This window comes from Paroedura picta, chromosome 5 (assembly GCF_049243985.1).
Source record: "Paroedura picta isolate Pp20150507F chromosome 5, Ppicta_v3.0, whole genome shotgun sequence".
Lineage (NCBI taxonomy): Eukaryota > Metazoa > Chordata > Lepidosauria > Squamata > Gekkonidae > Paroedura > Paroedura picta.
The window spans coordinates 48971790-49043878 of NC_135373.1; the positions used below are offsets into that span (position 1 = coordinate 48971790).

The window sequence follows — 72089 nt, forward strand, 5'->3', positions numbered from 1 at the left end:
CCCTTCCACACGGGCCTGTGCTGGGATAGGCCCTGTTGGCTCCTGGGGTGAAAAAGGGAATGTGGAAATATCCACGTTTCCTTAATGCAGGACAATGGAGGGCCTGAAGCAGGGATTAGCCCTGCTGCCAGACAAGTGCTGGACCGTTTTTCTTTCCTCGTGCGGAAAAGGTCTGGGAAATACAAATAAGTAAAGACCAGCCTCCCCTCCTCAACAACTGCTGAGTTGCAAAAGGGTTTCATTTTACTGTGTTTCCACCCCCCCCCCGCACATCAGAAAATCTATTCAGCTTAACTGTTTTGTAGTGGAAAATGGTCTGTACACAAGAGTCAAATACTGTTGAGCCACCTGTCTTGATCAATGCACCTATGCCACACAATATACTGCAGTCAGGGAAGCTAACGATTTTCACAAAGAGCATCAGTCCTCAATAGGGAGGAAAGTATTTCAGAAGAAAGAAATCTGGTGTGCTCTCAGTTATTGTGCTTGTTCAGGCAAGGCCTAGGATGCAATGCAATGATCACCAGCTGGATGAATATGTTAAAACAGCAGCCGTTTTCCTAATGATTCCATTATCTGGAAGAAAACAGAACTATAATGTTTTGCAATTCCTAACGTACATTTGTTATTTTGAAAGATGTCCACATGCCTTTTTTGATAAAACAGCTTTTGTGCTCTGTAGACAAAGCATAGTGACACAATAGAGAAGAGCAGATAATTGGGCAACTTGTTTAATCTGAGCAAAAAGACTTGGAGAAGAAATAAGTCTTTTATATAGGGTCCACTTTTTAAAGGATCTCCTTAATAGAAGGGAAAAAGAAATGTAACCCTTTAGACAAAAGGGAACTTGAAATTGATGACTGGTTTTAAAAAGTAATAGAAGATAACTAAATTTTTAAAGCAGAAGATTGTGGCATTGTGGTGACTGTTGCATCGTTCTGAGCAAAGCACAGATGGTTCTAAGTGGGGGCACGGTAGGGGGCAGCAACATTACAGCAGCAGGCAGTTTCTCTCCCTCTTCTTTATGGGTGCATGGCAGAGAACCACTCAAGACTATCTTGAGTTCTTGCTGTGTAAGCGCTGAGCATTCTTGGTATTTCACCACACCAGTCTCTTTGGCCTTGTGGGGATGTGATTGGAGTCAGCTTCTTTTCCTTCAATTTTTCAATAGTGCCTTTGTGATCCAAGAGATACAGTTGGGTGCCCATAAGTTTGATGGGGGTGCTGAAGTTCAGAATGCCACTTTGTGTAGACATTTTCAAAGAATGCAGGGCTCACAAGGGAGAAGCAAAGGAAAAACAGATGCCTGTGGATAGGAGAGTGGGCACAGTCAGTTGTAATCCTCTTGTCCAGATGTATCCCACAAGCTGTCATGGCCCAGCCAGGCTTAGCTGAGGGCTAGTCAGATACGGAGTCAGAGGTAGGAGTTTTTGCAGGACCCAGCCTGGAACCTGTGTGTGCACCTGCAGGACCAGGCTCAGAGGCCCAGGAAATCCAGACAGATTCAGATCCAGAGACACAACCAAGTACAAGTGCTGAGGTCCAGTCACCTGGCATCAGACTTGTCACAGGACGCCTGGCACCAGAAGACTCACCTGCCACACAAACCTCCGAGACTTGGGAGCAGTGAAGGAGAAGGCTGCATGCCAGCTTGCAGGAATGGAGATGCAGCAGTGGGCTGGCAGCTCAAGGTCAGGCCAGCCTCAGCTCTAATGGTGATTACTTGTAGGAGCCAGACTGAGACCCAATCTAATTATACTGATCGGTGGGGCCTCTGCCCTGAAAAGTTGCAAGAGACAGAGTTGCATTCTGGTAGCAAAGTTCTGTTATTACTCCAGTGTTGCTGTCTTGACCTTGGCTCAGTTTTCTGGACTTTTCTGCTGTCTCGCCCTTAGAGTTGGTTGCTGGTGTTTGTTTGGGACTTTTTGACAGAATTGTTATTGAAAACAGTGGGTATGTATTCCCCAAGAAATGCATTGGTTGTGTAACTGATAAGTAGGCATATTTTACCTAGGTTGATCTGCACGGAACTTTTATTCCAATCCCAGGTTGATTCAGTCCCTACCATCTACACTGAATGAGATTTCCATTTTGATTTTGGATGATTTAAATTTTTTCATCTGCAACAAGCATGGCTGATATGAAGTGACCCTACCTTTCCCCCACGATATCCTGGAGTGGATATAACCCTCAATATTTGAAAAATCGGCATGAGTAAAGGTGCATCTCTCTGCTTTTCCTGAATTAACTTGCTGCCTCAAGCCTCCAATGCTGTAGAAAAGCCCTGACTGGCCAGTGCATCAGTTCCCAGGTTGTATGTCTTCCCTAACTTCTCTCAGCAGAAACTCCAGAAGCCCTAAGTTCTCTCAGCAGAGATTTTCATCTTGGATTTATTCTCCCTCTTCTGCTGTCTCCAATGCCCCCCCCCCATTCAAGAAAAGAAAGAAATAGGCTCCTGCTGCGCTTGGCTCCCCCCCCCCCTTCTGAGCTTCCCTAATCACATGCAGAACACTTTTCTGTTTCAATGGGAGGGTGGGATAGAGGAAGACCCGAGTTCAACTCTATCTGAATTCAGCAGGATCCACAACGAAATAAACAAAGTAAGTGCAGAATCAGCCCTATAGCATCATCTGCACACTTAATGGCTTGTATCAGGACAGTGGCTGCTGCTGCTGTAGTTTTGTGCTGGTTCTTGGGGAGGGGGGGCTCTTCCTTTTGCTTTCATGGTGGGTCAAGCCCCTGCAAAATTTCCTGATGAGAAAGGAAAAAAATGGGTAGAGGGTCCCAGCTGCCAAGTCTAATGTAATAGGACACTGTGAGGCTGTGCTCCATCCTTTATTTTACAATATTTTATCTTAGTTTTTCATCTTTTCTTTGCATTTCTTTCTGTTTGATTTAGTCTTGACTTGCCTGCTTTCTGGTCTTTGCCTGTTTCCCTCCTCTTTTGTTTTGTAGGCTCAGTGCCAGATTCTCTCCCTTATTTGGGTGGGGTTGGAGCATCTTGGAAGCTGAGCAGATGAGAAAGCTTGGAGGGAGTTTTGATTATTAGCCTATTGTTGTCAGGTTTGTAAGTGCCGGGCTTTCATTTTGTTTTTGCTTTGAAAGAATTGAGATTTTGTTGTGTTTTAATTTGTTTTAACTGCTGTATTAATTTATTTTGATTGCCTGTTTACCCAAGCTATTTTGATGATTTTTTAATTGTCATCTGGTGGAAGGCATTTGAGGGCTGTGCTTTGTGCTCTCTATGCATGGGTTTTGTTCACTTTATTTATTTATTTTTGGGAACGGCTATGGTTGTCTTTGGTTTGTCTTGTCCTGCCCCTACTGTTCTAAGTTGGAGCTTATTTTTGAGGGGTTTGATTAATTTAGTAACTGAGTGGTAACATGGATAACAGTTCCTCCACTTCTTCCTCCCTCCCTGCCTTGCTAATTAGAGTGGTGAAAGAATAGCTTCTTTAAGAAAGAAGAGGAAATTAGCCCAGCCATTCTCTGTGTAGTTAGCTCTTGTATATATAATGTTATGTATTTGAAATTTCTGTGCTGAGTAATGCAGCTTTTATTACCTTGTTTTGTTTTGAATTTATTTAGATTATTTTTAATTTACCTTTAAAGGTGAGACAGGTGAGGACACATCTTTTTCCCTATAAGAGGTAGAAGTTTTAATATTGTTGATTTTGACTTTAACAATGACCTCCTATAAATGAAGTACTTAAGCATTCTATAAAGCTGTATAGGGGACTAGGAACCACTCCACCTTGCAGATCAACACAATTAAGTCAAGGGCTTTTGCAATCTGCAATTTAAAGATCCCCCTTTCTAAAGAGTCTATTATGATGATGTTATGCTACCCTCTCTTCAGCAAAGTAAGGAAGAAGTTCCTCTCAGACTGTACCATAATCCTGAGAATAATCGTAATTCGTAATCAGTCCCAGGCTATTTCCTTTTATCAAATGATGCAAATGTGGATAGGGCTCACAATCTATTAAACGAATCTTCAAATAAAGAGGCATCCCCAATTTTAGATGACTTGCAAAATATGTCCCAGTGATCTGAGATGCCCCCAAATGCCCCCAAATATTGAATCAGATGGCATCACAAATCATCTCTCCACCCAATTCTAAACAGTAACTCAGAATTGGAGTAAAGCTCACAATTTTACAAAAAAATCTCCTTTGTTCCTGACCCTTGTAGAATTATATTAGATAATTATCATTTTAGAGGAATAAATGGCTTATAAAGGAGTACTTAACAGCTCTTCTAAATTTACATCCTGCCTCAATTGCTGTAAAATATTATGACAATCTGTCTAGTAACCTTCACTCATTCGGATTAATGCTTTTCTTTTATTCTCCAATACTTCCATCTCTAATTTTGTCAAATCAGGTGGTTTCGTAGTCATGGCATCTTTCCTTAATGTCATCTTAAAACCACTGAAGCTACCCCTCTTTCCCCCTTGAAGTTCTCTTTGACACTTCCCTCAAATATCTAAATTATACAAAAATAATAGGAGATCCCTGTAGTCAGGAGGCAGGACCTCAAAACTCTGGAGATTCCATTAATTGATTTAACTAAACCATCAACTCGACAAGAAGCCAGGAAAGTGCTTGAACTGCAAAGGGTGAGGGAAAATCAAAACTGTACAACAGCACGTTTGAAGGATGCTATTGATGGATGCTTCTTAACTTCTTTTGAGGCTCTACCTCTCGATGATCAAACTGAGATTATCAAGCAATTTGAACAATGACAAGATTTCTTGATCAAAGTCCAACCAGCACAACTAAATCCACTAATAATTATATGAACAATAAGAATGCAGAACTTACTACAGTACAATTATATGTGTAAACAAGCCATGAGGAAAGCAGAAGAAAAGGTGGCAGGACCCCTTTACAAAACTGTGGGAGAGACTATTCCCTTCCTTGTAAAGAAACTCTCTTGCAATGCTCCACCATTTTACTCTTCAATTCCAATCTCTCTTGAACCCCAAATTCAGATGCACTCTATAAATCCCAGTGTTGACCTCCTATTTGTCCTTACTTTCAGAAACCTATAATAACTTGATTTATCAGATTTGTAGCTATCCAGTCCTTATTATAGGTGACCGTAATGCTAGAATTAGTCAAGATAACTTGTGTCTAGTTAAAAATTAATTAGGCTGTGAGCCAGACAAACTATTTCCCCCTATCTGTATAATAGATTTTGGAAAGTCAAGAAACTAATGCAGGCCTTAAACTTTCCTTGCAGATTATGAGTCACCTTAAATCGACAAAAAGGAACTGATGAATAAGGTGACTTACCTTTTTTAGCCACATGGTTGTCTGATTATTTCATTTTGCAGGAGACTTGGATTCTTTCAATCTAGTCTTTCTAAAGTCAGCAGGGAAGAATATATAGGCATGACCATCTCCCAATCACTCTTAGCCTTTGAACCCCTGTAGGCAGCCACCTGTGCCATAAGCACTGGGGAAGGGCTCTGTCAAAGCTAAGGCATGGTGGCATGCATTTAAACACCAAGAAAGATGAACTGCTCTATGAGCTTAATCAAGCAATTATATTCCTGCTAGATATAGACAAGAAACTGTTCTGACTTGCCCCAACAATGGATAGGTCTAGTGACTACTAGCCATGGTGACAAGGGAAACTCCATTTTAAAAGGCAATCAGTCTCTGAATCTCAGATCCAGGAAAATAAAAAAAGCATCAGGGGAAAGCCTCAGCCTCTATTCTCTGTTGTTGGCCTTCCAGAGGAACTGGTTGGTCCTTGTGTGAGACAGGATGCTGGGCTAGATGGACCACTGGTCTGATCCAGCAGAGCTCTGCTTATGTCCTTATTGGTTATTGAGTCCTGCAAATACTTCTCCTGGCAGCCATTCCTGATATTCCTGATGTTCTGATCAGTAGATCAAATGCCTAGTTTGCTACTACTGTTTGTGCACTTCTGTTTGTTGTGAAAACATGTCACTCTGCTGGTTCTAAATCTCATGCTTAATTCTGTCCCTTGATGAGCTCATTGTTGATGCACCTAGGGACTGGTGTAGAGTACCAGTTCTTTTTCACAGTCATGCTCTGGGATTCAGTTCTGCAGAGGCTTATCTTGTTAATTACATGGTATTTGGATCTGAGCTCGGTTTTTTGGTTTAGCATCTGTCACAGAGTGGGTTTCACTGCAGTGCCTCAGCTGGCTTGCAGTCCCTATAATGCTCTAAATATGGTATATTGATTACCATGTAATCTGAGTTTAATCTAGTTTCGACAGAGGTATATACAGTTATTTTTTTCTTTTTAATTTATGTGCATGGTCAAAAAGTCAATTTTTGTCCTACCTATGGGTTTCTTTTTCAAATTTCCTGGTGACTCAGTGAGCTTTCATGGAACCCCCAAGCTTGCAGAAAAATCTAAAAACTTACTGGAAAATGATGCTTATTAAAATCTCCCCCCACAAATGAAGCTCTTAGAGCCTGTATGGAAATGCCACCTTTTCCAGCCCTGCTGCTCTTCAGAAGTATCTCTGAGAGCCATTGGCAGAAGTGTTGCTAGCAAGACAGAAGGAACTAGTGATGCCAACAATGCCATAAACCATGAAGGGAAACTAGGGTTGCCAGCTTGGGGTTGGGAAATACCTGGAGATTTTGGGGTTGAGCTGGGATTGGGTGGGATTTGGGGCAGGGAGGGACCTCAGTGGAGTCTAATGCTAAGCAGGCCACTCTCCAAAGAAGTCATTTTCTCCAGCAGAATTGCTCTCTGTCACCTGGAGATGAGCTATAATTCCAGGAGTATCCCTAAGGGGAACCCTAGTTCCTTTTCCTCACCAGCCTCTACGTGAGGGAATGGAGCAAGAGAGGAGTCAGGGACTTCTGTGTTCACAGCCAGCTGAAGGCATAGCACAGGAGTCTAACTGGGCCCAGCCTCACCAGCAATGGACTGCAGGAGCTGCTCCAGGCTTAGCAGCTGCAGACCCCATGAGGCATGTGAGGCCTGGCCATCCTAGCAGATTCAAGGAGCTGCATTGTGCCCAGATGTGACAGCAGAGAACTCTAAGGGACACATTAGACCTGGAGGCAGAGGCAGTGGTGACTCAGCCATATTGGCAGTGGCATCAGACTTGACCAAGGTGGCAGAGGACCCCAGGGAGTGGTACTGGGCTCCACCACAGCCACTGCCGACTCCGCAAGGTTAGTAGGGCCTGGCTAGAGCAGCCGACTCTAGGTGCACTGCAGCAGTGATGGGAGCTGCACAGGACTGAGCAAGCAGGTGGAAGGCGGATGGGACCCCCAAGTCTCACAGGCCCCTTCTTGTGTACTCCAATATCAAAGTCAGACAGATCTCCCGATTCTAAATTTTGTGATTACAGCTTTGAGCGGGCAAGTAAATCTTTCTACAAACCTGAAAAATGGTCCAGCTTTGCACTAAAATCTGAAGTCTCAAAAAACTGCATCTGATGGTTTTAAAAATACCAATAGCTTTAAGAAACAGATTCCATCAGTGGCTGTTGCTAGGCAACAGGTTCAGTTTCTGTCAATAAAAGTTAGAGGGAGGAGGAAGGGCTCTTTCTAGGGCTGCTGCCTGACTTTCGTAGGCCTAGCTGCTTGCTATTGTCCTACAGCACCCACCAGTGTGGTGTAGTGGTTAGAGCTTCAGAGTAGGGCCTGGGAGACCCAGGTTTGAATCCTCATCTTGCTGTGGAAGTTCACTGGGCAATATTTTGCCAGGCCCATACCTAACCTCCCCAGCAGAATTGTGATGAGGATAAAAAGGAGAGGAGGATTCTGTAAGCTGCTTTGGGCCCCACTATGGAGAAAGACAGGGTATAAACCAAGTAGAAGATAGATTGGTGAATGACGGAGAAGGAGAGTCCGAGAAGGAAAAGGGAGGAGATATGGGGGTTGCCAGAAGGAAGGAGAAGGGGAGAGGCATACAGGGGGAAAGTGATATACCCCCCCCAAGTCCTTGAGCTCCCCCATGCAAGTGGTCCTGGACTAGTGGCCAGCATCACACAATTGAACCATGGTCTTTCTAGGTGGAGACTGTTGCAGGAGGAGAGGGAAAGCTGAAGACAGGGTGCAGATAAAGAGAGGATGGCTGTTGGTGGGAAGGAGAGAAGGAAACAGGAGAAGGGGAGCAGCTTTGGGGACTTGCAGGGAAGGGAAAGAGCAAATAGTGGAGAAGTGGAAAAGACCTTGTAGGTCCCCTATTTTTACACAACTGAAACAGCAGAAGGCATCAGTTCTAATGACAATGCTTCTACCAAATGTTTTAAAATATGGCTGAGGAAAAAGTCAGATTCTTGTAAATCAAAAAAAATTTATTTTAAGAAGTTTAACTAAATTGGTCATAACATCCAGTAATATTTCTAGTTATTAGTGTCATTTCATGGTTTGGAAAAAGCCACTGGCTTGGATTTAGACTAGCATTTTTGTGCCTCCAGGATTTCTGTCAACAGGTTGTGACTGTCTCCCCCTCCCCCTGTGGCAGCAGCCCCAAGATTGATCTAGGCTGGGCCATGCTGGTCAAGGGCTACCTAACATTAGCTGAACATTACTACAGTCACAAGTATATGTGAAGGAGGAGAGGATGCAGATCTGCTGTTTTATTTGTTTAATTTATATTTGAGTTTTCTCCTCAATGGGGACCCCCACAGCTTACCACATTCTCCTCTCCACCACCTTTGTAGGGTGGATTAGTCTGAGACTGTGTGACTGGTGACCCAAGGTCACCCAGCAAGATTCCATGGCAGAGTGAGATTTGCACCTGGTTCTCCAAGTTCCTAGTCCGACACTCTAACCACTGCGCCATACTGCCAAACTGGCTATCTGAAGGATCGATGGCTGCTAACACAAACATTTCCTGATTACATTAGGATTTTATCTCATTTCCCCTTACACTCTCCTTCTGGCATTTCATGTTCCTTTGACTCGTTTGTTTCATAAAACAAATGTAAGTACATCACTACCTTGACATACATTCGAAGAACTGGACTTTCCTTTATGAAATATATGCAGGCTTAAAATCTTGCTCATCTTTAAGCTGACAGTAGACTCCCATTTGCTTTTGCTGCAGAAGACTTGAACAACAAGCCCTGTGGGACTCTTACCCAGGAGACCTGTTTTTATGTGTGTTTCGTGTGTTGTGTGTTGGGCTTAAATTAGTGGCCATTAGTTCCTTTCTAGTGTAATCCAGACAACAACATTGTTGTCTACATAACTGAGGACACAATCTTCTGTTGAAAGAAAAAGAAGGTGGGAAGAGACATGACAACACCGAGTATTTGCTGGAGTTGTTTTTTGTTCTGTTTTTTTGTAATTCGGGCCAAACCATTTAACCTCTTTTGGATCCAGAACTACGAAACAGAGATAATAAAGCCTTAGCTGTCTTTTTCTTCAAGTGCTTTAAGACGTGCCAGTAAGACAGCCAAGACTAATTTTCTCCAAGGTTGAAACTATTTACCAAATTAACAAAATGCGTTGATGAATCCTGAGTGCATGATTACATGATTTTCAGGGCTGGATACGGAACGTCATACTTTTAATTTTTCCAGTTCATTAACTCAGAGGCACACTCAGCCCCCCACTGGGGATGAACTCAAACAGTACAAAAATAATCAACAAGCTTTTAAGTTCACCAAAATCCTTCTTCAACGTAGATGTTAAACAAAGCAAAAAAGGAAAAAGAAAACGGAATGTTGGTGAGAAAAAAGATGTTAAATGTGGCGCAAAGACTAAATCTGCAGAAAGTACAGTATTAAAATGGAGCAGAGGAAATCATGCAGACTGACACTGAGATCCCAAACAAAGTGATATCCTTCTAAAACCATTAACTCCAAGTGATCTGGAAAGGTGTAACTATGCTTAGGACAGCACTGGGATTCCTGGCTGCCCTATAAAGGCTGCTCGAAGAAAAATGCAATGTTGGCGTGCCTAAATCAATAAGTCTGAATTCCCTTTGGAAATATTAAAATTATTTGGGGACTACCTCCAGCCAGTACTAATTGAAACACAGGGGTCCTTTGTAAGGTAGAATGCAGAAGCAGAGGGAAAGCATTCTAAGCCATGTACTGGTAAAATAAGAGTTAAAGTGAAAAGTCAACTGAAGCCAAATTGAGTAAAGTGACTTAGTGGTTGGAGGGCATTATCCCTCTTCAGTAAAGTCCCAGTGTTACAGATCATATTCCTGCAGATTTAGGATTCTCCCTTCTGGGTGAATAGTTGAAATGTTCTCTAAAATAGACCAAAAATGTAAATTGCCGTGTTATAGCACTGCTTCTAAATTCAAGTTTTTCCCTGTGAGTTCAGCATTTCAGCTTAGCTGGATGCATTACGAATCCCCCATTATTTGATTGGTTAAACAGAGCATATTCCATGGACAATTTGCTGCTGCTTTTATGACGTTCTTTTCCTCTTTTTTGGGTATTTCAATGTACACATGGACATTCAGATTAATGCTTTTATTCGGCAAAAGGCAATTGTAGGGTGATCACAGGGCATGCATGGCTTCAACATGATGTTTTATCAATATGCATTCACACTGATACAACACCACAAACAAAATCCAGTTGCTGTTTTATAAATGTACACCTGAGTATGACATGTTAAGTAGAGGAAGGGAAGGAACTTGATCCTGGGGCCAACAGCACATATGCCAGTTCTGAAGGAGATGGACTTTTTGCAGAGTGAAATCCCACAACAATTAAAAAATGTAAACCTTAGTCTCTATATTGTCATTGTCTTGCTTCGTTCATATATTTGCAGGCAGATGACCGAGGTTGCAGAAGAAACTCTCCCATTGGGTGGCAAAATCCAAAGCTTCGGGGTTGAATTACATTTGGAGATTTCTTCCAGGGAAGATCAGAGTCCTCCTACCTTAAAACAGTGTGAAAATTGGTCATTCTGTTAGACCACAGGAAAATGCACAATGCTCCCCAAGGGTTCCTATAATGGTGTTATGGATGCTGGGAGACAATTGCATGTTAAATTTCTAGCTTATTCCTAAGAAGGCTATTTTATTATTTAAATAGTTACCTCCTGAACTGATTTGCAACCTTGTTTTCCCTTCTATCATTTTATCCTTACAACCAACCCCTCAACTTAGACTGAGTATGTGACTGGCCTGAGGTTGCCCAGTGAGTTTTCATGGCAGTGTGGGGATTTGAACCTGAGTTACCCAGATCCTGGTCTTCAATAATTCTTTTATTCTTATTATTTCACATGTCCCGATGCGTTTGAAGCGCCACAAGCTACATTTAGCTATTGTGAGCATGACCTTATACTCTATCAAGAGATTCCTTAATAAGTTGAAGTTGGTCCTTAAATATAAAAACTGTCCCTTGAAAAAAACTGTAAGGCGAAACGCGTCGGGACTTATGTGAAATAATAAGAATAAAAGAATTACTGAAGAGAGAAGACTCTATATGCATGGAGGGGAAGGTCCACATTCGAGGTGGAATGGTGGCGGCTAAAATCACCAATAATGCACGCCGCAGGCGGCAGCCGGGCACAGAGTCGACGTATGCTGGCCAAAAAGCTGCGTTAGCGAAACATGGAAGAAAGTGGAGCTTCCTGGGTCACCAGGGCGCAACCAGAAGTGGCTCTAGAGTGGCCGCATGCATAATCGGGGAGGTCCATGGTGTACAGGGCTTCTGGGTGTGCTGCTTGCTCTCTCCCCTTCTGTGCCCTTTGGTTCCGCTGGCAGGGCCTGCACCTGCGCGTGCTGTGGCTGCCCTGCTTGGCGGCCTAGCCTCGGTCAGCACCGTGCTCACCTCCCTTCCTGTTTGCTCCACATCGCCGCCTCGTCAGCTGCAGCCAGCGGCTGCTCTGGGTTTTGCTGCCATTGTGTTCCATCCCGTGCATTTGTGATTTGCTTCGCTTCTTCCTCCTCTGCGTTTTCCATGTGAACGCCAACCGCCATTTCAGCGGCCGTGCATAATAGGCCTATAAGTCCAGTCTGGATATTTTATTGCATTTCCCAGTGCATCTAGATTTTTCTATATTTGTTTCTTCACTGGGACCCACCCCTCCCAGTTCATTATTTTTGCAGATGCTAGTCTGGCACTCTAACCCCTATGCCATGCTAGCTACCTTCATATGCAAACTGTCTATGAAGAGCAAATGGTACAGGAGGCCAGAGCTCTGCAGAATTGTAGGAAGGAGAAGTTGCTGCAGAAGCCAAGGCTGTCAGAAGCAGAAGAAGCTGATTCTGTGAGTTGGCAGAAGTTAAAGCATCCTTAGGATAAATCTGCTCTCTTCAGGGAGCTGATTCAGGATTAACCACTGTGCCGTCTGCCTACAGGAATGTAGCTTTGCTTCACTTACGCAATTGCAAATACAAATGAATACAGAAAAGATACCATCCATCTCATAATGCTGCACTGGGATCTTCTTGCTGTTTGGACATGGGTAGAGTACATCACAGTTCTAGCTGAGTACATATTAGGTGCTGGATCCAGGTTAACTTTCTGCTCACGTAAGGAATTTCTGTCACTGGAACAGAACACTGGTTTGTCTCCTTTCCAAGACCAGCCAAATTATCCACACACACACCCCAACTCATGCTCCAGGGGCAGTGTGGGGGAGGGGGGAATGGGGACCCTCAAGAATAGCACAAGAAGCAAGGGTTGAGGGAGTTGGTGGAAATTATTCAATCCAAGCATAGCAAGTTTGCAAACGGCATGGAACAAGGAATACTAGCTTTACCATTGTGCTCTCTCTCTCACTCTATTTCTCTGAAAATAAATGATCAGGAATAACATTATAATATGTTTTCCTTTCAACTCAGGTATGGAAAGAGCCTGCAAGGGGGTGGGGTGTACAGTTTGAAGACTGGCAGGAAAAATATTCACATTCCAGCAGAGATGGTTAATATTCTAGGGGAGGAGTAGCAGGGTAGAGGTGTTCAGAGAGCAAGGAGAATCAAGAAGCCCATGGGGTGTAGTGATTAGTGTGTCAGATGAGGATCTTGTGAGGGCTAGTCGCACACCCTAAGTCTAACTTATCTCACAGAGTTCTTGGGAGGATGAAAGGATGTCGAGAATTGTGTAAGCTGTTTTCGGTCTACATCAGGGAGAAAGGCAGGGATAAATGAAAAAAGCAAGACTTTCAGACATTAGGGAGCACAAATCTCTGCATCAAAAAGAAAGCTTTTGTTCATTTTGCTTTTCATTTTCGTGGATACGAATGTTCCGAGGAGAAAGCATCATTGGTTGGCCTGTCCTTTCATTGCCACATCTTCTGTATAACTCATCTTTTTCAGAGCATCCCCTGAGAAGCAGGCAAGGGGTCTATGCATGGATATATCTATTGGTGTGAGTGTGTGTGTGAGAGAGAAAATTTCTGATGCAACTCTTTGGAGCCCCTTGTGGCAAAGCACAGCACTTTGTGCTACAATGCTTCAAGGGAGAAATCTGTAGCTAGGAAAGGCAGAGGGGGTAGATATGCCTTTTATGTGTGTATATAAAATAGTGTATGCTATCATGATATGCAGGCACAAATATGCTAATTGTTTTCAGTATGTAGTTGGTCGCCCTGAGGAACCCATTGTTTTTCTGTGTTGAGCACAAAATAAATTAAAAGCAAACAGCTGAATATCATTGTGCTGCACTCCAAAAAGCTGTTTTCTATGCAGCATAAATCTCCTCCTGTGATCATTTCCCCCCTGTATTTGTCCCTTCATTCTCTAGCATATTTGGCAGTGTTGTTCTTGTGTTGAAAACCTTAATGGCATGGAAGAAAAGGAATCAAACACTTCATTTGCTCTTGGCACCTATTCTTTTTTTTCATGTTTAATATTAAAGCCAATCCAATAAGCACTGATGTATCAGACTCACCTCATACACAGAAGTGCCTCTAGTTATACCACTTGTTTGGAATGGGAAAACAGAATTCATTTAAAATAAGACCTAAAGGGGAGAATAAAAGAGAGGGGGGCAGGACGAAGAAAATGACAACATATACAAAGTTAATTGGAAGGTGAGACTTTATGGATAAAATGATACTTGAAAAATAATCAAACATACAGGTTTAATTGTATTTCAAAAATGATGGCAAGAATGTAGTTATGATTTAAAATGCCTTTCATTACCTGAATGCAGTTGTGTCTAATTGTATTCAATTAAATATTTCTCACCAGCAACTATTTTCTGGAACAATATTTTAAAAGATTTTGGAAATGTTTTATTGGATTCATTTACTAGATTTTAAAGTTTTTCCATTTCCAAGAATGTGGGTTATAATGCTAATTGTTCTACTAATTTCTTATATTTCTCTCACCAGCAAAAAGCTTCTGTGGTGCCTCTACCTGTAATAACCATACCTTCCATATACGAGTAACTATCAAAAAGGAGCCCGCTGTGGATGTTTAATAATTATCCACTTGGGACCCCTTTCTGCATGCAGTTAACTAATTCCAAATACAATAACTATTGCTAATGGATATCTGCATTACTGGGGACCAGCCATGATGATTTCCCTTAGAATTCATTAGCCAGGGAGAAAATGTTCTGAAAAGAGCAGAGAGAGTAATATGTAGAATTATATTTCCCTTCCCACCAATCCTTCAGGGTTTTGAATGACAGCCCGCCTTTGAATCTGCAATCCTGATGTCCTTTCCAGCAACCTAGGGAAATGACAGTTTCCCCTCCCTTTCTTTAAATAAGAAATTGCAAGCATAAAGAGTGCTTCCTCTTCAGTCCTCCACACGCAAATGCTCATCAGCAGAGGAAGGAAACAGTGCAGCGTTGGCTCTGTGTAAGACTACTGAAGGCATTCTACAATAGATGCCCGATCTTACTGGCCAACAGCTGCCGCTCAGAGCTCCCCTCTTCAAACTGGTAGCCAGTTCCCCCTCCCTTCCCCGTGTTTCGGTTTGCATGCACTTTGTGAGGGAGAGCGAAGGGAACGCTTTCCTCATTCAGCACCATCTACGGGGGACAGCACCTTGTAAGCATCCATCTGAATTGCAAACCATTTCCTCAGTCGGTCCGATCCCTCGGTGGCATCTGGGAGCTCCGGAGTCCGGACCGCAATGGAGCTGTCCATCCTCCCCAGTGCTGAAACCTACCCTGCCTACTTCTTCAACAGCACCTTTCAAGATTTCAACTCGAATTCGCTCGTGATGTCCAATGGCACAAGACCATATGCTATGAAGAACACCAGTTCGATCGTCATAGCTATTGCTATCACAGCCCTGTATTCGGTGGTCTGCGTGGTGGGGCTGCTGGGGAATATCCTGGTAATGTATGGCATTGTGAGGTAAGGGCAAGGCTGTGGGTGAGAAGCCCCAGCCTTTTCTTGGGCTGGAAAGTCTGCATATCTCCCTTGCAATCTCCATTGAAATCAAGTAGCACTAACTTGGAGAGGAAAGTGCATTGTTTTAGCATGATCTTACAGACTCTCTGTGTGTGCATGTATGTGAGTGAGTGAGGGGGAAGAGAGAGAGATCACAGGCTTGTCAACAGAATGTTTTGTAAAACAAACAAACAGAAGTAGGAAAGAAAGTGTGTGGGGGGAGATGGATGAAGGTTGTGCATGTGAGTACGTACAGTATATTGCATCAAATATACCCTGTGGAGAAAGATTAATTTTGCATTAGGAGGGAAATTGTATATAGTATATGTATTTGTGTATATTCTGAGTGCTAGAAGTTTGCATAGCAACAGATTATTGCATGTGGTGAAATTTGTTCATGCCCGTGTTACATGTGCACTGGTTGATTTTTTTAAAAATGATAGAATACTGGGTGTTAATTGTGGAGGCAGGCATCACTAGTAGCAAATCATTGTATGATCTGGTGGTTTTGTGTATGAGATTATGATTCTAATGTGTGCCAAAATTGTGCAAAGGAGAGATGTTCTATGGGTGACTGAGTGGATGCAGTATCTTCATGAAGAACACCTATTTTTCTTAACAAAAATAGAGTCTGATAGCACCTTTAAGACCAACAAAGGTTTCTTCAAGGCATGAGCTTTTGAATGCATGCACTGTTCCTCAGACTAACAAGACCTATTGTCTTGTTAATGACATACCATTGAATGCATCAGGAACAGCAGATATATTGTTCTATGGTATGATGGAAAAACTGGATGTTGTTCATCAGGTGAGACTATTATATATGCCTGCATTTGGTGTGTATAAGTGTCTGCTGGTTTTAACTATATGGGGTCTGTGTGGAAAGAAACAGAGTCTTGAGCGTTCTCCTCTCAGGTTGGAAGCAAACGCCATATGCCTGTGTGCTCAGTGTTGAAAATAGGCAACTCTTTAAAACCATTCCTAAAACTGAGAAGAACATAAAACAGTGAAATGGGAAAATGCCCCTATCTGGAACTCCTGTGTCCTGAACATGGTGTGTTCTTTAAACTCTTGGACTTGATCATTAAGTCATGTTAATTGTATGGAGAAATTTCCAAGAATTGTATCGATGTGGAAAGGTGATAAATACTCATCAGAAATACCCTGAAATAAATGATTAAATTCTGGCCTTGGGAAGTCAGTAACATTATACCCTTATGCAATCCAACTGTTCACCTTCTAATCTTATGCTTAGATTTGTTTTTGAATTTTTGTACTTTTTCTAAATTAACTTTGCATGGAACCAGCTGCAGCCTTTGTGAAAGCCTGTTACTTGGGTATTAATGTTTTTGATAATCAAGAACCTGCAGGGGATCTATGGGATTCAAAGTGCATATTTCAAAACACATACTGGGGGGGATCTGCACAAACCCTTCCCCCTCATGTTAGCAGGAAGGTTGTGAGTCACCATCTACATATTTATTGGGGGAAAGAGGATATGAAAAGCAGTGTGGCTTTTTTTTCTTTTGCTCTTTCTGAGTCATGTTTAGTATAGAATATCCAAGACTCTGGGTATAAGAAATAACCTATGTTCATGCAGTTAATAGGGATTGGCACGAATCTGAACCAAACCAAGCCCAAAATGCCCCCAAGCTAAACCTACCACCTTGGGTTTCCCTTTCAAGCCACAGCCAGGTGGAGAAGAAGAATTCGTTTTTATATGCTGATTTTCTTCTCCAGGAGTCTCAAAGCAGCTTACAATCACCTTCCCTTTCCTCGCCCCACAATAGACATTCTGTGAGGTAGGTGAGGCTGAGAGCCCTGATATTACTGCTTGGACAGGGCAGCTTTATCAGTGCTGTGGCGAGCCCAAGATCACCCAGCTGGATGCATGCTTAGATGTGGGGAATCAAATCTGGCTTGCCAAATCAGAAGCCACTGCTCTTGACCTTAACAAGTGTGGGGATCACCCAGGAAGGGTTAAGTGACTGGCAGCCACTTAAACCTAATAGCTGGTAGGCAGACCTGGCCTGCTGGTAGGTTTAAATGGCTGGCAGCCATCTCTCTGGTTGGTTTTGCTCCCCCTCCCCCACTTCCAGGCTATTTAACTGGACCATTTAGGTTTAAATGGCTTCAAGCCAAATTTACGAGCCAAATCAGCATGAGCAGAGAGCCTTGGGGGAGGCAACATGATGAATTTACTGTAATTAGTTTCAGTTGGGTAGCCATGCTGGTCTGAAGCAGCAGAACAAAGTTTGAGTCCATTAGCACTTTAAGACCAACAAAAGTTTTATCATCATTAATCAGTAAACTTTATAAAACCCAAACTGACAAATCACCCACTACCTGATTGGCCCTCATCCATGAATGGCCCGCCAAAGTAGTTTACATGAACTCCAGAGGCAATCCTCAGCCAGGAAGGGCTTAATAAGGCATCAACTCTCCACCTCCAACTTCCTGTTGGTTTCAGAATTTTGCTGGGTGAAAGAGGAGCCAGCCTCAGAGCATGCCCTGCTGACAGTAAGTTGCCCTGGCCTCTTTCAAGTTGGAGGACATGGGGGAAGCTGAACCAGCCTCTGAGAGCCTTCTGGAGGTGGAGGGCTACAGAAGGCCCAGAAACAGCCCCTGCCAGCCCTCTAAGGTCTAGGGTGCCAAGGAAACGCCCCTGCCCGGGGAATGTTTACTCATTCTTAAGTGACGGCCTTCATCCAGGAATGGCCCACCCTGGTAGTTTAGCCCCAATCAGAAGTCAGCACTCAGCCAGGAAGCTCTTCTGGGTCTTCTTTGCCCTCTCTCTCTCTCTCTCTCTCTAGAGGGTAGAGCCACACAGCCCCCGTCACCGTCCCAAGCAGCCCTTTCCTCCAGGGGAACTGATTTCTGCAATCTGGAAAACAGCTTTCATTCTGGGGGTTCTCCAGGTACCGCCTGTAAGTTGACATGCCAAAACAGTGGCAGGGATGCCAGCCACCAGCTGGTACCTGGAGATCCCACTTTTGGAGTTTCTTGAAGCCTGAAGTATGATTCAGGGAGTTTTCAATGGTAAAACAATTGAGAAAAGCTGACATAGAATCATAGAGTTGGAAGGGACCTCCTGGGTCATCTAGTCCAACCCCCTGCACTATGCAGGACACTCACAACCTATCACTCATCCACTGTAACCTGCTGCCCCCTTGAGCCTTCACAGAATCAGCCCCTCCGTCTGATGACTATCCTGTTTAAAAATTTCCAAAGATGGAGAACCCACCACCTCCTGAGGAAGCCTGTTCCACTGAGAAACCACTCTAATTGTCAGGAAATTCTTCCTGATGTTTAGACGGAATTTCTTTTGAATTAATTTCATCCCATGCTTACACAAATGCTTATATCCAGAATACAATTTGTTGGTCTTAAAGTTACCACTGGACTCAAATTTTTTTCTGATACATTAATTAGGTTTAGGCATATTGGTATTGACATAAAATGTTGGGTGAGTCAGATAGCTCCTACAACAGGATGAGGGGTAAATTAACAACTTGAATGCCCTTAATTGAGTAAAGAAAGGAAAAAGAGGAGCTGGACATTGGTTAATGTAATAGCAACTTCCTTAGGCTGGGCGGATACCTCTGGGGTACTCCATTATTGAAAAGTCTTTTGTTATTGAGAATAAAGTGAAGTCTTATTGTTGCTGAGAACTCTGAGTTGGGGGAGGTTGCACTTAATCAGTCTGGGATGCACACCCTTCCTCTCCTTGCCTGGGGAATTTCTAGTGGCCTGGCAGAACCCAGGTGCCTTTATGAAACTCCTCTATTTCCACTTAGGTCCTAAAAGGGAGTGCCTATTAAAATAGCTAAGCCCAAAATGGGTGGGGGCACTGAATTAAGGATGAGGCGGTAGTGGTGTCCTTACCAGTTTTCTTAGGTAACAACTTGCTTCAGTGACCTCAGCATGGTGTCTGTTAGTGGGTTTTCTGGTGCTCACTTGCTTGCTTCCCAAAGAAAAGAACTAATCTGGGCTTTGTATAATATGGACAGAGCTGTTGAATGCAATGCACCATTAGGATTTGCTGAAATGCCATGGCTTGAACACTAAGACTTTGCAAGAGCACTTTATTAATGAATGAATATATCGTACCATTTCCACAATACTAGAAACTCAGTCAGTCCTAGAAGGGATCAGCCCTGACTGCTCCTTAGAAGGCCAGATCCTGAAGATGAAGCTGAAATACTTTGGCCACCTCATGAGAAGGAAGGACTCCCCAGAGAAGAGCCTAATGCTGGGAGCGATCGAGGGCAAAAGAAGAAGGGGACGACAGAGAATGAGGTGGCTGGATGGAGAAACTGAAGCAGTAGGTGCAAACTTAAATGGACTTCGAGGAATGGTAGAGGACAGGAAGGCCGGGAGGATCATTGTCCATGGGGTTGCGATGGGTTGGACACGACTTCGCACCTAACAACGACAACAAGAAACTCAGCAGTTATTTCAGATAGTATGAGTCAGAATGCAAGTTCATTCACACCAGTGTCCATTCAGTGTTTGGGGGCAAAGGCTATCTATAACATCTTCTTTCAAGTCAAATGTAATGCTAACGCACCAAAACCAAAAGACTTTGATCAAGTAAACAATGGTGTCCTTTACTTTTATGGATAAACGTTGGCTTCCACCAATTAATCAGATAAAGCAGTGAAACCAAATGAAGTTTGCTGCCCCAAGGCACCAACCGACTGCAGATTATCATTTCTGAGTGCTGAATAATTGTCGACCAGCCCTAGAACCAAACGGTGCCCCAGGCAACAATCATCTTCAGCTGTCCCATTCCATTTCTTCATCTTTTGAATGCTTTAATTGTTTTAATTCTACTTGTAGCCCATTTCAGAACTTAGATGCTTGATTTCAGTGTGAATTTAGTATAGTAACCATAAGTCATAACATAACATAGCAAGACATAACATTAACATCCGATATGGAAACACATAAGAACATACTATGAATAAATAACATTTGCATGCATGGTTTATCCTTCTTGTATAAAACAAACATTAGAATGCTTTGCTCTGTAAGTTTATGTTCAATTTGATCCATACGTGAACTTCAGAAGACATTTGATTTGGGTTGAATAGTTATTCTTGATGTTTGTTTATCCATATAAGACCTGTTCAGATGTTACTTCCAGCTTGGAAAGCCAGTTTGGTATAGTGATTAACAGTGACGGCCTCTGATCTGGAGAACTGGGTTTGATTCCTGGCTCCTTGGGCTAGTCACAGTTCTTTTAGCACTCTCTCAACCTCACCTATCTCACAGGGTATTTGTTGTGGGAGGGAGGGGAGGAGGTGATTGTAAGCCACCTTGAGATTCTTTTTGATAGAAAAAGTAGGGTACAAAAGCCCAACTCTTCTTCTTCCATGTTACCAGGATCCCAGCAAATGTCTATGTCTATTTTCTATGTATGCAGCTTTGGCGTACACAAAGCAAAATCTGAAAAATCATGTGGTCAATTTACATATAGAACAACTGTTTGTGCACACAGAATACATCTGCTGAGATTGCACATACTGGAACAATCTGTGCATAACTGCTGCCTTTTGGATACAAGCAGACATAATGCCTAAAGAGAAGACTCATTACCATTGGTATTGCAATCACTCACACCATTCATTGAATGGATTTTAGTCTAATCAGTTTCCCTGGGAGGGCAGAGGCCAGATATTAGTGGCAAGTGGGCAGGCAGGAGATGAGTGAGGACTTTATACTGATGATAAGGAGGGCCATATTTCAGTCCTAGAGAATCTGCTTGACATGCAGAAAGTGCCAGGTGCAATCCATGGCATCTCCAGTTCAAAGGATCCAGTAGTCAGGTACGTGAAAAACCGTGATGAGCAGCTGCCAGTCAGAATAAACCATCCTGAACATGACAGAGCAATGGATTAATTCACTATAAGTCAGCTTCTTGTAATCATATGACATGAAGCCAGCACAGATTTTTCAGCTCAGGAGTGAGAGGATGTTTGGATGGATGGAAGGATCATCACCAGCACCTTCTACTTCAGTCCATTTCTGCAGAGACCGTAAGATAGTCAATGTGGGATAGTGATGAGAGGGTTGTTCTGTCATCTGGGAGACCTGGCTCTGAATCCTCACTCTGCCACGGAAGCTTGCTGGGTGATCTTGGATTAGTAGTCACACACTCTAACCCAGGGATTCCCCACCAGGGGTTCATGGACCATTGGGGGTCCCCAGGAAAACTGGAGGGGGTCCACAGCCTTTCCCCTCCTGTCTCAATGGGCTCAGCCACATGTTTGCTTCAGCCCAGACTGGATACAACTGCAATGGATTTGACACATTCAAAATAGGCTGTAAACATTATTATTCCTGTAAATTAATTAATTGTTATATTTTTGTGTTCTGCCCTTCCCTGGTGCCTCAGAGTTGGTTTTTATACCCCGCTTTTCACTGCCCGAAGGAACCTCAAAGTGGCTTACAATCATTTCCCCTTCCTCCATCCACAGCAGGTAGTTGGAGCTAAGAGAGCTCTGAGAGAAACTGCTCTTTGAGAACAGCTCTCACTGGACTTTGACTGGCCCAAGGTCACACAGGTGGTGTTATATGGCAGTGATCCACAACCTTTTCCAGGTTGCGCCACATTGCCAAGGGTTGGGGGGACAGGGTGACCCGGGGCCCGCGCATGCATGGCAGCCCCCGCAAATGCGCATGCGCAGACCTGCCGCGCATGCGCATTTGCGCCCAGCAGCCGCGCTTCCCTCTCCCTCCCCCTCCTGCAGCAAGAAGCTTGCCAGGCCGCAAGCTAATCGGCCACTTCGGTGGCCAATTTGCTCACGGCCTGGTGAGCTTCTCGCTGTAGGGGGGGGGCTGGGAGAGAGAGCCGTGGCCTGGTGCCGAAGCTCTTGTGGCCTGGCACCGGGCTGCAGACCAGGGGTTGGGGACCACTGCTATGTGGAATCAACCCGAGCTCTCCAGATTAAAAGCCACTGCTCTTTACTACACCAAGTGGGTTTAAAACTGTAAAAAAACCAGTTGCCTCCTTCTCCCAGAGAACGGGGGGGGGGGGCATACAATAAATCCTTGGAGGATTAATGGGGTAGATTTTAGCCAGGGAGGCCAGCATATTGTTGGTGGTGTTGGCTTCAACCATAGGCCTGGCGGAACAGCACTGTCACGCAGGCCCCACATAACACTTTGACTTTAGCAACCATTGATATATAAAAGACTCCCCCCCGCAATCCACTGAAAATGTCATCATACGAACAACAAAGACCTAGAAAGATATCAGTATTTACTGGATCAGTAGTTGTTCCTTGTATAACTAAAGATTCAGATGCTAGTTCTCATTGGTGTCCTCTTGAGAACAAAGAAGTCGGGAATAGTTTGTGGAAACTACTAAAAGGAGATTTGTAACACCCCAAAAACCGGCAGGTTTATTGCCACAAAGAGTTTCATGTAGGCTGTAGCCCACCAAAGCTAATGCTACCATAAATCTCTTAGCCTTGAAAATGCCACAAGTATCCCTTTTGGGTTTTGCTGCAACACAGCTACCCTTCTTTCCAACTAAATTCTTGCATTAACGTCTTACACCAACACATGAAGCTGCCTTACAGTGATTCAGACAATTGGTCTATCAAAGTCAATGTTGTGTGCTCTGGTTGTAGCAGCTCTCCAGGTTCTTTCAGACCATCCTTTTAAGAGGAGATGCTGGGAGACAGAACCTTGGACTTTCTGTATGCAGGCAGATTCTCTCCCACTGAGCCATGGACTCCTCCTCACTCTTGTTGGCATTGCTCCTCTTTTGACAGGAGGTGCCTTATAGCTCTGGGGATGCATAAGACTTGTATCCATATGGTTTAGATTCCTGGGGTGTTTTTCATGTTTGTAGAAAGACCTGTCTTGTTTGTTCACAGCTCCGATCTCTGGATTTAAGTGTACTCAAATTTGGCCAAATTGAGGAGTCAATATATTGATGAAGGTTTTAGCTAAGGCACACCCATTCTGCCACTTGCACTTTTAGGAGACGGCTTTGACGGGATTTCATACTGTGACAGAAGAAGAGCTGTTTTTTTAGGTACCCTGCTTTTCACTACCTGAAGGAGTCCAAAAGCGGCTTACAAACACCCTTCCCTTCCTCTCCCCACAACGGACACCCTGTGAGGTTGGTGGGGTCTCCCAGATCCCTGTCTGATGGACATTTGAGCCACTACCCTGCAATCACAGTCTCCCCCCACCCTTAGTCATCATGGGCATATATCATTTTTAACACTTTATAGCAGCCTTGGTGGGTTCTGCTTTTCATCACCATGGCATAACTGTGGGAGAGGTGATTACTTCTTTCTTTCTTGCCATTTCCCCAGTCTAATAGCACAGTTAAAAAAATGCTTGAATGGACTTGGAAGGGTGTAACTCAGTTCAAGATTGCCCTGAAAAATAACTTGCCTGAAGTGGCAATTAGGCCTGCCTTGTGGGGAGTGGGGAGGCAAGCACACTTGAACCAACACCATTTTTTAAGCAGTTAGAGTTGACCGGTCAAATGCAATTCCAATGATTCACTCAGATTTCTTTGAAAAAGGCCCTGTAACCAATACCATGGCAACAATGCTTAAACCATAATAACTTTTGGTGTAGATCTCAAGCCATTTCCTGTGCATGCCACGTTTGTGAGGCCGACCGTCTTCAAACTGGGGGAAAGTAACCATTCTTCCCCTTTCAGCCCAAGGCTTAAGATTGGCACAAATAGCGTCTACCCTCTGTGAATATACCAGGTAGATCAGCAAACGACACCTTTGCACAAGAAGCATGCAGCTCCAGTATGGCTAAATGGGTTGCTAGGATTTGTTTGGAGCTATTGTGCCTGAGAGCACCATTAAGTGGCAAGCAAATGAGAGCGAGGGTTGTGCGGCTTACAAATGGCACCTAGGGGTGTTTGTGAAAGCCTCCTGGCTACAGAACAATAACTATAAAAAAAAATCCCAAAGTGTTAATGGGATTTCCATTAGCTCTTAACGATGAGTGAATGGGAGCTGAGCGTGCAACAATTAGAGTGTTGCTCTCAGGGATCATAGACAAGATGACAATTGTGCATCTTGTTCCAGGGCAAATGCAAGCTGCAGGCTGGTGTAGCCTCAATTTGCCTCAGAGACATGCAGGGAAGGCAGAGGGCTTTTGAAAAGGTCTCCCCACTTCATTGTTTGCATGTTAAAGGAGGCGAAATGTGCCTTGAAAGCATCTTTTCATCATTTCAAATGGCATTAGAAGAATGGGGGGGGGGGCTGACTTCAAATAGTGATGCTGAGAGGAGGCTGAAGGGTTAAGCCTCCCATCTGCCGAAGCTGATCCGGAAACTCCAACTGGTCCAGAATGCAGCAGCACAAGTCCTCACTGAACACATATTGCCCCCGTGCTGTCCCCAGTGCTAATCCTTACATTCAAAGCCCTAAGCCTGGAACCCCTGTATTTATGGGACCGCCTCTTCTGCTATACCCCCCCCCCAAGAGCACCAAGATCAAGTGATCAGCACTTGCTCCAGTTCCCCAGCCCGAAAAAAGTAAAACCAGCCTCGACCAGGGCCAGGGCTTTTTTTACTCCAGCCCCAGCCTAGTGGACCACACTCCCTAATGGGATCAGGGTTTTTTAGGTCCAGTTCCAGAGGGCCTGTAGAACAGAGCAGCTCCACCAGTGCTAAGGCTGAGGCCAAGATATTCACATTACAAGCAGCCCTCCATCTTCCGCTGGAGCTCCCCTGTCCCCATGGAGAAGCATTTCAAATGCCATTTTGGGATGCTTTGGGAGTGGGGGGCAGGGAAGTTGATCTTCTGTGCACAGAATTTGCATGAAATCAAACCCATGTTTCCTTTTTCCATTGTGAGGCAGACTGCCATCGGGGAGCGTATTCCTTTGGTGCTATGCACTTCTGTTATATGACACCTGTGTCTTTCAATGGCCTAGCATCAGAGGAACTGAGGGCCATCTCTGCTGTGGGTGCAAGTGGAAGCCAGACTTGCTAAAAGTAGTTGGTAAGTACAAGGTGACGCACACGGGGACAATGAAAAGTCTTGGGGTCGTAAGTAACTCAGTGAAAGTGTCAACCGAGTATACTGTAGCAGTGAAAAAGGCAAACTCTGTTAGGGATTATTAGGAAAGGAACGGGACATAAAACAGCGGATCTTGTAATGCCCCTGTATAAATCTGTGGTGTGGCTGCCCCATTTGGAGTGCTATGCACAATCCTCAATGAGAATTTTTTCTCCTTCTCCCAAAAGACTAGAACACAAGGGCTGAAGGGCAGTAGATTTAGGACAAAAAGACAATGTGGAATTCACTGCCAAAGGATATAGTGATGATCACAGGAATAAACAGTTTTAAAGGGGATTAGATAAATTAATGAAGAATAGGTCCATCAGTGGCTGTTAGCCATGGAGACTGGGGAGATGTCCATGTTCCGGGGCATTAAACCTCTGCAGCCTAGAATCAAGAGGCAATGCCAGAGAAAAGCCTTGGACTCCATGCCCTGTTGTTGGCCATCCAGACGATCTGGTTCACATTTGTGTGAGACAGGTTGCTGGGCTAGATGGACCACTGGCCTGATCCAGCAGGGATCTTCTTATGTTCTTGTGTTTTTATATACAGGACTACCAAAGCTGAGCACTATAGTCGTATGAATGATGCCATCTGTCTCTTTATGTTTCCATACTAAATTATCTTAACACAGAGGTAGTCAAACTGCGGCCCTCCAGATGTCCATGGACTACAATTCCCAGGAGCCCCCTGCCAGCGAACGCTGGCAGGGGGCTCCTGGGAATTGTAGTCCATGGACATCTGGAGGGCCGCAGTTTGACTACCCCTGTCTTAACATGTCCTGTTTTGAAGTCTTCTGAGAGGCTCACATGAGTGTCGTTTTCTCCTCCATTCAATCTCATAGCAGCCCTGTGGGTGAGACTGAGACAGAATGACTGGCTTGGGTTCTTCCGAGGAACCGCAGAGTTGAGCAGGGTTTGGAAGCCGAGCCTAGTCTGAGGCCAGCATTCAGAGCCCTGCATCCCACTGGCCATGCTTCCAGAACCCAAACAGAGACAAACATGGGCACTTTTTTCCTTTTATGAACTTGGTATTTTTATTCTGTAAATGGTTACGTTTACAGAGCTATTTATTCTGAAATGGCATTGCCGCTTGGCACTGTAGCAGTGTAGCAATAGTAAAATTTATTTGTATATGGCCAGAGGCCTTCACAAAATAAAAATATAAACAACAAATTTACAAGATATATTTGATAAGATAAAGGCACTTTAAAATAATTGACATATAAACCCACAAAACATGAAAAGCAGCAGGCAAAAGAATAAAATTAAAATAAAGTATTTGCTGTCATATTTGCTGACAACTTTGTCTCTTATTTTCCTTGCTGCCACAGCATATAAAGACATTTTGTGTGTTGCATCTTCTCAGTAACTGAAACAAAGCCAAATACTATCTCAACAAGAAAAGCTGACCACTGTAGTAGTGTGCATTACAGCATCATCAACAGTATTAACAAAGTATGTTTTCATTTAAGGCAGCATGTATGAGTCCATTGCATCCCATATTTACCTTTCAGTTCTTCCGCTTTTGCTGTATAGGCTTTCCTTGCATCTTCTTGGGACATTCCTTTCAAGGTATTCCAGGCATTCCACCTGGCTTTGACCTTAAGCATCCCAGGATGGTTAATATTTACATCTCCAATAATAGCCAGTTTGAAATGGCTGTAGACAACCAACATTTCTTTGTCAGTTGGCTGAGCCTTCAACTTTTTTTTACCTCTTCACAGCTATTTTATCGAATTCTGCCTGGGTCACGGTGAGGAAAGTGGTGTGTGAGCCTCTTTGTAGCAGAGCAAGAACACCATGACTCCTTTCAACACAGCCCACTTTTGAGCATGTTGTAGTCACATGTTTAACCTCATCTGGGCCCCATATATTTCATTAGGTGTGCTACTGGAATAGCTCAAGGAGACAAGCAGAAAGTTCCAGATTGAATTCCTATTATCTCTAATTGGGCTCAGCTTGCTGGGTTATGGGAAAAACCACTCTTGCCTGGGACCATGGAGAGCAGCTGCCTGAGCTACAGAACACCAGTCTGTATCAGAAAGATCCCTCTCCAGGGGCAGAGCAGATACTTGCAGTATAAAAACCTTCTCTGTGTAACTGGTGCCCACAGTAGGTGTGCTACGAAAGACTATTCTTGGCCTGGGACTCTGGAGAGCTGTGGCCAGCCAGAGAAGATGGGGCTGATGGGCTGACTCAGTAGAAGTCGGCTTCATGTACTGCTCTTTCCCCACTGTGATCCCCGACATAAATCACAGCTAGCACTCCACAGAGGGAAATAGCCAGTCTGGTCACACGCTTGGAACAGAAGTCAGCCCTCTCATTTACAGCATGCAACGCTGGTGCCCAGAGATTAGAGTGGCCAGCGATCCCATCTTCCTCTTATACAATGCAGTAGTCATTTTCATGGGATGGATTCCTGTCCTCCCAAACAAAGGCACATGACTGCATTGCATAACCAGGAATCCAGAACATACAACAAATAATTTCCCCTTAGCCTCTTGCATAATAATTACTGAGCTTCCTGGGGAGAAATATATCCGAGAAAGAGTATTAGGAAGCCAAAATGTCAGGAGAATCTAACCTGATGGCCAGAATGCCTGGCCTGCTTGCAAACATGTAAGCATGTATGCAGATTCCTATTTCGTTTGTTCAGAGACTGTTGCGCTTACAGCCGATCCACCCGCCTAGCCTCTTTGAAACCTGAGTGCCTCTCCCAACATATCTTTTCCTTGTCCTCCTCCACTTGCTGCTTAGACAAACCTTCTAACTTTAAACAGATGAAAATAGCAGACACATTTGTAACATCTTGTTTTCACACCAAGGATAGCTGCCTTGCTGTTATTCAAAGGTTCTGCTCCATCTTCTACATGTTGTATTTCTTAATTCTGCAGTTGCATCGGAGAAGTCATTTGCTCTTTAGGTTAAAGATACACACAGAAAAACACAATGGTCCTACAGTCTGTTGTTATCTATGATTCAAAAATGACCCACCCCCCCACGCATGAGAAATGGCAGGATATCAAAGTCCATGGGTGGTGATTTAACCTGTATATGTGTTATGTGTTGGCAGAGTTTAAATATACAAAGAGTGTTCTGCACAAGGCTCCTTAAAAGAATAAAATGGTTTTATTGTAAAGAGAAACCACTTTGTATAGAAAGAAAGGAGAGAGATTCCTAACTGTCTAACTGCCTCGTTCTGTTCATTCAGTCTGTTCTATTCTAGAGGCAAGCAGGAAGGAAGTGTGCTCAAAGGAACAGGAAGCTTCCAAATGAGCCAATCAGGACACAGAAGGAAAATATTTGGAAAACATCAGGAAGTTCCTATTTTAACTATGCTAAATACACATCTCCTCTGATGCCCCCTGTAGGATATTCTTTGCATGTCTTTGAATTATGCAAGCTATAGATCTTGCATATCCCAATGTGAGGAACAGGATGCCGTCTCTTCCCCATGTAGAGGTTTAATTTCAAGAGACCCTGAGGAAGGCGCTGTGGAACCCTGAAGGATGTCAATACTAGAAACACAAAAATGTAACAAGACATTTCCCAGAGGCAAACATTTGAATGGCGCAGGGGTGCTTGACCAGGAACAAATTCCAGAAAATAGATAGACAGGGATAATCAGGTATGAAATTACTGAGAACTAGCACTTAGAAACTATACAGGGTCTCAATTCAATAGTTTATAGAGCAGTTAGAACTGAATAAACCAGCTTGGAATGAACATGGAGAGATATTTGAATGTTTGAAATGGGAAGTCCCCTCCTAAGAATTTGGTAATGTGTGAAATGACCGCAAACAGGGCCGGATTTTCTATAGGCTAACTAGGCTTCAGCCTAGGGCCTCAAGATCAAGAGGGGCCTATATAAAGGTTAGTACCAATCACAACATGTTTTATTGAACATATTGATATATATCACAGTAATGATGTATTTTATTATCTCTCGTGTAATTTACAAACTTAAAAATGGGAGGTGAAAGGGCCACATAAGTGGAATAGCCTAGGGCCTCTTTTCATGTAAATCTGGCCCTGACCACAAATAGTCATCCTTCTAGATGATGATACGAAGCTGCCTTGTATTTAGATAACTGGACTGTCTAGCTTTATATTTATCTATTTCCTGGGTGGCCAATTGTTTCTTTAATGAGAGCTACTTCTCAATAATACCCCCAAGCTATTTCCTCCCTGCCTACCCAGCATGCCAACAAGTTTTATACTGGCCTCAAATAAAGAAAGAACAGAAATCAAGCTATTGACTAAGCAATGCAAAAAAAACACCAATTCCCATGAAATAAAAGCTTTAAAAATTAAAAGCTTAGAGCAAACTTTCTCAACAGGAGTTGGGGGTTGCGGGGGGGGGGGGGGCTCCAAAGGATTTCATCAATTGGATGAGAGTTAATTATTTTCAATATTTTGAATTAACAATTTTCAGGTGACATGATCATATATGGTTATGTTGACCTGCCCCCCCAGTCCAGTCCTAAAAATCCTTGCTGGCCGAGGCTTATTGCACATGGTAGTGGCTGGAATTCTGAGAGGCAAGTGCTGTCATTTTAATTGCACTGAGGGGGCAGCAGAGGCAATGGAGTAGGCTGCTGGGCTGTTTCTGCCATTGGGGGTGGCAGGGGGCAATGGAGGGTGGTGTCTCTTCTTGTGACATGTGACTTCCAGGGGCATGGCAGGGAGTTGTGGCCTGCTGACATAACTTCTGGGGCTTCCTGAAGCCTGAAGAATGTTTCAGGTGTTTCTCAGTAGTAGAAAGGCTGAGAAAGGCTGGCTTAGAGCAATATTTTCCTGGGTGGTCTAGGGCAGGGGTAGTCAAACTGCTGCCCTCCAGATGTTCATGGACTACAATTCCCATGAGCCTCTGCCAGCAAACGCTGGCAGGGGCTCATGGGAATTGTAGTCCATGGACATCTGGAGGGCAGCAGTTTGACTACCCCTGGTCTAGGGAATGCACGAGCAGTTGGCAAGCAACTGCAGAAGCTGGAGAGCCACCTGTTAGAGATCTCTGGTTTACTCTGAGTAGCTTCAGCTCTTCAAGGACCCCAAGTTCTTGCCCAGCTCTGCTGAGATCCTTTATTTGAAAATATCAAGAACTGAACATGGAAACCTCTGCATATGAAGCTCATAATTGCTTTTAGATGGCAAGCAGTACACACTCATATTTAGCATCCAAGTCCTGATAACTCTTATTCCTGCACCCAAAACTAAACAAGCCTCTTTATTTGTGGGTTTCATGTACCCAGCAGAGAAGTGTTACTGCCAGATCATTCTAGCGAGCTAAGGTACCGAAACAGTATCATTATAATCCTGTAAATGAAGCCAGTGTCAATGGATTAAGTGGGGATTAATGAGGCATGAATGAGTTTAGCTCTCTTTTCTAAAGGAAAAAAATCACAGGAATGGCCAAATACCCATGATAATTACTAATCCTAACCATGAAACAATCGTGAAGAGAAGGACAACACTGACATTATTAGATCGCTTGTTTTGCACTTACAAAGTGTTAGATGAATGTTCATTTACTGTGCTATCCTCCAGATTAGACTTCTACAATTCACTAATGTATTTGTTCAAACTTATAGTTGATGCACTAAGTGAGTGTCAAGAAACTGAAGAGCTGGTTTTTGTACTCTGCTTTATGTTACTCGGAGTATGAAATTGGCTTACAATTTATTTGTCTGTTTGTTTATTAATTTATAATTTGATTTATATCCTGCCACTCCTGCACAGACAGCTCCTGGTGGGTAACAAGCACAAAACCCCACAATAGATATTGTTACACATAAGTAATAAAACAATAAAACCAATTGTCTACCCTTTCTTTCTCCACAATTATGGGGAGGTGAGGCTATGAGGGAGGTGAGGCTGAGAAAACTGTGACAGGTCCATGGTTACCCACAGATGTGTTAGCGTAAGTTAGAACCTCCTCAGAGAATGTCTGCCCCCTCCAAACCTGGAGAACCAAAGGATCCAAGACCCCGAAATAATGCCCAAGCACAACATACAAGAAGAGGCTCTATTTTTAGAGTACAGAGTCTCTTGAACAGTCCTCTGCATCCAGAAGCCCTACATTCACCCTCCAGAAGCCCTACATCTCAAGAATTATGGAAGCGGTTGATCTGATCACAAGCCCAAGCATTGCAGTTCTTAGTTTCCTATTTCCTGGTCTTACTTGTGAGCTGAGTTCTAAGTCTTGACAGAATCAGGGCCTCCATTAAAGGCAGTAGCTCTACAACACTCCTTAGCCAAAGCCTGGCTTGTGCCAGTTCAATATTTTCTCAAACCGGTTTGTGTGCAATTTCTTTGCCTGGACAAAACTGGCGATGCTTTCCCAGTTTCCTGATCCTGTGGACAGCTCCGAGAGCTGATCTTTGTCCAGCCACTAGGCCTGCTTCTTTGCCTATCTGACAGTCCTCAGAAGTAGGGAGTACAATGTCCTTCAAGATCCCTTCCTTCCCACTTTCAGGGTTTAGGTACAATTTGTTCACTCTTAGCCAATATACTACTATAGCCAGGAAGTAATTTAAGATCTCTACTGCATCACCAGGAGATCTGGATAAGAATATATAGAGCTGAGTATCATCCACATATTGATGACAGCCAACTCCAAGCTACAACTGATTTGCCCTACAGGCTTTACATTGAGATTGAGAACCATGATGCACACTAGGTTTATTTATTTGATTTTTAAAATTTATTTGGATTAAGATTCTTTTTAGTTGCCGCTCACCCAAAGGGTCTTACAGTGACTTACAATGTTAAAACCATATTAAGATTCAATCATTAAAACCTTAAACAATTCAGCTTTGCAGGTTAGAACCCACACTGATGGCAACTGGCCTCCGATAGCAACTGTTAAGCGCCCTATCTGTGAGGAATGGTTTGAATCAGTTCAATGTGCATCCCCTACTACCTACTTTTGTCTCTTGGTGGGTCTCCACAAGATGTATGATATGTTGTATCAAAGGCTGCAAATAAGTCCAATATCATTCTTCTTCATGAGGATGAGGAACCACTGACGAACACTCTTTGGTGCAAACAATTACAAACCCAATAGGATCTAAATCACATTTCACCAACAAGAATATCACATGGAAACTTGTCAAAAAGCCTTACTGAAATCATGTTAAATTGTGTCCACAGTGTTCCACTGATCCAACAAGGCAATAACTCTCTCAGAAAAGGAGATAAGGTTAGTCTGACAATACTTGTTCTTGAGGAACTCATGCTGATTCTTAGTAATCACAGCTACCCTTTCTAAATGCTCAAGAACTAACTGTTCAGTGATTTGTTCTGAAACTTTTCCAGGTATAGACATCAAGCTGATGAGTCAGTCGTTACATGAATCCTTTTTTTTTCCCCTTCCTGAAGATGGGGATGTTTGCCCAACTCCAACCTTCTGGCATTTCACCTGTTCTCCAAGAATTCTCAAAAATAGTGTGCAGAGGCTCCAAAATTACATCAGCAAATTCATTTAGTAGCCTCAAAGGCAATTCATCTGGTCATGTGGACTTAATTTTATTTAGAGAAACCAGGTGTTTATGTACCACTACCATGCCTATCCTAGACTGTACTCCCTTCATCACATGATCTCTTTTGGCCAGGTTGAGCATCATTTCCCTTACAAGAGAAGATGGAGGCAAAGTAGGAACTCAGCAGTTCTAACTATTGGTAGGGGAGCTAAGCACAAGGCTGCTAAAAAGAATAAAATAGTTTTATTGATGAGAAACAACTTTGTGGAGAAAGGAGAGAGAAGGAGTCCTGTCAAACTGTTCTGTTGTCTTCATTCAGTCTGTCATATCTGGAGGCAAGCAGAGAGGAAGTATGCTCAAAGGAGCAAGAAGTCTCCCATTGAACCAATCAGGATACTGGAGGTAATCATCTGAAAAATACTAACAAGCTCCTGATCTAACTATGCTAAATACACATCTCTACTGCAGGAGACTCTTCATATTCTGTTCAATCATTCATACGGCAGACTTTGCATATTCCAATACTATCCTCTCTTCATCACCTGTTCTCCCTCAATGAGCCTACCACTTCCTTGTTCTGTTTCTTGCTCTAAACATAACCAAATAACTCTTTTTTGTGTTTAGCATTTCTCGCTTGCTGCAGCTCAAACTGAGCCTAACATTCTCCCTAGAACTCCCCCTCCCTCCCTCCCTCCTCCTACCTAAGTCTTTCTTTATTCTCAGATCTTTAGAAAGCTGTTTATGGTGCCACCTTGCATTCTTAATTCTTCTTAGGGTTTTGTTCTAATTGGAATCATTTGTCATTGTGCCTTCAATATCTTGGTATTAAGAAATTCCTTCCTGTCTTGAATGCCCTTCTCCTAAAGTATTTCTGACCATGGGATTCTACCCAGAATAACTTTAAGTTTGTTTAAGTTCAACTTTTCTGAAGTCCAACCTGTGTTCTGAGTACAGTTTTACCCTTCCCCAAGACCTTAAATTTCAAAACTGCATGGTCCCTCAGGTACCCACCACTTTCAACTTATCAATCAGTTCTTTCTTGATGGTGAAAATCAAGTCCAAAATAGCTGACCCCCTTTTTTCCATCTCCAGCTTCTGGAAAATGAAGTCATCAGCACAACAAGGCAGGAATTTATTAGACCTTTCATTTTTAGCTGAGTTTGACTTCCAACAGATATCCTTCCTGTATTAGGACCTCATGTTCCTCCTGCTTGTTCCTCATAAGCTGAGCATTATTGAAGAGACATCCACCTCTGTTGCACGCTGAGTGTTTCGTTGCTGTTCTTGCCTGCAAATTAATGGGTGCCTGCCTAGGTGCCCCTCCCCACTTTACTTTCGTGTTCTTGGCTCTACTTATTGGCATCATACTACTTTGAATGTTTGTCTTTGTTCCCCACAGGATCTCATTTAAAGGTCTCCTTATCAGGTTTGCAAGGCTCTTGTCAAACACAGTCTTTCCTACCCTCATGAGGTGCAAACCATCATCCAAAAAAAGAGCTTCATCTCAAAAGTCCAAGTTGTGACTCCAAAAACCAACTTTTCCTGATAATACCATCCATGTAGCCCATTGTTTATTTCCAGTATTCCCTCTCTTCTTAAGCTAATGTAGGAGTGGTAGACTAGATGCAACCTTCTTGATAGCTTCATGCTCCCCATTCCCACTTTAGCCTCAGCTGAGTATATGTTTAGGATCTTAAAATCCCCCAGAGTATCCTAGTACCAACTCTTGGGATGCTAAGCAGCTTTGCCAAATGCAAGCTATCTTTGATAAGTCCCAACCTCATATCTACCAGCTCCCATTTGCACTGAAATAATGCATTCACCAATTTTATATTGCTGACGTTGTTGTTTTATGGATTGGATCTGTATTTTAAACACCTGTAAACCGCCGCAAGCCAGTTTGCTGAGAGCAGCGATTATATAAATATAAATAATAAATAAACATCCTGTCTGGTTAAGATTTTTTCCAGCTGCTACCTTCCCCCTCCCCAAAATCCCACAGTAAACATTATGATGTCCACAAGGAAGCCAGACAGCAGTCCAGGGCATGGTCATGATGTGCTGAAGGCACGGAAGTCCCTTGGGTATTGTTCTAGATCAGACACAGTTAAGTAACCAGTGTAGATCTCATGCTCTCTCTCTCTCTCTCTCTTTCTACTGGGGGGACATTGCATATGGTACCTGGGCCCTGGTTCTGTGCCACAAGTGCTAGTTTTAAATGCTGATAGCAGGCCTACCTATAAGAAGAAGTCACTGGTATGGAGTAAACAAGATCTCATGGCCAGATCAAAAAAGAAGAAGAAACCTCCCAGCTGTGGTCCTTCTGCTTGTTAGCTAACCAGGACATTTTTACTGAGATTTTATAGAACCCTGCTGGGAGACATTTTTGAAAGGGGTGAAATGTCTAAATTATCATCCTCCCTGTGTTCCCTCACAGAAACCCAGCTTATAAATCATTAACAATGGGCCTGTGCAAGCAAACTGACTTAAAAAAAAGAATAAAAGATCTGAAATCAATTTGTAGGATCTTCTGTCTAGTCAATTTAAGTTCTTCCGCCTTGCTTTTCAGACAGCAGCCAAATCTTGTTGAGAGAATAATTGGGGATTTCTATATGCCTGGCTCTGAAATTTTACCTGGCTAATTCAAGGGATGTGTTTGCACTTCCCTGGCTTGCTGCATTCTGGGTACAGAGAGATGCTTTCATCTCCAAGTCTTTTATAGGTGACAAAACTCTTCAGCTGTAACTCAGTAATAACTGTGCAATTAGAAGGTTTTCGGTCAGGTGGTTATGAATGTATACCAAGGTCATGCATATGAAAAGGCAGTTCTAAAGAGGGAAGAGACATTTTTAAAATGCTGGCTGTCAGCTTGTCTCACACCAAGTAAACATGCAGAGAAACATTCCATTTTTTAAACAAAATTAAAACAACTACATTTCAAAGGAATAAAACACAACTTTGGAAACTTTCCAAGATCTATGAAGTTCTGCAGCCCTGGATTCTCTCATTAAATAGCAAAACTAAAGACACAAAGCTGCAGTTTTTAAATGCCTTTTAAAAATGTCTGTGGAGCTTTGTCAGTCACTAAGACGGGAGTAGTTTAGGAATTTGCGGGGGCCCGTAGCACCAGAGCCAGTTTAAGGATTTGCAGGGCCTTAGCAAAGTACAACTGCGGCAAGAGCAGCCAGAGTGAGAACAGAGGGGTCCTCCCGCCGTGGAAATAGGTGTCACCCTGAATGTCCTTAAAGAGGAGAGGAAAGAAGCTACAGCCCTGATCCATGGGGGCAGGAAGCACTGTGTGGGGCCCTTGGAAGCACAGGATCCATAGCACATCCCACATGTGCTATAAACCAGTCCTGTATTGAGATGAAAAGTTGCTTTTGCTACCATTTCTGACTTGAAACTTGTAAATGAAATTCCATTCCAAAGTTCCATAAATTCTTCCAGGCTTTCTTCTATAGGTTGAATCTTAGGAACTAAGCTGGGCTCATTGATTTATTTGTTGATTTTTTGTGAGTCAGATGTTGAGTTGGGCTTAGAGAGGGCCAACTCTCAGTATTGATACCAAGAGTCAGCTTCCTTTGATAGCTGATAAAGATCAGAGCCTTGGGACAGCTTTCCACTGTATGATTGGACAGCCTACTGTCCTCTCTGAGGGTAGACATGGGCCCGTAATGCATGCACATCTTATTGTGGATTTTCAGAGCAGTAAGCCTTCAATCTTCTTGTCTTCAGATTCTGAGCCCACCTTACACACCATTCTTTTTCCTCCCATGTATTTATTCTGCAGCTACTATATTTAAAACGTACCTTTCTAAATTGGGGTGGAAGGTCACTTGTGATGTGTGTGTGGGTGTTTGTGGGGGGTGTTGTTCAAAGTTTTTTTTTTTTAGGTTTATCCAATAGCCCTATCATTGCTGCACAGTAGCATCCAGCAAGTGCCTTCCATTTAAATCCTTGTGGTTCAGGCTTTGTGCATGTATTTTAGTTTGGAGAATGAAAGAGAACAGAAAGGAATGCAGGCATGGGGGGGGGAGCCCAATGTTGAAATTGACTTATTTTTGAAACAGACAAGCAGCTGCAAAACCTTCTTTTCCATATTGCAGAGCATCAGGGGGTTCTCTGCTGTGCTATCAATCACTGTGAAAAATGAGTCACATGATCTCAGAATAGGTGGAATATGTTGAGTGTTCAGAATGCATGACAGATTCCCACTGGCACTGGCATAGAAGCTGTGATTGTTGGCAATGCATGTGCGTGTGTGCACGCATGTACACACACCTGTGCAAAGTTGGCTACAACCTCACCACACTTTGCACAGGGCTGAAATTTGTAAAGATGAGTCCTCTGGGCAAAAGCTCTGGACAGCTTTTTTAGTCTTGTGCCATTACATTGAAAAAAAAGTGTGGGAGGGTGTTTTTTTTTTACTGATGCCATAGTGCTACGGCAAAGCAATGCTAATTTCCTGCTCTTCCTTGCAAATTTTCTTGGTTTTCTCCTTGTTCTTCTAAAATTTGATCCTGCACACTGGTAGTGATTTTGGCTGTTTTTAAAAGCCTGTCCTGTGGGGAATTGCATTCTGTCCTACAAATGGATCATTCCCAAGTGATTCTTAAGTTCAGTGGTTTGCAGAAGATCCATGTGGCTCAGCTGCTATTTAAACGTTAGGTTTCCAGAGACTGTCAAAATGGCCCCTTCAAAAAACTTTGTTCACTAAATAAAGAGAAAATATTTTCAACACTTTAGGTCTCCTATCCCAGTCTCCTTTTAGCTTTTTCTTTCTCCTTCTCTCTCTCCATCTCATATCAATTTCTCTGTGTGCTGATGATCCCCTCCCCCTTCATTTTGCTTGCATACAGCACTGAAATCCTTTTTGTTCTAGTAGTTTTGCACTGGGGATGTTGCCATTTGCCTCCTCTCCAATCCCCCTTTCAAATAAATACCAGGGACCCAAACCTTGCACAGCTCCTTTTAAACTGTTGCTAGGAAACTTTTGGTTTAGAATTAAAGATACTGTAAGATCCCATATGTCTGTGGCTAATGCTTTGCTCAGGCTTCCAAACTCTTTCAGCTCAAGTACCCTTCAGCTCAACTTCATTTAAATGGCTGTACTTCCCCCATCACTCTCCTGGCTGTCTGCAGGGACAGTCAGTAATGCTCAGGAGGTGCAGGGGGTTGCCTCATGGTGGTTTGAGCAAAAGGAATGAAAGCTACTGGGCTTCCCCACCATGTGTGGGGCTGGTAGCCCAATCCTAAATCAGCAGGAAACTGTTTTGGCTGCCTGGTTGGGCTGGGATCACACCCACCTCACTTCTCCTCCTTGGTATGTGTGCCTTTGCCACAAGTGGGATGATGATTGCTACTTTTTCTTAGCAAAAAGGGAGTTACCAATGTGGATTCAGTATCAGTATCTTGTTGCAGATGTTCCTGAAAAACTTCCAGCTGATGAAATTTTGATGATAAGATTATTATTTACCTTGTTGATGAAGAGGTTGTTCTCAAACCATACTAGGTAGCTTTTACTGTTTATTCTGGATTTCTTTCCCTCCTTTTTCTTGCTTTCTCACTCCTCTTCCTCTTTTCAATTATTTATTTAGATCTTATCTTTCTTTGCAAATATATTCAATAGCCATACAAATAAAGCATTAATAGAGTCAAATCAATCTGTAAAAGGTAGAAAATGGCAACAGGCTGATAAAACTGAGAAAGACAATGAAACTGGATAAAATTGTAAATTTCCTGAAAGTTGCCCTGGGAGACCTTACAAAATCCAAAGCCTTGGGAAAATAAAAAACGGACTGGGAAGTTAAAAGTGACTGCGAACCTGTACGAAGAAGCCTTGTCCAACACCCAAAAGAATGCAGATTTGGCATCGAACCTGTCTTCTATACTAACAGAAGGCAGCAAGAAGGAATTTCCAAGCAATGGTCACTCACCTGTCCAGTGATGGGTGCTAAGAGTGACAACAGCAGCCACCACTCAAAGGATAGACAAGCAAGTATTGGCACCTCCTCCTTGCAGCAGTAACTGCTCACTCCTCTAAGTGTGAGAGAAGTAATATCATGTTCTTTCTGTCCCTCTTTGGATCACAGCACACTATACCAGGGAGGAGACCCGTCGTATCATGTCACTGTACTCCTTGATAATTGGGGATGGCTCAACCAACCTTCAAAGTTGTTTCAAGATTAAAAATGTGGAAATGAGATCCATGTAAGCTGGCCTGAGCTGCCTGGAGGAATGATGGGATGAATGAGTGCATGGATGCGAAAGGTGATTTGAAAGATCTCTGCCTGAGACTCTGGAGGGAGAACCACTGCCATTCTTAGTAGACAATACTGACTTTGGTGGACCAAGGGTCTGATTCAGTATAAGTTAACTTCATGCGTGGATGGACAGATGGATGGATAGCAACCACCCCATCCAAGATACTGCATTGCCACTAGATCTTTTCCTAAGCAAACAAAAGGAACATTTAACCATTAGACCTCATATGCTGTTTCAGGCTCCCTGTCTCATTGCTTTACTGTTGAAACCCAGTTGTTTGGTTCTGAACAATGATTAATTAGCAACATCAAGCCAAGAGGAAACACTGTCACTATGGAAGAGACTAATTATAACTCGTTCACCTCTGCTGTTCATAATTGAAGCTGGATGCCATCCTTAAAGAAACTCTGACAGGAAGAAAAGTTACAAGGGAATTCTATCTATTGCTGAAGCACGCAGGGAAAGATAGGAAATTAATTAGGAGGACTGGCATTTCAGATAAAGAGAAAGCAATTTCCAGTATATGTGGATGCCATAGTTCAGACATGTGTAGCAGCGACGGAAGAAAATCTCCCCTGCTGAGTTGATATTGCTATCTGGAAAATGTAATGCTTTTTATCCCGATAAAAACCTAACACTAGTATTGTGTCCTAAAAACAGCAAACACAATCAGAAGTGTCTCTATGCTTCACTAGGAACTATTTAGTTACCCTTTGTCTATTCTTTGGAGGATCTTGGGCAAAACCCTATATTAACAAACAATAAAGCATAAGTTAATCCTTCTGGCCTTTGGTGCATAGCTCTTTCTATAGAAGAAACAGCACCAGCTACTGCCTGAAAGTAATGGGTATGTTGCTAAATCAGTGCTACAAAACCACTGAAACTCAGGGCTTGCAAGATGGTGCTGTTCCGCCAGTCCTACGGTTGAAGCCTTAACCAGCATCTGAACTGTACCGACCTCCCTGTCAAAAACCCTCCTTACATGTTATCAAAGGTACATATGACCCTCCCACCTCCTCTTGCCTCCTCTCCAGTCAGTAGAAGAATTAGGCAATTGGTGGTTAAAAAAAGTTTTTCATAATTTTAAAACTTATTTAACGATTAGCTAATGTTGCCAGTTTAGTCTATTTCTGTATGCGTTTTATCTTGATGTAATTCTGCCCTGAATTCCCAAGGATAAAGTGGACAACAAATGTAATAAATAAAATAATAATAATACTGTATGGTGGTATGAAGCATACACATGACATACAGTAAGACAAAAGAGCTAATTTCAACCCTGAAACAAAATTACATATAGGACTGTTTTCTACCTGCTTTACTTTTCTAGTGCTAAGAAGAGTGTCAAGAAACTGATCTCTCTGTGCAGTTTCTGGTTCAGGCTGAGGCCTAGCAATAGATGGAAGATTTTGTCTCCTAAACACAGCAAGCTGCCTTGAGCTTCAAAGAGCCAGATAACAGAGAGGAGGGAGATAACCCAGCAGCCAGGCATTCCATTAGGCCTGGTATGGGAGGGTGCATTCCATCTCATTAACACCTCATTAACAAAGATATTTGCTCTATTGAACCTGTTAATTGACAATTGAAGTCAGGCCATCTGCTTAGCAACAGGTCTGATAGTCAGGTTACATCATTTGCTATACATCTGATTGGCTAATTGGAATCAGGCCAACACAAGTCTTTTGGTCTAAAGTAAAAGTTTTTCATTCTAGTTTTGTTCTTTGTATGGCTTGCATCTGATTTTGGGATGCCTTTTGTTTTGTGACTTGGCCCTGGTGCTTGGATAAGCTTGGGTTTTGCTTCTGCCTTGCCTGTCTTGTTTGGTGACTCTTACTGACCAGAAATGTTGCCTTGGAGGGTAAAACCTTGAAGGATTCAGTCTGCTCACACTTCAGCCTTTTTGGTCTTTAGTCTTGCTTGACCTTCCCCTCCAAAGAGACTATTGCCCTGGGTTGGTGACATGAATGGTGGGGTCTTTTGAGAGGGAGACCACCAGAATTAATCTCCCACGGGTATGATCTTGGGTGAAGAAAACTACAAGGGGCCATGGCTACAGCACAGAGAGAAATCAGAATAGATCAAGAAGGAAAGCCAGTAGGATCTACCCATTGTCTCTCACCTGTATGTTTATGATGGCCTCCAAATCTGAAGCATATGGGACAATGCAATCCAGTGGATTTAGTAGATCACTGTGGATTTAGTAGATCACTTATAGTAAATCACACTGGTATAATTTTCATTCCCTAATTTAGAACTGAGAACATGAATGAAATGTGAATTTAAAATACCATGTAAATTCAGATATCTGGACTAATTTTTCCCTTGAATGCTATGTCTGGAGGAATTACAAAGATATAATAACATGGATAAGGTGTTGTATTGAGTTTCTGATTGGTATTTTTAATAACCATAATTGAATTTATTAATACAGGGTATGTTTTGTTCTGTCATGATATGAGTAGCATTGTGCCAATTTGGTGCAGTAGTCAGGAAGGTGGACTTCTAATCTGGTGAGCCAGCTTTGATTCCCTGCTCCTCCTCCACATGCAGCCAGCTGGGTGACCTTGGGCTCGCCACAGCACTGATAAAGCTGTTCTGATTGAGCAGTAATATCAGGCTTTCTTAGCCTCACCTACCTCACAGGGTGTCTGTTGTGGGGAGAGGAAAGGGAAGATGATTGTAAGCCACTTTGAGACTCCTTCGGGTAGAGAAAAGCGGCATAAAAGAACCAACTCTTCTTCGTAGGGGAAAGGCCAGGTAAAACTGCTTTGATCAAATATAAATAAAATCAATTAGATGTTTGTCTGAAGCATATATGCAGGGTAATGCTGAAGGTCCATAGAACAGATCAAGACCTCCCTGCCACCGCAGTATCAAATGTCGCATTGCCCATGATGGGTAAAGGCCAATGGATACTATGGAATCCACAGTTTCTTTTAGTAAAGTTCACAGGAAAGAAATCTATGCTAGGTTTTCATTCTGCTACGGAGCTAGTACAGATTCTCTCAGTAGTTATTTGCTCAGCTAATATTCATTCAGTAAGGAACTAAAGAGACTGGGAAGGTAGATGGGGTAGAACCAAGAATCACTATTTTATCTTATTCTTATTCATTGATTGTTCCTGTCCCAAGTACAGTGCGCTTCTGTTACAAGTGAATGATATCCTACACAGCATTTGCATCTCTTTGGCCATCGGCTGGGATCTAGACAGCAAAACATTGCTATCTTGTTGGCCACCTGCAGAGCAAACTCTAGATGGCAATCAATGTGACACATCATCCCTAAAGGAAAAGCTTGTGCTGCAGTCACTAGAGCCGCCGCCCCGATTTCTTGGCAGTTGAAGTTTTCCTAAATTGGAAACGGGAAATATTTCCAAAACTGCCTATCTGCTTTTGCTGCCCCAGGCATCATTTTATAAGCAGTTCTTTTTCTAGATTGCCTCTGTAACCTTCCTCCTAAATCATCTTGGCTGCCTCCTTTGTACTTTCCCTAGCTCTTAAATACTTTTTGTGAAATACGGCATCCCAAATGAGGACGTGCCATGGCTTTATATAAGGGCAATGCAATATTGGCTGTATTGTTTTTCATTTCCTATCCTAAGCATTCCTAGTATGGTTTGTGTTTTTTGCTGTTTCTGCATGCTGGGTTGACTTTTTCATTGAACTTTCCACTACAACCCAATACCTCTTTCAATCTCAGCTACAGACCCCATCAGCATATATATTTAAAATAAGGGTGGTGATGTTGTTCCAATTTGCATCACCTTACACTTACCCACATTGGACTTCATTTGCCACATTATTTCCCACATCTCATTTGCTGAGATCCTCCAGGAGCCTTTGTGGAGAACCTCCTATAGGTCAATCTACCTTGGTTCCCACCAGGCCGAAAAATTTTGTATCTTCTGCAAACTGAACTGCTCAGCCTCAATTCCAAATAGTTTGTGAACAAAATGGGTAATACTGATCCACGTGTGACTCCACTGTTCACTTCCCTTGATTGTAAGAACAGTCCACTTGTTCCTACTCCCAACCAGGAGCTGGCAGCCCTCCCTGAGACAAAGTCCAAGCAACTGTTGTGCAACTGTGGAGAAGACACAGTTAATTCAGTGTTGGCATTGTTATGTAAGCTGCTAACATCTTTTGGGAGACTGTAAAACTTCAGATTATTATTGCTAATCAAGAAATTTCCAGGAGACCAGTTTTCCATGGTAACCAAAGAGATTTCGGAAAGCACACCTGACAGAAAAGAAAACAATGGATAATAATAATTTAGTCTGAGGAGAATTAGATTTACAAAGAGCGAGACAAAAAAATCAGCCTGCCTTATGACAGAGGCTGCATGACTGACTCTGGAGTTACAGAGAAAAAAAAAAACTGATCCCATTTGGAAGTGAAGCTTCATGAAAAAAAACACATAGAAGAACCATTTCTAAAGAAATAGCCCTTTTAAAATGTTCTAAGGAACCACTTCCCATGCATACCCCCCCCCAAAAATAAACAGGATTAACCTTTCTTGGGGCTGGGGGAGGGACTGTGGCTCAATAATAGATTATTGGTTTTGTAATTAGAAGGTCTCAGGTTCAATCCTCCACTTCTCCAGTTGAAAGGACCAGGTGGCGTGTGAGAGCTTGTGCCAGTCAGAGTAGACAAAATTGTCCTTGTCAGACATTTAGCAGAGATTGTCATGGTGATCAAACCTACCTTAATAGCATGTTCAATTGTCATATGATGAGGAAACATCAATGTGGTGGAGTGTCAGAGTGGGACCATGGGAGACAGGTGTTCAAATCCCCATTTGGCTATGAAATCTCACAGGGTGGCCTTGGGCCAGCCATTCTTTTTTGTGAGACGACACATGTGAAGGCATGAGAGCCGGGCATGAAAGCCGGGCAAATGCAGAGGGTGGTGGCCTTTGTAATTCTGTTTAAAACTGTGGGCTCCAAACCAGACATTTCTTATATTACATAGAAGATTAGTTGGAGCAGCACTATACTTACTTTCTTTACCAGCCAGCCAGCCCCAAAATGTTATGTATTAGTGCATTTTAAAATGGCCACTCAGAAAGATGCATTGGGTCAAAACATGCTTGGTGTAGTTGTGAAATGATACACAGTAAACAATTGTGAATTATTGATGTTTTAATTTTTTTACTTGTGCACTTTATTGTAATAAATATCTGCATGTTAAAATTTATCCTTGCAGTTCAACCTTTGGGTTCCTAATAAATCCCCATTAGCCCGTGCAATCTCTCGCTGGGTGACCTTAGGCCAGCCATTTTTTCCCCAATGTAATGGACTTTACACATGGAGAAAATGATGGAGAATCTTGTATGCTGCCCCCAAGATCTTTAGAGGAATGGTGGGATAAAAATAACTTACTATCGACCAATCAAATTTTATTACAGCAATTGCCAGCCATAACAAAAACTATAAAACAGTAAACTTAGAATAAAAATAAATGGCTAATAAAACAGATCATCCAAGAGGTAAAAACTATACGGAAGCTATACTTAGTTGTCTGATCTTAATTAAAATTGCATAGTACTTTGCAAACTGGAAGGTGGTTGGGAGTGTTAACTCCCATAAAATAACTTACTACGGAGAGCTGTTCTAGCCTAAGAGAGACCATGCAATATGGATTGTGTACATGATTCACTGGCAAAACCACCCCGTATTGAGTCTGCCATGAAAACGCTAGAGGGCGTCACCCCAAGGGTCAGACATGACCCGGTGCTTGCATAGGGGATACCTTTACCTTTACATGATTCGTAAAGTGAGCTACCAATTTCAATAAAAAATGAAGGTATTCAAAATGGAAGGTGGGTCCCAAAGTGGCTTCTTCCATTTTGGTTGGGCCTAAGTATGCAAAAGTTTAGCGATTACACTTGGTCTTGAGAGCATCAGAATAGCCCTACTTGGATCAGACCAAAGATCAAAGCTAACAGTGGCCAGGAGGATGTCTCTGGGAAGTTTACAATAAGATCTTAAACATGATGGTCATTGCCCTTTGAACATGAACGTCCCCCTTAGCTATCTAAGACTAATAGATATCAATAAATTTGCCTTCTGTCATTTGTACAATCCTTTTTTAAAAGCCATGGGAATTAATGATTCTGACCTATCCTTGTCAGAGTGATGTAAGAGATTCAGGAGTGCAGAAATATTGGTGCATCTCTTCCTCCCATTGAATTGCTGATTGGCAGGAAGGGGCAGTTGTGTTCATGGACAGAAGAGATTTCCCTAAGCAGCACTACTAAGGTGCTGTCTTTCATAGAGTCTGTAAACTATCGGTTTCAGATTTCCTCTCATCTTCTTCATGCTAACTTAGTCTATGAAGGTCAACTGACTGGCAACAGTTTTCCAGGGAGATCTCTCACAACACCCTACTCACCCAATCCTTTTAGCTGGAGATGCAATGGATTGGACATGAGAACATGCAAAGCAGATGCTCTGCCACTGATCCATCATCCCTGCACTGAAGGTTGTTCATCCACGGAGAACATTCTCACCCAACTAGGATGTCCCTCTGAAGTCAAATGGAGCCAAAGCCACCTACATATGTTACGAATGGCCTTATTTGCCAGAGAAAACCCTATTTTTCTGGTACCCATCCCTGGAAAATTACTGTCCTGTTTTATCCCTGTGTGAGAGTTATTGACATGCCAAATGCACATTGCTGAACTGATCGATCTTAATTGCTCAGCATACTCCCAGATTAGTTACCACATATTTATACAAATACACATTTAGGAATACTAAGGTACTGTGCGGTGAACAGCATAGCATCATGTCATTTCACATAGCTGCAGTTGCTGCAGTATATCTAATTATGGCTGATTATGTATTCAAAGACTATCTTTCATAAGTAGACCAAATGCCAATTTTTTAGTAGATGACAGGTTACTGCAAAGCAAAGGACAAGGGCAACAGAGCAGAGATTTCAGTGAATATAAGCATGATCCTGTTTTTTTAAATCCCAATCTGTGTGACACTGGAGGGCATATATCTGATATCAGTATCTTTACATTTGGATGCATCTGAGCACATATCTAACCTTTGCCTCCTTCAAGGCTTTTAAAAAGAGAGATGCTGAACATTTTGTACAATGAGACACATGACTTACTGCTTTTTGCTTCCAGGTCTTTATATTAGACAGATATCAACTGGAACATGGTTATTATAAAAAAGATCAATTGCATTTTTAAAGCAGCCGAATTCTAGGTTTGTTTCATTTCTTTCTGATGGATCTGGTGGTGATGCTGTTTAAAACTGATAAATGGAATGTAATGGGTCTTGAAAATTATTCTTGGGAGTAAGGAACACACCAGAGATGAAATGAATGCATGGCTGATAATAACTCCTCCAGGATACAAATTTAACAACCTCCAAGGTTTCATTGTGACTGTAGTTTTTATAATGAGAGTCCTGGGCTTCCAGAGTGCACAATGACTTCAGAAAAGTTCCCTGTCCTAGCCATACAAATGTATCTGAGGAGGGGCTGTAACTCAGTGGTTGTATTTAGAAGCCTTCATCCCTGGCATCTCCAGTCATTTATTTAATGGTTGATAAGATAACAGATTGTTACCCTGGCCATTCAGGGTGTCCAGCAATGGCAGCCGGTGTCCCAACTGGTGTCCTTGGCCAGTGTGATGGGAAATAGTATAGCTGCACCTACAGGGCAACCAAAGAGGGAGCTGTTGGTAATCCAGGACCTGGTGGCCACATTCACCTGCTGGGGGAGGGTCGGAGACTTCTGCACCAAGGGAAGATTGGCATTGGGCATGGATTTGTGGATCCCCCAACAACTCTCAGAACATATTGCCTACAGGAACTACAGGGCAGGCTGGAAGGGTATTCTGCCATATGAAATATTTAGTCTGGATCCACCCCAAAGCATCAAACCCTTGGTCTTTGAATTCAGAACACTATGATGGATTTCGTGGGTTTTATCCCTCTGTAATCCTACATAAAGTATAAGCACTTGAATTCACATTGGTCATAAGTATGCATAAATCAATGGGATTGCAGCCTACAAAAAAAGATTTCCTTTATATGACTATAATGTGAGAGCAGAATTTATAAGGTTTGAACTGTCACTTTATCCTGTTCGTTCTCTGTAAAGAATACAGTAGAAAGACAGCCCACTTTACAGAGCCATAGGAAAATTGGCCACCAACACAAACTAGGGAGGGGAAGGAAAGCATCTTAAAGACGTTAATTTCTTTCTCAACAAGAACAACAAAGTACTCCTTCACTAGTTGAATAATTAAAGGAATCAAATCCATATTTAATGCATAATTTCTTTTCCACTAAGAATAAATTAAGAAAACCAAGACTGGTGGAGAAAAATGAAATAATATGCTAACTTTCTAGTCTGAAATCTCCCCTCCAGGAGAAATTAAAGTGGGCAGAGTGAATAAGATAGAGGAAGGAATTGGTGGCATCAAATTGTGTGGAGGCAAAAGGGGTGAGGTCTGTTATAGAGGGAAATGTGCTATATCTGTGTATGTGCCAATGCTAGCTGCTGCCTCAGGGGGCTGCCATGCCACTCTGCCACTGGCTCACCTTTGGTGCTGTCCAGTGGCCACCATGGCTGGGGCTCCCCCTCGATGTAGCACTGCTCAGCTGCTGCTGGCAGCGCCCCCCAGTGGGTGGTGGGAAGTCAGGGACGCCGGTGGGAAAGCAGGTGGAGCAGGAGCTCAGGTGGCGGCAGCGATGTCCCTTGGCAAAAGACTACCCCCCCCCCCCCCAGGCCTCAGTAAAATTGTCAAGCATTGATCAGTCCCCGGTGATAAAAAGGTTGGGGACCACTGCTGTAAGAGATAGGATGTTGGACTAGATGGACCACCGATCTGGTCCAGCATATCTCTTATATTCTTTTTTTGGGGGGGGGCTTACTTCTGAACTAACCCAATCAGACCTCCCAGTAAGGGGAATTGGTTAACTTACTGTACTTCCCAGAGCAGTGCTATTTCATCAGCAGATTTGCCTTCATCATTACCTTTCATATAGAGAACTAAGATTAGAAACACTACCCTGTAACCTATGGAGACAAGAATATTCCATCATGAAGTTGCAGCATTCTATGGTTTACAGGGCCAACATGTCCCATCATGTACAAGTAGCAACAATTCTGCTTCTGTAAGATGGGGCTACACCATGCTGATGGTTAAAGTCCGGGTTGTTGTTGTTGTTAGGTGCAAAGTTGTGTCCGACCCATCATGACCCCACGGACAATGATCCTCCAGGTCTGGGTAGAATTGCCTTAATGGAAATTCAGGTTGGATTTTGCCTGGCAGAGACCTGTCTCCTCTCCCTACGATGGCTGTGAATACTACTAAAATAGATATGTTGTAAGGGCAATGTAAGGATGTAGAATGAATTACATATAATATATGACAAAGTTTTTTGTAAAAAGCAAAACCAAGTCAACATGATAAAACTGAAAATGGCTCTTCTCTCGTCCCAAGAACATGTCATTCACCTCCTTGGCCTACCTAACCAACACCCGCTGCAACAAATTTCCTTCTCTTTTATCTCATTTCTTCAGGTACACCAAGATGAAAACAGCCACCAACATCTATATCTTCAACTTGGCTCTGGCTGATGCCTTGGCCACCAGCACACTGCCTTTTCAAAGTGCAAAATACCTCATGTCCACCTGGCCATTTGGGGAACTGCTCTGCAAGGTGGTCCTCTCTATCGATTACTATAATATGTTCACCAGTATCTTTACCCTCACCATGATGAGTGTGGACCGGTACATTGCTGTCTGCCATCCAGTCAAAGCCTTGGATTTCCGGACCCCAGCTAAAGCCAAACTTATCAATGTTTGCATCTGGGTGCTCTCTTCAGTTATTGGGGTACCCATCATGATTATGGCAGTCACCAGATCAAAAGGTAAGTGACTGTACCTACATTCCATCTTATCCTCTTAATAGTACAAAGTTAGTGGTAAGGCAGCAGACATGCACCCTGAAAGCTCTGCCCATGAGGCTGGGAGTTCGATCCCAGCAGCTGGCTCAAGGTTGACTCAGTCTTCCATCCTTCCGAGGTCGGTAAAATGAGTACCCAGCTTGCTGGGGGGTAAATGGTAATGACTGGGGAAGGCAATGGCAAACCACCCCGTATTGAGTCTGCCATGAAAACGCTAGAGGGCATCACCCCAAGGGTCAGACATGACCCAGTGCTTACACAGGGGATACCGATACCTTTACCTTTACCTTTACCATTATCCCCTTGGGCCAAATGGATTTCTACCACAATTCCATTCATTCTTTCTGAATTCTAATAATGAACATTTCTAAAATTAATCCCCCAAATGGAGTGTATGCCATTGGATGCAACTTTCTATTATTTCAGTTCATTTTCCCTCCCTCTACATTGCTATTATATGTGTGTGCATTTGGATACAATTCTGTGAAAAATGATGTGGTATGATGGTATTGTCTTTTGTGTAGCATTTTACTGGCTCTTGTGCAAGAGTACCATGCCACGCAAAAAGAATCTTGGACTCACCATAAATGTATTCACAACAGGTTTGTCCCCCCCCCATTAATATATGGAACAAAAAGTTCCTCCCAGTTGCACATTGGTAACATACAGTGTAGTAATTTTAAAACAAAATGGAACACTGGAAAATTTCTAATGTACCAATTTCATTCTGGGGTTTATTTTTTTTTGGGGGGGGGGGAACAGATGCTCACCGCTTTGTAAGTAAAATGGTATTCTCAGCACATATCAAACAGAAACTCAGTATGGTGTAGTGCTGAGTAATGTTCTGGATACTAGGATCTGGCAACCTGTATTCAAGTTACCACAATTCCATGAAACTTTCTGAGGAATTTTGGGGCACTCACACTCACTTAATGTATCTCACAGGGTAGTTGTGAAGATAACTATTAGGAAGGAAAATAACGTATTCTAAGGAAAAGGTGCGGTAAAATGTGATAGATTTTTAAAATTGTAAGTTTCTTGATATAGAAATCCACCTCTTTGTTGTTGATATGCACAGTGCTATATTTTATATTTATTTATTTAAGTCTTTATATCATAGAATTATAGAGCTGAAAGGACCCATACTGGTCATCTAGTCCAGTCCTCTGTTCAATGCAGGACGAGGCTAAAATATCCATGATAAGTATTCTAGTACAGTGGTCCCCAACCCACGGGCCGCAGCCCGGTGCCGGGCCACAAAGGCCTTGGCGCTGGGCTGCAGCTCCCTCTTCCCGCCCCCCCCCCCGAAGCGAGAAGCTCGCCAGGCCGCGAGCAAATCAGCCGCCGAAGTGGCCGATTAGCTTGCGGACTGGCAAGCTTCTTGTTTCGGGAGGGGGGGAAGAGAAGCTTGCCGAACCGCAAGCTAATTGGCTGCTTTGGCGGCCGATTTGCTGGTGGCCTGGAGGGGCCGGGAGAGGGAGCCGCGGCCACCGGCATGGCGGCGGCGCAAACGCGAATGCGCGGCAGTCCACGCATGCACGTTTGCGCTGGGGCTGCCGCGCGTGCGCGGGGCCCCAGGTCGCCCTCTCCCGCCACTCCAGAGCAGCGGTCCGTGGCAACCAGAAGGTTGCGGACCACTGTTCTAGTACAAAAGCCACCACCTGACCTTTGTAAGGAATTGCCCATTGGGAAAGTCAGGACTTTCTTTTGGGGCAACACCTGCTTTGTGCAGGGAGGGAGGGGGGTCTTTTTAAACTGAGAAGGTTTTTCTCAATTCAAACCTTCAAAGGAAAAGGCCTTTCTTCACGATATGCAAGTGTTTGTTTTGCTGTAGTAAACTTTGTAGACAGGCACTGAAGAGAAAGGAGAGCTATTGTGAGGTTCAGAAGCGTGGATTAATGTTCACTGTGTTCTGCGTTCCATCCTCCCCTAGTGGTTGCAATGCAGAATGCACTAGTAGTAAATAAATCAAGATCCATTCTGGGACTCTTTAGTAAATGATGGGTCTCTCTGATGAGTAACACATGCTTGCCTCACTCCTGATAATACCTGATCTGCAGCGTTCTGAGCCAACTGGAACCTCTGAGCTAACTTTGAGAGAAGACCTGTGTAGTTTAGTTTCCATGTGACCATGGTGTGGAGTTAGGTGGCTAGTTTGGCCAAGGTAAGGGGTGAGCTAGTGCCCAAGAGACTTCTTGACTTCAACCCTTCAGTGGCAATGATGATAGGTGTCAACTGGCCAATTTGAGGGAGAAAAGCAATGCTACATTTGCCCATTATTGGTAACACTGTACTGAGTAGCCCCATGGCACTAGCACAAGGACCACTCAGGTTGTCTTTTTCCAGACAATTTCCCTCCTCGCCCCTGCTTCTCCTCTCTTACTTTATCTCTCTCTCTCTCTCTCTCTCTGTCTTCAGAGTAGCTATGGCTAGAACATCTGCTTGGTGTGCAGAAGGTCCCAGGTTCAATCTTTGACATCTCCAGTTAAATGGATCAGTTAGCAGATGATGTGAAAGATCTACCTGAGAACCTGGAGAATTGCTCTCTGTCAGACTAAACAACTGACTGTGATAAACCAATGGGCAGTATAAAGCAGCTTCACATGTTGTCTGCCTACAAATCCAAAACCCCTTCACTCTCTTCCTTTTATCTTTCTTGCAGATGGCATTGTGATGTGTATCCTCCGTTTTCCTGAACCTCATATCTACTGGGACACAGTCACCAAGATATGTGTCTTCATCTTTGCATTCCTGGTTCCAATCTTGGTCATCACTATCTGCTACGGGCTCATGATCCTCCGTCTGAAAAGTGTCCGCCTCCTCTCCGGCTCCAAGGAGAAGGATCGCAACTTGCGCCGTATAACACGTATGGTGCTGGTGGTGGTAGCTGCCTTCATTATCTGTTGGACCCCCATCCAAATCTTCGTCATTGTTTGGACCCTGGTGAGCATCGACAAGAACAATCCCTACGTGGAGGCCAGTCTGCATTTCTGTATCGCTCTAGGTTATACCAACAGCAGTCTTAACCCTATCCTCTACGCTTTCTTGGATGAAAATTTCAAGAGGTGCTTTCGGGAGTTCTGCCTTCCCTTCCGGTCACAAATGGAACAGAACAGTTTCAGCCGGGCTCGGAACACCACCCGGGAACGGATCTCCACCTGCACTCCTTCTGAAGTCCTCAATAAGTCAGGATGACTAGACATGGAGAGCCACAGGAGGGACTCCCAGAGACACAGAAGGGATGAACTGCAGTCAGAGGTGACTCAGGTCACCACCACTGAATTTTAGCAGAAACTGTAGGGAGGAGCCACTGTGGAGAAAGGGGCAGATCATTTACTTTTCAGCAAAACTGCAAATGTTTGTTTGCTCCGTGGACAAGAAATTCCCCGGGTTACATACTGAGATACATTTATGACTTTCCAAGAATGAAAATGTAGAATTGCTGAAATGGTTTCCGGAAACCAGCTTCTCATTGGATTGTTGTTTTTTTTTAGTGATTAGATCTCATGTAGCTTTGAATTGCTTTTTGTAGATATCTTACATGAAAGGTGATAGGATCAATGCTTAAGCTTCAAAACGTGCCCTGTTGCACCTTCCATTCATTCATTGCTAGACATTTGGATAATATAATCATCTTCAGAAAATGATGGGGCCTATCAGCAGTTCTGAAATAGCTAAGCTTACATGCAACAACTTTACATTATTTTTACAAAGTGAACTTTCCAACAGTTACAAAATCAAATCCAGTTGTTCATTCATAGGAAAATGGTAGACATTTCATTTCCAGATCAGGAATTACTGATTTCCTTCTACTTTAAGCAAAACACCTAGCTGCAAACTAACAAGAAGAAGCTAGGTCTTTACCAGTAATTGTTTAATCATACCATAAACCTTGCTGTTCTGGGCAGCAGCAGGACTGGGATCTAGTGGCTTTCTATGCCTCGCTCAGCTGTTACTAACATTTCATTGCTTTATGGGAAGAAGCGGTGAAGTGGACCACTGGCCTGCTCCAATGAGGATAGAGCTGCCTTTGAGAAGAGGCCCAGACTCTGAATGGAGAGACTTGAACCATTGGGAGAACCTCATGCACGGCTTATCTTTCAGTTCCTTACCATGATGAGCTGCAAGCTGATACCTTGGTAAGGAGGCCTCAGCGTTTCTTGTGCCGCTGTGTCAAAGCAGCCAATGACTAATCAGGATTCTCCCATAACACAAAACTGAATTTTCTTTCTTTTGTCGTTTCCTTGCTAGTCTGTTAGTGAACGTCAGGCAGCCCTGCTGCAACTTTCTGGCCCAAGAAATCTGGGCAGAGGCTTACACTGAACTGTCCTTGATTGTACATATGAACACTTGGACTAGTGCCCATGCATCACCCAGGTGGCAATTCCTTTCTGAATGGGCTTGGAGCTTTGGTAGCTTAACCCCAAGCATTGCATTCATGTATCTGGCTTTTCAATAGCTTTCTGCGTTGCTATTTATTATTGCCTTACCCCCATGCAAGATACAAGTTGTATGGCTCTCCCCTCCCCTTCTCATTCTTTTGGGGCACCTTATTTCAAACAAAGCAACTGATGGCAAAAGAAGGCTCTGCACAAGGAGCAACTAATGGTTTCAATATTTGAGTGACTGAACTGGTTCAATAAAAGAAAGAGGTGAATGGGAAATTCTTTGTTATTTACTTCTGACTTCTAACATGTCTCATCCCAAACATAGTTCAGTCAAAAATACATAGTACAGGTTGCTGAACAGTTTTTGGCACTGCTGAAAAGTGCATCCACTTCTGGGTCTCCAGTCTCCTTTTGTTAAGAAAATGATCCAGTTTTAGTTGTTTCTCAGTCCTGCAGCTCAGTCCTGAGAACAAAGGACACCAGTTGACAAGCCAGACTGGTCTAGTTATGTCAAACTCTCTCTCCACTCTCAATTAGTCTCTCCACTGTCTTTGTAGAGAGATATTCCCTGAGTCAGAGAAATTCAGGGGAGTAGACACAAGCAGATATAAAGAGAACACAAGCTGCACGCTATTCTCACACTAGGACCCCCCCCCCCCACTTCTGGGTCAGTTTTCTGCATGGTCCTATCAAAGCTGCTGGCCTCACTTAGCACTGCCTTCACTTGCCTTCAGTGATGTGATTGGATACTAAAACCGGATCATGACATCCTGTTTGAGTTACTAAAAGCCACCATCTGGGCCACCCACACTCCACCAAGCAGCTCATACATTTTTCATTGTTTTATTCAATAAATTGAAAGAAGCTTTTAAGCAAAAGTTGGCCTAAACAAATATATCTGTGCTTTCTCAGTGAGAAATTACAGGGTCACTGAATCTCAGCTGTGTTTTCATCTCTAAAATTGTGTTTTATTTCCAAATATATAAGCAGAACATGTGATGAGAAAATAAAATGAAGTAGCAGGTTTTTTATTACACATTAGGAAGGCACTCTATACTTCAGGGTCAACCAAATGACAGCTCCCTCCCTTCTGAATCATTGTATTTCTAAGGAACTAATCTTTTCCCATTTATTCTCATGGAACAACCATGCTCTTCAGGCTATAGCAAGGAAGAGGCACAAACCAGAAAATCCTGATTTGGGGTTCAGAGTGTTTCTGAACTGAACCCCAAAATGAACCAAAGGGTCTGAAACAACCTGGCCAGTTTGGGCCAGTTCATTTCACTTGTCCCAACTTAGAATCAGGGGGAAGTGAAATGCATCGCTGAAATGGCTGTCACCCATTTCATTCTAACATCTTGACAGGTTCACTCATCAGCAGCTAAAAGCCATTTAAATCCTCTGTTTCTCTCCCCTCCCCCCGTACACACTCCTCCTAGATTGGAAGAGGAGAAGCAAAACAGACAGTTTAAATGGTGCACAGCCATTTAAACCCAACAGCTGATGGATGGCCTGCTCTGTTCAGCTGCTAGGTCTAAATGGCCCAACCCCCCGAACTGGATCTGGGGGAAGTACCTCCTCTGAACCTCAGTTGGGGGAGGGAATATGAATTGGCCAAATTCATGATGATTTTTGGCTTGTTCATACCCATTCCTACTTACAGCTACTAGTAGTTAAGTTAGCCAACTTGGCATTGATGAGACCCAATGTCTTGTCCATCAAATTTCCCACTTTATGGCACAGGAACATCCCCTGAGGAGGTAATAGTAGGTGATGTCTCTATATGTGTTTAGTAAAGCCATCTTGATTGCAAGGGATTTCAATGAGTATAATCTGCAGACAATGTCTTAAGGGGGAGAGGGTATTATTTGAGGGTTTATTGTAAGAAGAAAGAATGTAAATGACCGCTGAAAGAAGCAGTCATTGACAGAGACGAATGGAGAAAACTTTCCTATAGAATCGCCAAGGGTCGGACACGACTGAACAGATAACATCATCATCACTTTTGAAATTTGGATTTTCAAGTTGCAGACAAAGTGCAAAGAATTAATTAATTCACAAATCCCATACAGCAGGGGTAGTCAACCAGCAAATGCTGGCAGGGGCTCATGGGAATTGTAGTCCATGAACATCTGGAGGACCACAGGTTGGCTACCGCGGCCATACAGTACCCAACCTCTCTGATAGATCCTTAGCCAAGGGAATAAGAGAATAATCAGTATGCTATCATCTATCAATGAGCTTCCATTTGAAGAAAAATCCACAGTGAGGAATGTGAACATCCTTTAGTTAATGACTCCTCTGAAATATTACATAACTAGATTTCAAGCCCATTTTATATTGTCATAAAATGGGCGCTAGACAGCTCCCCCTGAGAACGGCGAACGACGTTCTCTCGCCCTGCGGAGCGCCCTCGCTGCAGCGAGGGGGCTCCGGAGGCCAAGAGAAGGCCGACTCCCACCACCCCCACCCTCCCCAAACGGCGAACGGTGTTCTCTCGGCCTCCGGAGCGCCCTCGCTACCGCGAGGGCGCTCCGGAGGCCGATAGAAGGCCGGCTCCCACCACCCCCCACCCTCCCCAAACGGCGAACGGTGTTCTCTCGGCCTCCGGAGCGCCCTCGCTGCCGTGAGGGCGCTCCGGAGGCCGATAGAAGGCCGGCTCCCACCACCCCCACCCTCCGCAAAGGGCGAACGGCCCCCGAAGCTCTCCCCAGCCTTCTCTCAGCCGGCGGAGCGGCCTCACGGCGTCTACTTCGCTGCGAGGCCACTCCGGCGGCCGGGGGAAGGCAGCGCAGGTGACCGCTCACCTGTCGCTGTGCGGGTGAAGCAGGGAATGGGGAGCCGCGCTTTGCGCGGCTCCCCATTGCCTGCTTCGGGCAGGATGGACACTTGGAGGGGCCAATCAGGAGCCGCTTCGCGGCTCCTGATTGGCCCCTCCGAGTTTTTATCCTGGACCGGTCCCGCCCTAACTCCTCCCCACTACCCCTTAGTCTTTTATTCAGTCCGTGGCGCCCGTGGCGCCACAGGCTGTATACAGATGAAAATCCATACAGATAGATAGGCCCATCCATACTAAATGAACACTAATGGGGAAAGAACAGTAGAATGTCCAACTGTTCTCCCCACTGTGCCAAGACCCCGTCTGTGTTGTAGGGGTGATGGATGTTATAATTAGCAGTGTAACCCAAGGGTGTAGAATAGTAAAAGAACCGTCTGCTTTCTGTGCAGGAGTTTTCAGGTTCCATCACCAGCATCTCCAATTAACAAAGAATTAGGTAAGTGATAGGAAAGACTTCTATCAAAGCACCTGAAAAGTCCCTGTTAATTTGAGAAGACTCTGACAGTTCAGTATGAGGCAGTTTCATGTGTTAAAAGAGTGTTTTAATTATAATAGTAACAACAACAATAATAATAATAGAGATAAATATAAGCACATTTTTGTGGTTTTGGTTGTATGGGTTCTCTATGTAAAGTGTAAAGGCAGCCTAGATACATTTTAAATAAATTTTAAATGATCACATGAGCCTTTGGGAGAGTCCCACATCTCATACACATTCTTACTCTGACACTGGCCTAGAGTACAGTAGAACCTGTGATCTTTGGGGAGTTCCTGTAAAATAATCAAAGCTCAATGCCCTTAAAAGTCTCCAGTGTGCCCATGTATTGTCATTCTGATCTTCTTGCCTCATTTTGGATATTGCTGAGATATGGCAGAAGGCATGCATGATAGAAACTCATGAAATGTACAGAGAGAATGAATTTGGGAAAGGCATTCACTTTCAAACTACTTTAATTCAGTCATTAAAGTAGAGGTCTTTCCAGGCACTCTGGGATCTTTGGATCTGTGAGATCACTTTCTCCACCATGTCCCTGCAAGAAGCGTATGATCCACTTAAACAATCCATGCTTTGTTTGGTCACCTCACTTTTGTGTATAGAATCGTTATACAACAGACATGCATTTTGTGCCCACTTGCACAGTCTACTGTGGACATTTCTGCCCCTCACCACTACATTCGAATTGCTCAGGGTATTAAGGAGGACTTGAGTGTTTGGGGTGAATTTTGGCCAACTGTAATGGGATAGCGATCTGACTTATCTCCTGGAGACACATTGCAGGTCCACTGTCATAAGGCAGGTTGGGATTCAGGGGCTACTTTGCAAGATGCTGGTGCATGCAGTGCTGGCTTTTGCAATGGGCTGGAACTGGCATCCTCAAGGATCTTACATTCCTTAAAACCTTTCTAATATTGATTACAGTAATAATTTGGAGAGACTATTTCCATGATAAACGCTTTTGGTTAACAATCTGGTGGTGGTTAGCATAATCAATGGTAATTGCCTCACTCTGAGTAGGTTATGAGCCTCCTACAGAGGTTTGCACTTGCTTGTAACATCTCCTTTCCATCAGCAAAATACATTGCAAGTACCAGTAATGACACTGTGGGCACACTGTCTCAATTTCAGGAGCAGAGGTCTGAGTTATGGCACCCAAAGTGCAGAAACACCCTGGTTGTTTTCCAGAGAAGTTGTGGAACCTTGGGAACATGTGTTCCTTGCAGGAAATATTTGGTTCCCTCATCCCACCTGTCAGTCTTATGACAAAGCTATCTCTTCCTTTCTCCATATTCTGACACACTTGGACTTTGTTCTCCGTTATATTGCAGAAGTGCCCGTCCACCATAGGTTGTTCCCCTGCTGACTATGGCATTCACTCATTCCATACTGGCGCTGCCACTTCTATTTCTGCTGTTGGACTGTCTCCTGAGAAAATTAGGGCCATTGGTTGCTGGCACTCTGCAGCATATTAGAGTTATATATGTCCTTAGCTCAACTGAGTGTTCATTTGTCTGTTTTTAGTTCCAAAAAGCTTGCACAGAAATGTTTGGATCATGGGACACTACATCATATTTTGGACTGGGAAATACAGGCTGGAAAATAGGTCTTGATGATGAGCTATAAATGTCCTGGGTAGGGCATAGATTGTATGCACTGGGCTTCACTGTGAGATACCATATCAACTCATGTTTTTTTATAACAGCCCTCCCGATGCAATCATTCCATCACTTCAGATCATCAGATCCTAGCTTCACTTCTGCTGACTACAAAATTAATTTGGTCAGAGCTGCTGGCTCCACGGTATTCATGACAGCTTGCCTTGTTGGCTACAGGCTAAGGATTGTTGGCAGGAATGGTGGTTTAGACATTAGGACTGATCCATTTGAGGAGGTAGGGCCTACATTATCCACCTCTTCCATTTGGAGGCTCCCTTAAGAGGTCATGGGGGTGGAGCCATTAGCAGCTTACCCAACTTGGGGGACTGTCATTTGGCTTCACCATCAGATGGCAAGGAAACCTCTCAATGACCAGAACCCATGTGGTCACCACAGCACTGTCACTCCTCGGTTCCCAGTACTTTTTAACACCTTTATAAATGATCTGGATGATGGAGTGGAAGGACTACTCATTAAACTTGCAGGTGACCTCAAACTGGGATGAGTGCACTGGAAGATCTGAACACACTGGGAAAGTGGCTCACTTGTGAATGAGAGGCAATTCAACAAGAATAAATTCTATATTTAGTTTTGTGGACCAGCTCCAATCATGCTTACTGAATTTGGATAGACAATAAATTGATCTGACCTTAACTTCTTGACACAGCTGATGGGTCACCACAATGATTATTGTGAGAGCACTTTCCTAGATCTATAATCATTGACAACAGCCTAGAATAAGATGGCTATAACCACAGCAAACTCCTTCATGAGCGATCCTTCCAACATTTCAAAACCAAGGAAAAGTTTACAATGCCACAAAAGCACTACTGGATCCCTCATGGGAAAGCATTTTTCAAGAATAAGAATAATTTATATACTAAGGATTATTTCTGAAGTTTCCCTCTGATACACCTAATGCATGGTATTGAAGGCTTCAGTATAAGGTTCTTTAGCCTTGGCAAATAAATATGCTACATATCTCGAAAGTAACTACCAGAAGTCCAAGGCCATGGCACTTGGCAAATGTGCAAAATCTAGAACTTGGATGCTAAATGGGCACAAAATTGAACAAGTAACCAAATTTAAATATTTAGGTGTATATATTTAAGCCTCTGGAGCAAAGAGCATCCATTATTCATATACATCAGAACTAGGGCAAAGATCAGCAAATAACATACTGAAATTCTATCAAAAAAAGAGCAGATTCTTTATACCAGCAACCCTGAAGCTATACTCTGCTAAATCTCTAGCCCAACTCACTTATGGTGCATTTTTGGGTGCTCCGATATCAGATACTATCAAGCTTGAAAGGGTCCAGTCTAAATTCCTTCGGGCACTCCTCCAACTTCCATGCGGTGTAACCAACTCCATGGTGCATCTGGAAACAGGAATGTTAATGGTCCAAGACAAAACCTGCCTGTCAGCAATAGGAATGTGGCTGAAATTAATACATAACCCACAGGGTATAGTTTCTTTAACCCTGAATGACAACTTCCAAGCTTCTTGGACTAAGGCTGTTCACAGAGGAATCCAAAGTCTGGGCTTCTCCATACACTTATTATCCAAATTAGCTCATGATCAAGCTGCATCATTAGTTAAGCAGCAGATACAAGACAATCGACGTCAACTGGACCTGAGTAAAGCTCCAACTTTTTTGGCCCCAGTTAAAACAAGATATGTTCTGGCCCCTTCCACTTATCTGTCTCAGCTGGTAATAAGTAAGCAAAGAAGGGCATTTACCCTTGGAAGATGCTCCATCTTGCCTTCAGATCCTGTAGAGGGTCACTATAAGAACATTCCCCTTACACTGAGACAATGTTTTTGTAGGAGTGGTAACATTGATACAAGAGAGCATTTATTGTTCCACTGCCCTCCTTATGTAGACATTCGTAGCAACTTGATTGAACCACTCCTTAATAAGTTTCCAGAACATCATGATGTAGATCGAGCAAAGAGGCTGCTAAGTGATGAGTCCCCCCAGGTGACAACTCAGCTGGCTACGTTTTGTGCCACCGCCATAAAAATCCAATGCTCTAAAGTATAAGTTTTAAGTTCTATTTTATGATCTGTTTCAAATTGTATTACATTAAATGACCATATTCTCTTGGTCTCTTATATAATGACTTCATATAACTTAGTCTGAACGACTAATAAAGTTTGATTGATTGATTGTTACATATGTAAGTTTGACCCCATGTCTTTGTGTGGATCACTTTTCCTGGAGTAATTCCCACTGGGATTTACTTCTGTGTCGACCTGTTTAAGATTACTCCAGAAGTGGAGCTTGGATAAAAAGAACCACCCCAGAGGGCAGGGAGTGTAGCAGATAATAGGATCCACAGTAATGGGTTTAAACTACATGTAGAATAGTGCTAGCTCGATAAAAGGGAAAAAATCACAGTCAAAGTAGTTCAGCAGCGGAATAACTGCCCTAGGCAGTGGCGAGCTCCCCCTCAGTGGCAGTCTTCAAGCAGTGGCTGGACAGATTCTTATCATGAATGCTTAGGCTGATCCTACCTTGAGCAGGACTAGATGGCTTGTATGGCCCCTTCCAACTCCATGATTCTATGAAAAGGTTGGACATTGCATTCAGCAGAGGAAATTTTGTGCAAGGGAGTTTCAGAGAAATTATTGCTGGCAGATAATGCCATTATTTTGATTTTGTCTCCTTCATAGCAAAATACCAGTTCTCTTCAATACACATCTTATGATCTAAGCTATTTAAAACAAACAAAAAACTAAGCTTGTCAGGTCTCTACTCCAAATATAAATGAATAAAAAGCAACCACTTTTAAAAAGCAAGGCTGTGGTAGATGCTTTATAGATGAAAGTTGTGCCTGATACACTTAGAATCAGATGTGGAATGCTCTTAAGGGCACGGTTTTCATCTGGAAAGGAAATATTCTCTTGATTTTCTCTGTAGGAGTCCCATCATTTCTCTGCAGCATTTTCAAGTAACATCTGTGACCCATCATTTTCCATTAGACTTCTTTTAAGAAACAAAGACAAACCTGGGGCACCTTAAAGTTTACTATGTATATTGTGGTGACTGTGAAATCATTTTTTTAAAATTAAGACTATCAGCTGAATATCTTGCAAACACATTTTGTTTTTTGCATACAGATAGCCTGTCTGTTCCACCTTGCTGCAGTGATTAAAAAGGGTGGCCTCTCATCAACCGTTTATGCACTGGAGGTTTCATGCTGGGCTGCAGGCTGGAGTTTTAGTCATGGCAGTTTGCCCCTGCCTCTTCCTGCACCCATACAGGGGAGTATTTGGCCTGGTGCACCTCATCCACCCCTGATTTGTGCTACTGCACGGGAGCTGGGGCAGTGAAGTTCCCAGTGCATAAACGGTCATCTGGAGAACTGGGTTTGATTCCCTCTCCTCCACATGCAGCTGCTTGTTGGGGAGAGGAAGTGTGGGCAATTGTAAGCCACTTTGACACTCCTTCAGGTAGTAAAAAGTGGGGTACAAAAAAACAGTTCTTCTCTTCTTTTTAATATGGACTGTTGGGAGGCAACTTTTCTCCATGGCTGTATACTGCTTATTCTTGTCCTCATGGGATGGTTAACGGCAATAATAACAGAACAAAGTTCTGTGGCACCTTTAAGAATAGGAATGTACATTCTGCTAAAGCAAGCAAAAAAAAAAAAAAAAACCCTTAATGCTATACTACTATTTTCAGGTATTAAGCCGATTACAGATTCTTTGATCTGATCAGCTATTGATATAGCTATTGGTATATTCAGCTACACCAATCACCTAGGGTAGGGGAGCTCTCACTTCCCACCACCCCAGCTGATCCTCTCAGGTCTGCATGTAACAGCAAGAGTCTTCCCCACCACATGCAGATCCCGGAGACAGCTTCTGGTGCCAGGCAGAAGCACTCCCAGTTGATATATAAAAAATCACAACACCCAAAGCCTCGTTCAAATATTTATCATGATTCATTACTTTTTTCTGCTGTCCAATGAACGATTTTTCAGTCCCAGACATCTAATGCCTGTAGTGAGCTAAATGTTCTCCAGCGAACTTGTTATTTGTACCCACTTAGAGAACTGAAACAGTTAACTAGCCCTTCTTTCTTGTCTCAGATTCATAGGCTTGTTTAACCCTACTATGTTACATTAGCTGGGTTAAAAGCACCCCAAAGTAAAAATCAGTAGAGTTCTTTTGAGCAGCTGTGTCATGCCTCTCATGCTTTGCAATCTACAGAAAAATACTGTTCAGTAGTGAGTAGCTGCACTTTGGGAACATTGGGTTGGATTTGGACTAAATTTTCCATCAGCAGAATGGAACTTGTCTGCCCCCTGTCCTCCACTGCAGCCACCTGATCTCTTTAAAATGCTGCTCCTGGAGATGGGAAACCCCAAATGGGATCATTAGCAGGAAGCTAAACAGAAGTTGCTAAGTTAGTCTTAATTCCATAATTTACTGAAGTGCTGGTGGCATATAAGGACTCATGGCTGACTGGAGTGACGTTTTATTCTGGTGGGATTCTTTTAAAATCTCCCGTGGCCATAGTGTTTGCTGACAATGGAAGCAAAAACACTTCAAATAAGCCCAATGTGGGGAAGGAAATATTGTTTGCTTTTTATTCCTGGATTTCTGTCTCTCAAAGAGAGTCACCGGAGTAAATCTGCAAGAGTGGAGAGTGACTAAAACCTTCTACAAGCAGTAGTAGGTGGGAACAACTTGATGTCCCCTGCAAAGGCACATTAGGGGAGGTATTCTCACATTCATACGATCCTACTCATTTTGTTTCCTAAGAAACACCCCACCCCATTTTCTTATCCTCAGCTCCAATGAGGCCTAGGATTGAATTTGGGAAAATCTGGATGCAAAGAATATCCTTTGCTACTTTGGCACTTGCAGCATAGTTTGACTCCCTCTCATTTCGAAGGATAAAGTTGGTACTTACCATAAGGCCATTCATGGTCCAGGTCCTACATATCTGAGAGGTCACCTCTCTATCTCTCCCCACAAAGAGCGCTTTGCTCTGCTAACACCAACCAGCTGGTGGTCCCTGGACCCAAGGAGGTATGGTTGGCCTCAACCAGGGCAGGACATTTTCTCTCCTGGTTCCCGCCTGGTGGAATGAGCTCCCAGAACATATCCAAGCCCTGTTGGAGAAGGCAGTTCTGCAGGGCCTGTAAGACAGAGCTCTTCTACCAGGCTTTGGGTTGGGACCAGCGATATGTTAACATCTATTGGGCCCCATCTACTTACTTGCTTACTGTAAGACACCCCAGACCATAGTCTGGTCTTTGGGAGGCTATCGGAAGATAATCTAGAAATGGGCTGTTGATGCTGACACTTTTACTTGACTGTCATTTAGTTATTATAGGTTAAATTTTTTAATCTTAATTTTTAATTATTGTATTTATAATGTATAATATTGTACAACCCCCCCCCCTCCCCGAGCTATCCTCCTGGTTGGGGGTGATATATAAATAAAACAAATTAAAAAAATAACATAGTTCAGCAGGGGAGTTCCCAACTAAATGAAATGATATTCATGATGCAGGACACCGGCCATGATTGCGCACTCACATAAACAAGAGTATGATCTGATTTCCATGCAAACCATTCCCAGTTCCCTAGCCACTGGAGAATGCTGCCTCATTCATTTCTCTGGTATAGCTTAGGAGCGGTTGCCTTGGAACCAGTGAGGCAAAGTAGCTTGTTCATTACGTAGAAGAATAGAATGGTTTGCTAGACTTTAATGCCTGATGACAATACTCAGCAGTAAAGTGGCCCAGAGAGAGGCTGACTCTTCAGAGTGGCCACATATATTATTCACTTCACTTAAGAAAAACTCTAAACGGGGAGGGGGAAAAAAGAGCGACCCTCACAGCTCATTGGGGAGAAAAGAATCACTGAGGATTAACTGGACAAGGAAAAACAAATTCTGATTAATTCAACACTCTTCCATTTTCCCCTTCCAATTAAGGACTGTGGTTGGCTCAGTAAGGGCTGCTTAGACCTTTCCCGCACAAATGACTTACTCCTTTCTACATAGTCAAGCCTCAAGCCATGGATCTGGCTTATCCAGTTTCTTTCTACACCTCATTAATTTTAGCAATGGATTCAGTGTTGGGTCAGTTAATTTTCTCTCTCCCGTGCCCCAAATAATCTGGATTGGGCAAGTCTGCCGCCATCAGTGCTGTCATTCCTGGCATCAAGCTGCCACTGCCTCCTTCTTTTCTTAGCATTTGATATTGTGATATGTCGAGGTAAAGCTAAACAACTACTCTCTGCCTTAGGCTGATTGCAAATGAGTCTTCCCACCTTGGATTTGGAATGTACTGGGCACGGTGGCTTGTTGGACTGATCCATTAATGTGATTTCTTAGTCTTTCACATCAGAGAATCACTGCACTAGAATTTTGGGTTTATTTTGCCTTAGTGGATTAATGATCAACATGGCATGGTATTGATACATGGACACAGTGGTTCAAGTGCTACTTGTATAGTTTTATCTCCATGTGTTTAACCTGACCAACAAACATCATCAGAGCTTGTGCCTAGTTTTTGTGGATACATACCAGAAAAAGTGTTGCATCTCAGTTGCAATCATCCATCCTTGCATGTAGGATAGCTCAGGAAAGAAACCCACTGGAGTTTTCTTACCAGACAAGGCTGCAATGGCATGTCCTGGCAGGTATGAGTGTTCCCTATTATTTGGGGTCTAATTTCAGAACCTATCAAGTCCTTAATGGTCTGGGGCCCTTCTTTAAATAGTCAATTCATGCTAGAATAGATCCTGTTCATTCTGCAATATCTGAGTTAGATAATTATGGTGTATGACATGTTATTTGCTATTTTTACCCAATTCCTTATGCTTAATTCACACAATAGTCCAATCCAGCCTTAAAAATTGGGAAATCTGTTTTTGTGAAAAGTTAAAACAGAGAGGGGGGTTTTAATTTTGGGCCAAGTAATAGATTAAACTGTGATGAGTTTTCTCAGTTGAGGTCTAGAGATTACCCATCAACTACTGTTCAATGGCAATATTTACAACCGCAACATCTTTTGGTAATCTAAATATGGCGCTGCAGCACTGTTTGAAAATCTCCTCTAGTCTTGGAAACTCTCATTGAATCAATGCAGAAAATGAAACCTACAAGAAACATTTATAAACATTTGATGGTCTTAATATGCAAAGTCTCAAAAATGAATAGAATAAGGCAATCACCCTAATTTGCCAAACCACGGGATATGGCCCTAAATCATATGCTTCTGGTTTCTATGGACCTCAAGGCGGAACAGACAGAGCAAAATGTTTTAAGGATATAGTGGACACCAACACCACAGCATGTTTTTAGTAAAGGACTAGGTAAAGTGCCTTATTGCTGGTGTTGTAACTCACATGACATCTCCTAAACATGTAGTCATTAGCCAGCAGTGAACATTAGCATTCAGTAGCCAGAAGTTTCAAGTAGCCACAAGTGGCAAGTTCCCACAAGTGATCGATAGCCAGAGGGAGATAGTTGCAGCAACTCAGCAGAAACCAAAATTGGCCAGTAGTCACAAGTGACTAGCAGCCAGGAGAAGACAACATCCAGGAGTGGCCAGTAGTTACAATTGACCAGCAATCACAGTTGGCCATTAACCTGGAGAGCCAATAGCCAGGAAGGCTCAGTAGCTATAAGGGGCCAAGAACCAGGACTGCCTTGCAGCCATAAAGGAACAGTAGCCAGGAATGAACAGTAGCAACATGGGGCCAGTTTCCAGCAGCCAACAGAAGACAGAAAAGGTCAGCAGCCAGACATGGCCAGTATAAGTGGCCAAAAACAAGGAAGAAGATGGCGAGGGTATAACTCTAATTCTTCTGGACTTCTTGGCAGCTTTTGATACCATCAATTATTGCATCTTTCTGCATTACCTTTGGGACTGGGATACACTATTCTGCAGTTGTACCTCAAGGGTAGGTTTCAGATTGTGCTACTGGGGGACTACTGCTTTGCCCCTGGGCCCCTGATCAAGGCTCCATCTTGTCTCCCACGCTTTTCAACATCTATGTGACACCAGGATTTGGTTTGGGTTTTGCTGTCTTGACCAATGGTATATTTTGGGAAGGTGGTTGATAAACATGTAAATTAATAAAAATGCTACATGTTACCTGTTTATATGAAAAGTGAAACCTTGAATACAAACAGGTACATTGATTTTGCCAAACCCAAACTTCAGTGCTCAACAGTTGGAAAAATGACTTAGATCCTATGGAGTTCTGTGAATGGCGTGAATGGGTAATTTTCACCAATCCCTCAAATGATGGTCCTCAGGGTACCCTCCTGGAGGCAATTTGGGTGGCAGCAGGAGGAAGCAGTCAGCAGATGAGTTCTGTGAGGCTGAAGCAAATGTTGTACAAGCAGACTCATTAGACAATTCACTTACTTTTCAAACAGAACAATAGTAAAAGTGGATTTGGGGCCAAGAACATCGTCAAATATACCTAGTCCACATTTGTCTCACATCTTCATTTCCAAGAGTAGATTCTCATGCTGAGTCATTGTGAGCTTTTTCTAGTCAAAGATCAAACAAAAAGTATCCAAATGATCAAGAATACATCATGCCACTAGGCACAATTCGTTTCTGCAGTTTTCTTTATTGAAGTGAATCCATCACTGAAATAAATATATTTCAGTGAAAGCTTCTTTGATACAGCTATGCCACACGAATTCCGCAGCTCCTATTAGAACTATGCCGTAAAGTCACTGGCATTAGAGGAATCTTATTCCAGCTCCAAACTGAATTCCATCACATATCCTAGAAGAATGAAAGAAATTGGCAGATATCATTCTGCTTCTATGATAATGTCATCTGAAAGGAAATTTACAATTCATTACACAAACACTTCTAGATACCCTGCACTTAGTTTTTCCTACAGCTAAGCAAAGACTATTGATTAAATTTCTCTCCTCCATTATGGTTGACTGAAACAATAGTCTACTATAATATGCTGAAACTACTTATATGGCTGGTGGCTAGGTGTAGCCAGTAGCAAGGAGTTACCTTTTTTCTACACTCATTAAACTTTCACCCATGCTATGCCATAATAATGCAAGTCCTAATTTAGACAAATGACTTCTTAACTGGAGCGATAGTCTAGACCAGTGGTTCTCAATCTGTGCGTCGTGACCCCGTTTGGGGTCACTTGGCCCCTTCCCAGGGGTCACCAGGTTGCCTGTCGTGGCAGCGGCAGCCGGGTGGTGGCGGGCAGAGGCGACGGCCAGCGTACAGTGGAGGAGGGCAGAGCCATGGCAATGGCCGCCTCCACACCGCCTTGTTTGTTGTGCACATGCGCACTCACACTCGCATGCTGCCCGCGAATGCGCGCGCAAGGCTGCCTCCGCCGCCACAGCCACAGCCGAAGTTGGGGTCGCCAGAAAGGTAAGGTTGAGAAACACTGTTCTAGACAATAAAATTAAAGCACTTCTCAACTCTCCGAAAACTGAGAAACCATATGAACTCAACTAACTCAAATATTTTAGATATGCTTGCAAATAGTATTTCCTTGTTGAATCCTTATCTTACACTTGAAAGCTCACGCCTTGAATAAATCTTTGTTGATCTTAAAGGTGCTATTGGACTCTGGTTTTGTTGTGCTACTACAGCAAGCTGGGTACTCATTTCACCGACCTTGGAAGGATGGAAGGCTGAGTCAACCTTGAGCCGGCTGCTGGGATTGAACTCCCAGCCTCATGGGCAGACAGCTTCAGACAGCATTTCTGCTGCCTTACCACCCTGCGCCACAAGAGGCTCTAGGCTACTCTATAGTAACACCCGAATTGAGTCATTTTCCAAGTATCCAGTTATAGATTTGGACCATCTTCCATCCTGGGCTCCAGAATACTGATTGTCACTAGAGGCATGCATTGGACATATCCAAGCCAACCCCCCCCCCAAACATTACTTTATTCGTATTTGGGGGATATTATTTAAGATGACTTATCAGAGGATTTGATTGGCTATTGATAAAGCTGAGCCTGAATAAAAGCTTAATTTATCAGCTTTTATTTGGGGATATTCAGCTATACTGATTAGCTGGGGCTATGGGAGCTGAGAGTTCCTAGCCAGGTTTGTGTGCAGTGGGGAGAAACCTCCCATCTGCATGCAGATTCTGGGGCCAGCTTCTCCCCAGCCAAGCCTTGGCAGGCTCTGTTGAGCAATTCCATTTAAACCAGACAACCCAGAAGAGGCCAAACCAAGCCTTCAGAGAGTGCTTTCTCTGCAGGATCAGCTGCTTGGAGGGATCTTTTGAAGCCTGATTTTATATAAGGAGTATATAATTCACTCCAAGTATGTATACTTCTTTTTTAAAGTTCTGATACTTTCAAATTTATGATTTTAATGTTCTTTCTTCCGTTATTTTTGTTTGTAGACAATTAGTTTATCTTGCTGATTTATTACATCTTTTATGGGTTGAATTAGATTAGATGGTGTAAATTAGATATGATTGTTCTAATTATGGTTATAAGCCACTGATGAAGTCATTGTGCCGAAATATGTTTGGCACTCTGCTTTCTTGTATCTGGCAACGTGTACCATCTTACTGTATGTGCACAGTTGTTTTCTGGTTTTGATTTGTTTATATATTAAATCTATTTGCATATTTAATTACAGTAACCCCAGCTCCACATGGATGGGGATGTGACTTGCCTTTTTTACCGACTGCAGCAGCAGCAGCGATCAAATGTCTTTCTTCCCTCACTGTACATGCAATTTTTTTCACCAACTCTTATACTTCATTGCAACGGACAAAGCGGGGTCAAGCACCACAAAGTTATAATGCTGCAATAAAGTTACACTTATTGTTCACTGCCTTGAGTGTCAATTGAGTTTAAAAATATTTTTGAGACTGTTTGTTGAAACAATTTGAAAAAAAAACCAATGCAACACCACACCTGTCTCCACTTTGTACCCCCATAGGGATACAATAGTTGAGTTCCAACCGAGCTATGTTGCCAAGTCTGAGAACTATTCCAGCACCGTAAGACCACCGGATACATTCTGCTAGCCTGCGAAGATGTGCTCTAGGACCTTCTCCTAAGAAAGGAAATAAAGCCTATGAGAATACAAGTAAAAGACATGTTCAGACCAGTGAATAGCCCAACTTTTTGTTCAAGTACAGGGAGAGGTATGTCATATATTCCTTTTCAAACACATAATTCAGCCCTACTTAAGTGCATGCCTACAAGCTTTTGGTATAACTTAGTATTGTGCAAGAGAAACTCCAATAGCTTACTAAAGGACTGTGGGCTTGATTCTTACCGTAGTTAAGGTTGCAAAGGTTTCCAGCATTAAGGAAAAAATGTGTTCGGAAGAGATCTCCAAATCCTCCACGACCAGGACGAAAAGGGAGAGGTGTATACAAATGTAGGCCACCAGCCCAGTAAGCTTCACCTCCAAGATAATCACCTAGAAGAAGAGGAAGAAGAGTTGGTTTTTATACCCCGTTTTTCACTACCCAAGGAAGTCTCAAAGCAGCTTACAATCACCCTCTCTTCCACTCCCCACAACAGACACCATGTGAGGGAGCCCTGATGGATCTCTGAGAACCGCTGTAACAGAACTGTGACTAGCCCAAGGTTACCCGGCTAGTTGTATGTGGAAGAGTGCAGAATCCAACCTGACTCTCCAGAATAGAGGCTGCTGCTCTTAACCACTACATCAAGCTGGCTCTCTCTAGGAAAGGAAGCAGGAGGGAAGCAAAGGCCCAGAGGAAAAAAGGGGTAGTGATTATCATCTAAATTTTATGCATGGAAGCACAACTTCTCTGCATCCCTTTCCCACTGCAGCCTGAAACACACACAACCTGCCCCTGGCAGAAGAGGGGCTCCTAGGAGTAGCATGAGGTGGGAGTTGGAGTACTGCTGTTGAATGGGGAGTAACTGGCAAAAACCCCCCCTATAAATAGAGATCTTTTCCATAGGATCCAACCCCAATTTCTTTCTTGCCCCCACTCCCATTTTTCCAAGGTTTATTTTCCCATACCTGGACATTTTACATTTCTAATATTATCACATTCTTAGTGTGAACTATTTCAGTTAACACAAGGCAAGCAGTCAAGCATTGTTAACTTTCCCACATTGGTTCTGCAATCAGAAACAACATTACCTCTTTGCATCAATAGTCAATGAGTAGGAAACCAACCCCCAAGGCAGCATGATATATTCTGTGATAAAGCGATCAATTACTTTGAGCCAGGAATGTTCTTAAACACAACTCAGATCAGAAGTCTACAAATACTGAGCCCTCTGCAATGTGGATTTCAGAATATGGTTGAGGATCTTCAGGCAGGATTGTATTAGGCTGAGGAGGAAGGAATTGGTCCTCTAGAAAGCACTGTTTCCTCAAGTAAGAACAGATGTTCTCTCATGCCAAAGACAGTCCTCTGAGGTTGGGGGATGGTGGTCGACCATTAGGAATACTAAGACCAGAGTTTGCCATGGGCATCTTGATTAAATATTATTTATTTATATAATAAATGAATAAATAAATAATAACAAGATTTTAGGACCAGACCTCTGTCTTGTATGTCTTTATAAAGGAGACAATGCTTTCCCATACTTTTTATTTGATCCCATCCTTATCCATTGTTCCTCTTAATATTTGTGAAACAGCCTGGGGGGTGGAACGTGTCCTGGGTGTCCGAGTTGGAAAAGGGCCAATCATGATTGGCCGTGCCCCTGCAGTTCCCGCCCTCCATCTCTGGACTCTAGCCTCTTTGCTCTCAGATGCCTCAGTGCCTCGAGCCAGCAGCAAGTAAGGAGAGAGGGCCCTGGGCAAAGGGTGGTGGTGGAGGGCCTGCTAACGAGGGCCTGCTAACTAACTGCCCAGCCCCAGCCCATCATAAGCTGCTGGGGGGGCAGATTTTAAGGCCCGTTCTTAGGAATGGGCTTTGAAGCTAGTAATTTTCATAATATCCTTTTGCCATAGATTTAAAGTTTTGACTGGAATATTTATAGATATAGATATAGATATAGATATAGATATAGATATAGATATAGATATAGATATAGATATAAATATATATGAAAAATAATATAATAGAAAATTTTTGGAAGCAGGCTCATCTTAAATCTTTTTTTCCCTAGCCAAGAAAGTTTGGGACATGTAGACAAATATTTATCTGATATTTTGTAAATTAATTTATAATAAGACCTAAAGTTTTAGCATCATTCAAGTGACATCCTAGTACCAAGCCACATTTCACAGGAACAGAGAATTGTTTTATGTCACTGGATTAACTGCTGATAGCACCTTACCTGTAATGGCCTTCCAAAACAGCTGGGGGCAGGGCAGAGCATATGGCCAGCGTCAAAGCTTGTCTTTGACCAAATTTATGTATTTATATTATATATACTAGTTTCAAAGCCCCTTTATAAAAAGGGGTTTTGAAAGGGGAGAAGGCGTCAGACCGGCAGGGAGGGAACCCCCAGCAGCCGCGCTTCGCGCGTCTGCTGGGGGTTCCCTCGGGCGGCGGTCTGACGCTGCGCGAGGCCCTTCCTCATCACGGACAAAGCCCACCTCTAGGGGGCTTAACGAATTATATAGTCCGTGGCGCCCGTGGCGCCACGGGCTGTTTAAAGATATTTAGACATTACTAAATCTAATCTTTTTACAAATATTGATGTGAACAATTTGGAACACATCTTTTAAAGGGGAAGAAGATTTAGGGTTT

At 43.1% G+C, this 72089-nt stretch overlaps 2 protein-coding genes and 1 long non-coding RNA gene across 4 annotated transcripts in view; 1 reads left to right on the top strand and 2 right to left on the bottom strand.

Annotated features, from left to right (window-relative positions):
* LOC143839050 (uncharacterized) overlaps window positions 1-7494 on the bottom strand; it is an 11874-nt gene extending 4380 nt beyond the window's left edge. Inside the window, exons 1-2 of the long non-coding RNA XR_013231558.1 lie at window positions 7383-7494; window positions 5298-5367 (exon numbers count right to left, since the gene is read on the bottom strand). This is a non-coding gene — a long non-coding RNA (uncharacterized LOC143839050). The remainder of the gene's footprint in view (window positions 1-5297; window positions 5368-7382) is intronic.
* Window positions 7495-14666: 7172 nt separating this feature from the next.
* Window positions 14667-54316, top strand: OPRD1 (opioid receptor delta 1). 2 transcript variants are annotated; one of them, XM_077337806.1, is made up of 3 exons: window positions 14667-15238; window positions 48628-48977; window positions 51676-54315. In XM_077337806.1, the coding sequence occupies exons 1-3, from the start codon at window positions 15012-15014 to the stop codon at window positions 52206-52208; spliced, it is 1110 nt and encodes a 369-aa protein (XP_077193921.1). In that variant the 5' UTR covers window positions 14667-15011; the 3' UTR covers window positions 52209-54315. The 2 variants fall into 2 exon arrangements, with proteins under 2 accessions (XP_077193921.1, XP_077193923.1); XM_077337808.1 differs by lacking the exon at window positions 14667-15238 and adding an exon at window positions 15953-16082 and having other exon boundaries at window positions 51676-54316.
* A 12674-nt stretch (window positions 54317-66990) lies between these two features.
* SAMM50 (SAMM50 sorting and assembly machinery component) overlaps window positions 66991-72089 on the bottom strand; it is a 22528-nt gene continuing 17429 nt past the window's right edge. The window contains exons 13-15 of the mRNA XM_077337809.1: window positions 69677-69823; window positions 69310-69451; window positions 66991-67171 (exon numbers count right to left, since the gene is read on the bottom strand). Of these exons, the coding sequence (XP_077193924.1) occupies window positions 67126-67171; window positions 69310-69451; window positions 69677-69823 (335 nt within the window). The 3' untranslated portion in view covers window positions 66991-67125. The remainder of the gene's footprint in view (window positions 67172-69309; window positions 69452-69676; window positions 69824-72089) is intronic.

Coding starts and splice junctions, on each gene's coding strand:
- OPRD1 (XM_077337806.1), top strand. CDS start 15,012: ATGGAGCTGTCCATCCTCCCCAGTGCTGAAACCTACCCTGCCTACTTC. Junction 15,239..48,627: donor GTAATGTATGGCATTGTGAG/GTAAGGGCAAGG, acceptor TCATTTCTTCAG/GTACACCAAGATGAAAACAG. Junction 48,978..51,675: donor GGCAGTCACCAGATCAAAAG/GTAAGTGACTGT, acceptor TCTTTCTTGCAG/ATGGCATTGTGATGTGTATC.